A 72,089-nucleotide genomic window follows, 5' to 3' on the forward strand; every position below is an offset into this window, starting at 1 on the left:
GCAAGAGAGGGTCAGGTTTGGGTAAAGAAAGCAGTGGGGGCCTGGGAGCAATTAAGATGGACTATGAGCTTAGACTTTCAGCCATCACACCTGTGAGGAAATCGGTTTGGGTTGCTTACACCTGCCGTCTGTGGTAGTCTATTAAAGTAACCTGAACAGGCTTGTGATGCAGTTTTCAATCTCTCTTTTCTTTTTTTCTTTCTTTTTTTTTGTTCTTTTTTCCTCCATATTTTTATTGGCACATTATAATTATTCATAATAAAGAATAAAATGTCTTTGATAAACTTGTACATTTATTTTATTTTCTATTCTTTGCATTACTTATGTTTGATTCTTAGCAGAAAATAGAAACCGTCCTAGGAATGGCTAACAAATATAACAGAATTTGAAGGAAGAGGCAGGACAACCCTCCTTCTGTAACAGGGACATTGTTTTTCTTGCAGAGCCACACTGGTCACTTGTCACTCCTGCTTCCATTGAGCATTTGAGGGCTGGCCTCGGTGGACCTAGGGACAGAGTAGGAGGAGCTGGTGAGAGAACAGAAATGGAGAGAAGGGAGGGACCATGCCTTGCACTGTGGTTAGGCTGGGGCTCCCCTGAGGGCCTTGGAGCCCCTCGAAGCCACACACATTACTTCTGAGAGTTCAGAACAGGCTTGTGGTGCCCCCGGACTCCTTTCCCCTAATGCGTACCTGTTCTTGACTCTCTGCACAAAGTGTGTCCATGTGGAAAGCCTTGGGTGGATGGAAAGAGGAAATGAAAAGGGCAAAGCCTGAAGTCATGATCCAGTCTGGAAGAACCTGAAGAACTGGGTAAATCCCACAATGGTCCCATTTAACCATTGCCTGGGCACACGAATTATGCTGCTTATAAATTAATCTGAGGAATAAAGTGCCATTCATTCATTTGGCTAATGTTTATCAAACTCCTAATCTGTGAGACTTAGTATTTGATGACACAACGTATTTATAATTATATGATGATCATAAACTAGTATCTATTTCAGTTATTGTTGCGTTGGCAAAACTGCAAACTTGGAAAACCATATTCCAGTAGATGAGGTTGGTAAGTTCCAACAAAAGATAAACCATTCATTATGTCAATAATCAGGGTCTGAGGTGAATCCCTCAGGTGGAGCTCCTCCTGGAAGAGATCTGGGGAAGTGGGGCTTTCCTCAGGTTCTAGGAGGAGACCATTGGATGACTGATCTGAACTAAGATGGAACCCATCCCATGTGGACAGCCACTATGCATTTGTGCTGTAGGGTGAGAATAACATCAGGGTAGGTCATGAATCTTTCTTTGGGAAACTTACTTTTGTATACCACCTACATTTTTCTGAAAAACTGTTTCCCTTTTGCTTTCCTTTACCAATGCCCTTTTGAAAATGCCAACTTGTCTCCTTTGTGCTGAGACACCAGGGGAATGGAACTTCTGTGCATGCTCTGCCTAGACAGGCTCTGGGGCAATATAATTAGCAGAGGAATCAAAACCCTGGGAAGATGGTGAATTTCGTCTTGCTCACAGAATCAATCCTTCTTCCTTTTCTTTCTCTTCCTCTTCTTGCTCTCTCTTCTACTCTTTTGATCTCTCCTTCCTGCTCCCCCTTTCTAGCCCATAGCTCAGTGCCAAACTGAGAAGTGGCCAGATCTCCAGAGACTCCATCAGGAAACTATGCAGAACAGGAAGTTTGACCCTGACCCCAAGGCCTGCCACCAAAGGGAATCATCCTCTGATAGTGTGGAGGGGTTTTTACGATACCCCTTCTTGAATTTTTACACTTCAGTGGGAGAATAATATCGTACTTTGATTTAATTATAGTAGAGCTTTGTTCTTCCACTGAAAGAAATCCTTAGCGATAAGGCCCAGTGAGAAAATACAGAGACCGTCCTAAGCAGGTCCGATTACTGGAACCCTCAGTCATATTTGAAGGGCAGTGTCTCGTGTTTTTAATTAGTTTCAATATAGTTCCTGTATTATTGTATTTTCCATGTGTTTTTGTAAACGAATATTTCATGGATGATTGGGTCATTAGTGCTTCAACAGGAAATATTTGGGTCTTTGTTTGCATAGGATCCACATAGCACGCCTGCCCAAGCTTGGAGGAAATCAATGCAAAGATAAAACCGAATCCTGGCAAGCGGTTAATAAGGGCTGTGCTGACTGACGCGCAATGTGCATACTGCCAGTCAGGCCAGCTCTGAAGGTGAATGAAGAGAAGGGACAAATCAAACCATGGCTCCAAGATTTGTTGTCTGTGTTGGAAACAAATTGTTTGAATTCAGAAAAGATGCAATCATGGGCAAGGCACCCTATTATTTGTTTATTGACTTTTATTTTTAGACTTTAAAAATGTTAACCCCTCCAGGCACATTATAGTAGCAATAAAATCACACAATCAGCAAGCCGACCATAGCCAGCCAGTTCCTAAAATTGTTTAAACTAGTCCTGTCACTTTCCCTCAAATCCCATCCAAAGTCAATATCCATATTCTTTGCTCTCTGTCACAAGAGGTCAGAATACACATCAGATGTGGGAGGCCAATAGTACAAGTGCAGTTTGGAGCTGAAATTTGCCCTGTAGTATAGAAAAATGAGAGCAAAGTCCTCCTTAAAAGTTTGCTCATTGATTTTTGAGGGGGCATTTGGAATCCTCCTCTGAAGCACCCAACAGTAATACAATGGCATAAAGCAGGAACTCCGAGGGAAGGCTAGTAAGCCTGGAACTTACTAACTGTGCGTCTTTGAACAAGCTGGCCTTACCAAGTCCCCATCTGGCAGGGGAAGGGGAGTAGTTAATGCATATTTGAATGCTTACAGGATAGAGGGGTGATATCCTTTACCCAACAAATTTTGTAGGATCCCAGATGTATGTTAGCTGTTAGATGCTGTGCATAGCATCGTGAACAAAAGGGACATAAATCTTGCCATGATATTTAAGTTCATGTGGATGATGCTGAGAAATAAACAATAAGAACTGTAGCAGGAAGCAGGAAATCAAAATGCCACCACTCTCCACGCAGATTAGGGGTTGGGGGCAGCCTTCCAGGAGCAAGACTGAAGGCTAAGATTGTCCAGGGTGGCCAGGCATTGGCAGGGAAAGTGCTGAGCGACTGGCCAAGAGTGTGGCCAAGAGAGTTGTGGGGCCCAGGCCCCACCCCGCGGTCCCAGGAGGCATGGGTGGCCCCCAGCTCCTAAGGTCGGTGCAGCGAGGTGGACAAGGGGAGCGGCCGCAGGGCTTCGCCCGGCCGACAGGTGGCGCCCACACTCCGGGCGGCTGGTCCACAGGCGCCGTGTCAGGAAAGCGGGTTCCCAGGGCAGAAAGTGAGGGCGCCCAACAAAGGAGACCCTATGGGTTTGGTGTCTCTGTTGGTTGATTTGGGGGACCTGTTAAGTGAATTGGTTTCTGTTAGGTCCTGAAGATAGTTTTGGCCAATTTAGAGGGGCTTGTGTGATCTGGCAGACCCACTGTGCTCCCTGGGAAATCGCGTTGATGGCCCCGACCTTGGCTCCTAGGGTTCATGACCCCCACCCCACTGACTGGCTGAGACTCTGGCATGGCTCTCGGTGGATATTCCCAGCGCCCTTGCTCTCCTCCTCCTTTCTTTGAACTTAACCCAACCTTCGCCACCCAGGCTCTCCAAGGGTCCAGCATCCAAGCGGTGGAGTGGAGGAAAACAGCGCAGGGCTCCTGCAAAGCCCAGACTGGAACCTCCTGGTGGCCTGATGTTGTCCAGGGATCCTGCCTTCTGTCCCCTCGGTTCACTCCCATCTCATTTGCATGCTGTTTGGCAAACAGACCTCCCCCCAGACCCCCAGGACCTCTTCTGAGATTCCTATGGGCACAATGAGAAGTTTCGTAAGTGCCCTTCACATCCACCCACCTCTTCATAAGTCTGCCCCTTCCTCCGGGGAGCTGGAGCACATCCTATCGAAGGCCAACCCCCGAAGTCTACCGCAAACCCACGCTTCTCACTGCTCAAGGACATCAGGCCAAGAATTAGCCCTTTTCTCTCTTGCATTTCCAGCTTCTCTGTTTTTATTGGATTTATCTCCATCTGCGTACATTCTTGCCGTTAAAAAAAAAAAAATTAGAAAACCACATTTCTCTCCTAGCCTCTCTCTCAATTCTCCAGTTCCTCTCAAGACTTACCACAATATATCTCAAAAGAGTTTTCTCTCTCTAGAACCTGTCTCCAAATTCAATCTGTAATCAATTCCCATTGGTTTTTCCTGCAAAATATAACCTTTTATATGACATATCACTACCCACTACTTCTGCTCTGACAGCACCCAGTTCTGAGCCACCTCCACCCCTTGCCTGTATCATGGCAATAGCTCTCTGACTTGGTTTCCCTGCTTACACCCTTGCTCATTTTCAGCAGAAAGATTTACTCCTCTGCTCCAAGTCTTTCAACAGCTTCCCCTTTACATGCAAAGTAAAAGTCTCATGTAAGTAAAAGGCTCTACATAGACTCACACACCCCCCACCCACAACCTCCCTCCAGCACTTCAACTCTATCTCTGCACCTGTCACAGCCCCTTGACTGAGTCCCAGCCACGTGGTCTCTTTACTATGATGCTCTTTCTTCAAAGACCACATCTCACACCTTCACTTCTTTCTGGTCTCTACTCACATGTTGCTAAGGCACATAAGTGTTACTGGCCTATTTAAAATTGCTTCCACACATGCTTTTCCTAATCCTCTTCCCTGCATAATTTTTCTTCATTACCACTTATCACCATACGGTATTCTGTGCAGTTTCTTTTTACTATATCACCCTCCTACCCCTCTGGAGTACAAGTTCCACGAGACCAGGAATGTTTGTTTCTACACAACTCTGTTCCAGTAGGAGACTGTACGATTGTTCCACGAATGACAAATGCTCTTATTATTACTATTACATGTTCCCAGGAAGACAACTGGAAGAAGTAGCTTTAACTCTAATTAACCCACTTTACAACGTAAGTAAACACATGCTAACAGGCAGTAGCCAGGATATGGCAAGTAAGCTCCAGAGATGGAGCTCCAAAGAACTACAACTCCTGATATCCATACCTTTGTATGCTTTCATCCTTTGAATCTGGTTTGTCTGGTGACTTGCTTAGAACCACCAACAGAATGGGACCCAGATGGCACTGGGGGGCTTCCAAAGCTAGGTCAGAAGAAACCTGGCAATGTCTGCTGTGCTCTGTTGGCTAGTTCTCTCCTGGGGAAGCCATTGTCAGAAAGAAGGTCTTCTACCCCAAGATCCCTTCACTGTGAGGAGACTCAAACTAGCCGAACAGAAGAGAGAGGTGCCCAGCCAGGCCCAGCTGGGCAAGTCATGCCAGCCTAGGTACAAGATATGATTCTGGGACACCCAGCTCAGTCACAGCTTGTGGTGACTCCGGCTGTAGGCAGCATCTGATGGCAACTGCATTAGAGATCCCAAAGGAGAATCACATAGCTGAACCCAGCCACGCCACTGAACCTTGGAAAATAAAAAGTACGGCATTGATGAAGCCACTGAATTTTGGACTAGTTAGTTGTTAAACAGCAAGTAATAACAGGAACAAGGATACACTCAGGTGGCCATTGTGGAGTCCGATTTACCAACGCTGTCCAGCATGGACATACTCTGCTTAAAGAAACTCCAACATAAGAAATATAATTTTAAAGAAATAAATCAAGGCCTGTAAAAGCTGCACTTGGAGTGCAGCTTCCAAGGCTTTTGCAAGCATTCATTTAGAGCATACCTGTAATAACTACTTATCAGAAGCCTACCAGCAGAAAAACAGAGAAGTGGTGGAAATAACTACTGTTGAAAGATAATTAGGTGCCAAGATAAAGTATCCTGGACTTTATAGTGCAAGTAAATGAGAAAATTATCCAATGACCAAAATCAAATTCACACACAACCTTTCGGGAACAAACACAGATGTTAGATGTTGTTAATTATACTGCTACTTCACAAGTTAAATCTCAAAATAATCAAAGCCACTTCAGTTCCCGAAATGCCTTAGCTTCCACTAACTGGCCTAGAGTACAATTAAGGAGAAACAGAGTTGAGAACTGAATTTTTTTCCATGTTAGCAGTCTATATAGCCTCCTTTACAGACAGCTGCTAAACTTCCACTGTATCTAACATCTCTGAAAAGGAGTTGCTACTATTAATGCAAGGTTTATTAAGTAGTTCAATAAGAGAATCCATTAACCCATAGAACCACCAAAACGTGTCAGGAGTAGAATAAGGTTTTATGCTTTTTAGATATAATGGGAGGTTGCTGAAGATTTAAGAACTATTTATCCTTATTTATAAACAAAAGCATTTACTTGATTTTGGATTCTCTCAGTGGAGCATTAAAATACTATGAAAGAACTATAGAGAGTGAATTGTAGAAAAGCTAATAGCATCTGGTTCAGGGCTAGAAGAAGGACCCATTAGTTCCCAGGGAAGCCTTATTGGTGTGAGGGGCAGGACAAGGCTGAGAGAGTTTGATGAGCATGCTCGGCGAAGAAACCAGGTGTTGTTAGTATTCTGCAGAGAGTGGGCTGAAAGGTTGGTCTGTCTTGTGGTTGAGGAAGAATAAGATAAAGGATTCTTTGATGTTTTTATTTGAAGCTTTCCCTCAATAATTCAATAAGAAGATTCATTAACCCATGCAACCATCAAAACTTGTCTGGAATAGAATAAAGTTCCATGCTTTTTAACTACCATTGAAGATTAAGGAATGATTTATATTTTTTGTTAATTGATATTTTCCCATAATCAAAGAGGGTTTGAAAGCACCATCCTAACCCACAGGAAATGAATGAGAACTAAACAGCAATGGGTGAAACCCCAGAGAGAAGTGGGGTTTTCTGTCTCAGTAGATTATTGTTTACATTTTCTTTGAAAGAAACTGTTATCTCCTGGCAAATCTCTCTAGAAGGAAAAGAAAAAGCTATGTCTGAAAAGGAATTCTGCTTCAAAAGTGTTGGCCGTGCTTCGATTTTTGAGAACTGAAATATAAAATCATCCAGGTAAGCGGATTGGTCTTGCATAAAGAAAACTAATCAGGCATCAGGAACATCAGTTCCACCTTGAACTCCAAGCAATGCCTGCAGGAAAGATATTCCAGGCTCCCAAAGAAGGTGAGAAAAGAAGGGGAGGAGATGGAGGGTCCATTGGTTATGAAGGCTTTGGGGGATTTGAAGAAGTGTGAACATTTCAGTGACCATTTCAGAAGTAAGATAGATACAATAAAAGAACTGTAGAGGGACAAATGATAGAATTGAAGCCCCTGAAGAGATGGAGCAGAGGAGCCCATGGAGAAGAATTAGAAGGAATAATAGATCCAGAGAAAATGGGGGAGAGGGTGCAGTGGGAATATCTACGTTTTTAGCAGCTCTTCAGTTAGAAATGACTCCAATGTGATAAGAGAAAGGAAACAGAATCCACTGGAAATAAAAAATCAACTGATAAAGTCCAAAAGTAAGATATTTCATAGCAGATTGCAATTTTTTTGTTCCAGTTTTCTTTCTGATGACTATTTTTAGCACACAGATCGGAAGACTATCTTTATTTTTTGTGAATTTTTTTTTAGTTGTAATTGGACACAACATCTTTATTTTATTTTATTTATTTTTATATGGTGCTGAGGATCAAACCCAGCGCTTCACACATGCTGGGTGAGCGCTCTACCGATGAGCCACCACCCAGCCCCAAGAATATCTTTTTATTAATAAAATATTTCTGTTGGTTTCTCTCCCACCACTAATAATGAAAGGGAAGCCACTGCCAATGTCAGTAATTTCTTTGGAGGAATCCTGAAAGTTACACACTGTGGGCAGCTCCTGGCTCTTCAACACTGCAGGGGCTGGTGGTGCTGGTGTGTGCGATGGTATGTGTACATCGGTTGGTATTGTCGCCATATGCTGGCAAGTGACTTCCTGGGAGGGTGAGTCCCTCCTGCTTAGCCACGGCATACCCTGGGCATGCTCAAGGGAGTGATGGACATTGCCCTAAGTCCACAGGTGCAGGGATCTGATGAGGGGGATTCAAAGAAGAGGATCCCAGAGGAAACTCTCTATAAGAAAAGCAAGCTCTTAGAGAACGGAAAGCAGAAATTAAACAAATGAAAAGATTTAGAGGTTATGTGGCCCAAAGAGAAAACTTCAGAGAGCATGGATATTGGTAATTCACTTTAAATTGCGGAAAAGAGTGAATCGATAATAGGTGGATGCAGCTGTATATAGATGAATATTGGTAAAAACAAATACTAGTGAGAGGACCAGAGTGGTGGGTATCTGTGTGCGTTAACTATAGATTTCTTTCACCTTTTCTGTATGTTTGAAAATGTTTATAATAAAATGTTGGGGAGAGGGAGGGACCGGATTCAGTGAATGTGATCTGAATTGGAATCTGTAAGTCAGACTTAGCACTCGTCCCCTCCCATGGGGCTGTTTCAGTGATGGCTCTTTCTTTTCTTTCTTTGTGTACCCCTTCCACATCGACTCTTTTCCTTGGGGCGTATTCTTAAGATCCCTCCGAACACATTCAACCTGCCACTGAGAAGAAACCGTGGAATTAAACAGCATGGCATTCCACAGGAGAGACTTTCCAAGGAAAGCATCTTCTTTTTCTAGTTCTGGCTGGTAAACTTCCCCCCAGCAATGCCTCTCCTTTCTCTTAAAGTAGGTAATGTCATTTAGCTGGCTGCGTTGGGGTGCAGTGGGGGGCTCTCATACGTGGTGGGTGTTGGGAATTTTTGCTGAAGCGTTTGGCTCTGCATTCCCTAAGAGAGTCAGTCTCTGTCTAGGATGGATACTGAACCATCTCTCAGAAGGGCTCAGGCACTGAATCACTAGTTTTTTTCACTTTTGATATAAAAGTCCCCACGTGCAGAATGAGAAGATATTAGTTCCCAAAACTGACAATCAGGAAAGAAAGTTAGTATCAACTGAGATAAAACTCAGGATGTCACCCAGTGTAGTGTGGTGCATGCCTATGATCCCAGCTACTTGGGAGACTAAGGGAAGAAGATCACAAGTTCAAGGCCAGTCTGGGCAATTTAGTGAGACCCTGTCCCCAAATCAAAAATGTAAAAGGGCTGGGGATGTACTGTCGGCTGAGAATAGAGCCCCTGCTGCATTCAATTTCCTCAGTACTTCGAGGGGTCGGGGGATAAAAGCTTCAGGGTGTCAAGAATTCACAAGTACCTGTGGATTCTCTTGGATCATAGGAGTGGACCAAAGGAGGAACGCTAAATTAGACAGGATTCATTTTATGTTTCCTCCATTTGCCAGTTTTGTGACCCTGGGTAATTACTTTTTGACTATTAACTTCCTTCTCTGTGCTATAAAGAGGATAATGCCTCCCTTGCAAAGTTGGGACAAGGGTCAGATGAGATCATGAATGGAACAGAGCCCAAGCATTGTGTGTTTCCTGATGTTGCTTCCTGATGTCAACTGGTGTCAGTCACTGATCTACACTGACTCTGCCTTGTGGGGTAGAGATTTCAGGAAGCATCTGGGAGAGGCACATTCATAAGTCAGGGAAATTGAAAGATGGCTCAGAAAAAATGGGAAAGGAGTGCTTGTTTTAGCCCATTTTTCATTACTATAAGGAAATACAGGAGGCTTGATAATTTTATAAAGAAAAAATTATTTCATTCACGGTACTAGCGATTCATGAGCAGAGCACCAACATAGGCTCCACTCTTATAAAGACTCCACAGTGGACATGGTCAAAAAGATAGGAGCACCTGTGGGAAGAAGAAACCAGCTAGAGAGAGGTGCAGAGATCAGGCGGGCTCTTAAAACAATGTGTTCTCAGGAGAGCTCAGGGGTCTCACGAGAACTAACTATCGCTTCCAAGGTCAGTGCCTCTAATGACCTAAGGATCGCCAACTTAAACATTCCATACCACCTCTATACCACCAAACTGAGGACCACACCTCAGATGCATGAACCCTTGGGGGACAAGCTGCATTGAAACTATAATAGTTCCCATAGAGAATGATGATGATGGTAAGAGACTGAACAGGACATGGGAAAGGGTTTTCAGGACATTGGGTAAGAGTGACTGAAGGGAGATTTGCCTCTGAGGGTGACTCAGGAAACTCCTAGTGGACCAGCTCCGCCACAGACAACAGCTAAGAACTTTAGGGGCCAAAAAAAGTAAAGAACAAAACAAAGCAAACAAAAAGCTCAAAGACAGCGACCAAAAGAAGGCAGCTTCTGGGAGAAAGGAATGGAATTGGGTGAGTTTTATTCTCATGCTTCTATGGGGCAGCCTTCAGAGTGGCTAACACTCAAGCGTGAGCAACCAGCCCAGATTTCCAGGGATATATCCCATTTTCAGCACCAAAATCTCATGTTCCAGGAAATCCCTCAATTCTAGGCAAACCGGAATATTTGTTAGTCTAATAAATTCTAACAGAAAACTGCAGTTTTCCTAGCCTAAGGAGACAAGAGACTTTGGGACAATTGCAGCCACTGGGAAATTGGAAGTGAAGGTTAGAAAGGGGGGTGCCCGTGAGAGGGAGCACTATTTTTTTTTTTGGTGTATGACTGCCTAAATCTCTTACTGACTTCTGAACCACACAGGCTAGGAGCAGACTTAAAGCAGCCCAGCTTAAGAGTGAAAAAACAGAACTGAGAGTCCAGTTGCTCCTTCAGAGACAGAGTTTTCCGTCTGAATCCAAAAAAAAGTTAATTACTGCCTAACACAAGAGCAACAACAAAATCCACACTCTTCAGAGAGATGTTAACAGAACTCAGAAACTCTACGACACAATACGGTGTCCAAGAGACGATCTAATATCAACCTACCAAAATACCAAGCTCCACACACCAAAAATCATGAAAATTTGGTTGATTTTCAAAAGAAAAGGCTCACCTTGAAATAACCAAGATACTGAAATTAGTGAGGATTTTATAATAACTATGCTCACAGAGAATGTTTACAAAAAGAAGAGATGGTAAATCTCAGATGAGAACTAGATACTGTAAAAAGAAGCCGTATTAGCCAAGATTCTCCAGAGAAAACAACTGAAAAAATATGAGTAAGTGTGTGTGTGTGTGTGTGTGTGTGTGTGTGTGTGTGTGTAGAGAGAGAGAGAGAGAGGGGGGGGGGGTTCTTTTAGGAAATTGATTCATGTAGTAATTGTCAAGTCCAAAATCTGCAGGGTGGGCTAGCTGATCTACTAGGCTGAGGGATAGCTGGCATTATAGAGAAGTCCAAAGGCAGTCTGCCAAAGAACCAGAAAGACCCAAGTTCACAAATGAGGTCTAAAGGCGGTCAGCTGGAGGATTTCTTCTTGCTGGGGGATAAGGCCGGCCAACACTACAGAGGGAAATCAGCTCAGAATTCACTGAAAACTCTTATCCACAAATACCCTTGCTAAGACATCTGAAATAATGTTTGACCAAATATTTGGGCACTGTAGCCCAATCAAGTTGACACATAAAATTAATCGGCATAAATATCAAGCTGAAATTCTTTTGGAAAAAAAAAAGCCTAAACCAAAGAAAGAGAAAAAAAAGTAATACCCAAATAAATGCAGCCACCCTATGATCACAGGGCCCCCATGCAAAAAATATTACTGAAGCCTTCAATGCTGCAGCACTAGCCTCTTGTCTCGAAGTTTCTACAAAGGCTAACCTTCAGTCCCGTGGATTATTTTAAACTCTGCTACCATTTACATCTGCAAGGACAGCCAGGATAAGATTTCTCTTCCTGGTCTTTGTTTCTTTTCTTTTTCTTACCTTATTGCAAGTGCAAGACCTTGAATAGAAATGGAGGAACTGGATATCCTTACTTTGTTCCTAATCTTTGGGGGAAACTGTTCAATATTTCACCATTAAGTATTACATTAGCTTCAGATTTTTTGTAGACATCCTGGTCAGGTTGAAAGTTCTCTTCTAATTTGACTGATCATTTTGAGGCTTTGTTTTGCTTTTGCTTTTTGCCTTTGTTGTGTATTTTTAGATCACAAATGAGTTTTGACTTTTTTTCCAAATGCTTTTGCTTACCTATTGAAATAATCATGTGATTTTATTTTGCAAGTGTGACAGATTGTTGAATGTTAAATCAACTTTGTACTCCAGGGATAAAACCTACTTGGTCATGATATTTATTCACTTAAAAAGTTTTATTTGTGATATTTATTCTTTTTCTATACTGCTGGATTTGATTAGCTAGTGGTTTCTTGGAGTTTTGGGAATATAGATTCATGAGAGATATTGCTCTATAATTTTGTAATGTTTTGTCAAATTTGAGTATTAGAGCTCTGCTGGCCCCATATAATGAGTTGGAACTATTCTCTACTCTATTTTTTAGAAAGTTAACTTTAAAAAAAAAATTGATAGAAGCCAGCAGAGAAATAAAATGAGCATGGATTTTTTGTTGTGAGGTTTTTGTTTATAACTTTTTTTTGTTTATTTATTTACTTATTTTTATGTGTTGCTGAGGATTGAAACCAGTGCCTCACACATGCTAGGCAAGCTACCTCTGAGCCACAACCCCAGCCCCTCAACTTTCTTAATAAATAAAAAAACTATTCAGATTTCCTGTTTCACCTTGTACCAATTTTTCTAAGTTATTCAAGGAGTTTTTCCAGTTTCATCTAAATTGTTGGATTTGTTGGCACAAAGTTGTTCCCATTACTCCTCTACGGTGCTTTGATGTTTGTAGGATCTGTAGTAAAACCATCTTTCATTCCTGACATTTGTAATTTCTATTCATTCCTTCATTTTCAGTACTTTTTATCTTTTTATTGCTGAATACAGTTTCATTGTATGAATATACATTTTCTTTACCCATTTATGAATTGATGGGATATTTGAGTTGCTGGCATTTTTTGGCATTTATTAAGAATGATGGTATGAACATTCATGGACAGATTCTTAGGTTGACTCCTCCAACATTTAGACTGGCTTGCTGCTTTGATCCCAACAGCTCCCTCCCCATTAGCCACCCACTCTCAGGCCCTCAATGCTGTATATTAAAGTGAGTTTCTCTTGATTCCTGTCCCTGAAAAGTAAGTGGATTGTGTAACCTGATCTGAGCGTGGGGTGAAATCTTGAGTGGCTACAGACACCTGGACACTCAGGTGGCCTGGAGGTACTGAAAAAGTCACAGTGGGTACAGAATTTCACTAGAACCATTGCTTAAGAATTCTTGTGTGATAAGTGATTTGCCAACTCATGCAAATAAACCCACATATTGTTAAACAGTATAATTGGCCTTGTAGATTAGCTTTGTTCATATGCACATTCTCTTATCCCTAAAAATCTTCCAGAATAACTTGTTACATTCTGGAAAAGATTTCACCCCCTGGAATCCACAACCTCCTCTGTAATTTGCACGTAACTCCAAAGGACAAAAAGCCAATCATTTATTTTTTCTTCACGTTTTTATCATTTACCCATTTTATCACCTTACCCCGAACTATTTCCTCTGAAGTCTGTGCAGGAGTCTCATTCTAAATAAGAATCTGGCGAGTCCTTTATTTTCTGCTTTCCTCCTAAAGGGATTGTGGGTGAAATTACTGAAAGATCTTTCTATGGGATAATGGGCCAGGTCCCGAATTAACTTAATAAGTAAATAAGGAAGGAGCAGAAGGAGGTTAACTATGTGTGAATTTATAGATGTTTTGGTGTCTGGAGCTCATGTAAATAATATATTACCTCGCTGTAAATATTAACTCTGCTCAAGTTGAGGTCTTTAAACACAAATTAGCAGAGCTCCAGGGAGGGAAGAGATGCTTGGTGCTTAATGATCTTTTTAACACTAGCTCCAGGTACTCAGGACCCTACAGGGAATTCCTGGAATGGGTAGTCCTTACTGGTCTCCAGTGCTGGATAGTTTGTAAAGGGGGAAAAAAAGAATCTTCTCTCTATAAAATAAAAACAGAACCACTCAGGCAATTAATCCTTTCAGAACAATTAAGATAATTGGTATTGGCCTGGAGACTCGGGCTTTTAAACATTCAGTAGGTTCCTTTTTTTTTATTTATAGTAATAAAAGTAGAACCTTCCACCAAGCTCATTAGTAGAGGCAAGGGCTTGTATGGTGGTCGCAAGGCCCACCTGCCTTTCCTTTCTCTGCAAAATACCCGTGACACCCGCCGACCCCCACCCCACCCTTGCCCTCACCCCCACCCTTGCCCTCACCCCAAACCTCACGCTCACCCCCACCCTCACCCCACCCTCACCCTCATCCCCACCAAGTCTCTGCCTCCATCTTTTCTATTTGCTGCTCCCATTTCCACATCTGTGCGGTGAAGATGTTCTCCATGATTCCATTTTCTTCTCCCTCACCTTCTTTGAGCCCCAAAATGCGTGGCTCTGTGAGAATTGTCCACCTGCCTCTCTCCTTCCTCTCACCCACTCCCACCTTTGAAATCACTGCCTTTCCCCACCTCCTCTCTGCCACCTCTGGGACTTCTGCCAGCCGGGCCCACCCACCTCCACCCCATCTGCCCCAGTGGCTTCAGTCCTTCGGCCTCCCCTCGACTGCACCTTGCCCTGTGGGCTGGGACCTTGGGACCTTTGTGCCCACTTTTTATGGACTGTGAAGCTGAATACCCTCAGCAATTTGTTTAACTTGTCTGAGTCTCACTTTCTTGTTTATCTTTTTTTATAGATGAGAATATTTGAAGAATCAAATATTATAAAGTCATAAAGTATCCATATGTAATTGGCTTATAATTTATTTGCACTTGATAAGTGAGGTCTGCCTTTAAATGTGCCTGGTGCATAAAAGATGCTTCCCAGCCTCCTTCCCAACACGCCTCCCTTCATTTGGAGTTGAAGTTCCTCATTCCCGTCCCACCCACTCCCATCCAGGGTTTCACAGGTTTATTTCAGGGACTGAGGAACAGTCAGCCCTGAGTAAGCTGAGTTCAGCAGGTGGATTAGGGTGAGCAGCTTGGCTGGCTGTGTGAAGGCGCCCAGGCCAGTTACCTGATTGAAAAGTACTTTGGTATTTTTAAGTGCATTTTATCAGTTAAAAAAAAAAAAAAAAAAGGTTCTACTTTCTTTTTAAATAAGAAATGTATAGTGCTTAGCTTAGTATAGACTAGGGAAGAAATTGTCCAGGCATCTGGAGACTACCATGCTAAGTGAAATAGGCTAATCCCCCCAAACCAAAGCCTGAATGTTCTCTTTGATTCGCGGTTGCTGACACATAATACGGGAATGGGGAGGGAAGAATAGAAGTCCATTATAGTAGAGGAAGGGGAATGAAGGGAAGGGAGAGAGGATGGGTTAGGAAAGACAGTAGAATGAGTCAGACATAAACTTTCCTATCTTCAGACATGAATACACCACAGTGAAACTCCACATCATGAACAACCACAAGAATGGGATCCTAATTAGAATAAGTTATGTATAATATGTCAAAATACACTCTACTGTCATTATGTCTAAAAAGAACAAATTAAAATTTTTTAAATATATAGACTTGGGGAGAAAAATTAAAAAGAAGGAAGAAATTGTCGAGGCAGGTTGCCGCCTGGCTAACCAACCTGCTAGCCTTTACACACACATCCTCCTCTCCCCTCAACAACCTCCACTTCCTTTCTTCCTTCTTTTCTTGCTTGGAGACCTAACCACTATTAATAATATTATTTCTAGGGCCTAAGATGATTGCCAAATATGCGATGGGACTCCAGTTTTCCTTTGTCTCAGCAATGTTTCAGGGAAGAGGTATTAAGAGGAATTACTCAGTTTTCCAGACTCTGCCTACCTGCTAACACAGGAATGCTACCTCTCTGAAATTTCATCCAATAATGTCTGGACACGCTTAGGAAGCGTCTGCAGTGTCCAGCTATCTGCAGAACTTCCTACTGGGGTGCCACAGTGCCACCGGGAACCGTGCCTCTTCTTGTTTGCCCCCTGGATACAGTTGTTCCCCGTAAGTGCCATTCTGAGTTCTCATGGCCCCAGAGCACTGTTGCTTCTGGCCCAAGATTTTATCAAGAGTTTTAAAACAGAGGTTTTCAGCTTTTGCTGATGGCCTTCCCTCTTTTTTCCTAGGCAGGTGTGTCTGTGTGCCAGAGGACTGGGCCAGGCACAGACTGCCCCCTCTCCCCCTCATCGTAGTCAGAGACTCTTCATGCTCGGGGCCTTCTTCCCTATGGATGGGTCTAAGGAGACTGCCCCGTTCTGTCGATCAAACCGTCTCCAGTAGCTACTCAAGACAAGTTCCTCCCCGGGGAACGCCTCAGCCCCCAACAAACACCTGAGAGGCCTGTCCTGCTTGTCCACTGTGGACAACGGAAGATGAGTTCAAGGGGAAACTCCACCACATGCTCTCACAAATAAGCTATTTGTGAAGCTTATTGATAAGATTCTGTCTTTCAAACACTGGCAAGTGCCTGACCAACATTTCCTTGAGGTATGAATGTATGGTCATAAAGGATGATTTAAAGTAAGTCGGGTAATCTCTGAAAGATAACTGGTTGCAATCGCCCTGTATTCCACTGGAGTCTTTTGCAGATAATGCTCTGGTTCCATCCATATTTTTGATGAATCTAGGAAGGGGGAAAAATAGAATCAAGACCCATTTTTAGTGAAGAGGGAGCAACCGGACCGTGGTTTTGAAGACATGGTTCTCAATTACTCAGTACTGCCATCAACACGATAAGATGAAGGCTAAAGGGAAAGCTTGTAAGAGGGAGGACGCTGCTAATAATGGGTGTTCCACTTACCAAGGACAGCAGAGGAGTTGGCTTTTTGTTGGTAGCTTTTGAGATCTGAGAACTCATTGGGCCCATTTTGTCTTGTAGAGAAACCACTCTTGGCCTGTGTCATGAAAGACAAACAGGAAGCCATTTTGTTGCATCGAACTTCTTGGATCTTCCACTCTGTATTCTGCTTGTACTTTCAGAGGAGCATCAATACCCTGAGTGAATTTTAAAAGGATTCTGAACAGTACCAAAGGAAAACAGGTCCTGAGCACCTGATGCCACTCTCTACTCAGAGGCTAGGAAAATGCAAGTGTGGATTCTCAGGAGGCCAGGCATGTAATTCATTTGGTTCATCAGTCACTCAGTCACCAGCCACTATTAAACACCTCCATATACATGCTTGGCCCTTTGCCAAGCACTAAGAATTCAGCTAGGAGTAAACTCAGTTCCTGTATTTCACCCAGAGGTTAAGGAAAATTAGGACGGGGTAAACTATAAGTTATGCTATTTTGGTATGCCACATCCCGGGGGTTATTGGTGGCCATTTTTCTCATACTTTCTTCATTTGCTCCTTGACACAGTTTCTGGTCAGGGTGCCATGCTTCATTCTATTGGCATATGCAGACTCCAATAATTTGTGAAGCAACAGAAAACCTGTTCTCTCTCAGGGTGTCACCAACCATGTTGCTGCTTTTTGCTCTAAACTTCTGAGAAGGACTGCCATGATCCACACAGGTTCTAAGGACTGCCATGATCCACACAGGTTCTGGCAGCCTCTCCTTTTTATGTCTCCTGGGCCATCTCAGTGAGAGCTGCACCACTTTTGTAAGAAGGCGTGGCTAGGGGAGAAAGAACGACCCTCACCATCAATCTCGAGCCCCTACTCTGTGCCAAGACCCTGTACCAGATGCTTGATGCACATTATCCTTTATTCTCCCCCAACTCTTATGAGGTAGGCATTAATTCCTGTGTTAGTTAAATTTTTATTGCTGAGACCAAAATATCTGACAAAAACAACTTAGAGGAGGAAATGAGTTTCGGCTCAAGGTTTTAGAGGTTCAGTCCATGGTCAGCCAACTCCATTTCTCTGGGCCTGAGGTGAGCAGAACATCATGGTGGAAGAGTGTGATGGGGAAAAGCCACTCAACTCATGACAGCTAGGAAGCAGAGGCACAGAGACAGGAAGGGACCAGAAACAGATAGCATCCAAGGCCACGCGTGGTCCCCACTGACTTACTTCCTCTAGCCATGCCCACCTGCCTACACTTAGCAGCTAGCAGTCCATTCCGATTATTAATCCATCAAATGGATTAATCCACTTGAGGAGGTTACAGCCCTCCACCCAATCTTTTCACCTCTAAACATTGCCTAACACATAAGCTTTTTGGGGCCAGTCCAGATTTAAACCATAACAGTATCCTCATTTTATAAATGGGAAAACAGAGAATTTCAGAGTTCATAAACCTTTGGACCTCATAACTAATAAGTTGCTGAGACAAGACTCAAAACCAAGTCTACTTAATTCAAAGGAAATAATTAGAAAAGCCCAAGTGAAGAGCAGCCAGGTAGGAACGCGAGCTGAATTAAAGATGTGGCGCATTTGCCTCTTTCTGCAAATATATGTGCAATCCTCTTGGTTATTTCACACACACCTGCATGACACTCCCAGGAGGAGACCTAGAGGAGCCACTGATTTAAGGGGTCAGAGAAGAGGGCCAGTCCTCTGCGGTAGGCACCCTCATTCCACAGTGTCGTGACAAGCTCGCCTTGACATATCCTTCCCCAAGAAGGAGCCTGTTATACACGTTCGCATATTAATGTGCTTGGGGCATCACCCAGAAGATCAGTGTCGACTTTCACCGCTGTGTGGGCTGCCTTTGAAACTTCCCCCAAAGTGACCTCTAGCAAAGTCATTCAAATCAATGTGGAGATCCTGCCTTGGGTCCTTGTCACTCTGGTTCCAGGAAAAGAGGAACAAGCTGAAATTTACTGATCCAAATCCTGGTCACCTGGGAAGGAAGAAGAAAATACAGCTCGCTTTTGTTATTTAACACCCTTGGCTAATTAAAAAGGAATTGCCATTTGCACTTAAGGGGAAATACGTTGAAGGGGAGAAGATTATTTTTTAGGTAAACTTTACGCTTAAAATGCAATCCTCTGCTTCCTCGACATTTGCTTTGGAACAAATAAGATTTCACCTCGCCAGATTCTCTGAGAACAGTCAGTCACACCAGGTGAGTGGAAACCATTGGCACATGTTATTGTCTCCTGTACAGAAGAGGAAACATGAACGTGCTCTGCACGTCAGCAAATGAGTCTGTGGCACCTAGGTATTCAGCAGAAATGAAGCCTCGCCAGATAAACCTGTGACTGCTCATGAGGATCAGAGTTTATTTATTTTTTTTTTGTTTTAAAACTGGCAGTGGGTTTAATTCTTTATAAGCTTTAGTCTGGCCTTGGACTTTTTTTTTTTTTTTTTTCTCGGCCTTTGGTCATGATTCTGGGAAATAAAACTATCATGACTTCTCTATGGGCAAGGAGTCAGACCCTGATTCTGATTTACTAAGGCTGATGGAAGTCTGGATCCAGGCTGTCTGTCCCAGATCTTATCGTGCCTGCACTCAGCAAGACATTGCTCACATTTTTTAGGTGGAAATAGAGCTTCAAGGAGTGGGAGGCTGAGAAGCCTCACACCACACTGCCTCCAACCCTGCCCCAACCCCTCCACCAGCTCAAAGTAACTCCCAACTACCAGGGTCTACTACATGCATCTCGTGGCCTCCTAGCCTCTTTGGATGCTCCATTTTTTTGGCCTGGTCTGAGCTGGCCTGGTTTCTGTCTCCTACTTTGGCACATTTACCAAGTTTTCCATTCCCTAAAAGTACATCTGTGCTGCAGATAGCCCTGGCTGTCTGGCTAAACCCCAAGAAAGCCTCTCACCCACCCACACACTGCTTGGTGACCTGAATGCACCTGAGTTTCAGGTGCCAAAGATGGAAGAACACGCAATTAGCTGCAGGACTGTATTAATCAGTCTCTCCAAATGCAAGGAACAGAGGCAAAAAGCCAAGCATATTTAGCCTTTTTTTTTTTTTTTAGTTGTTTACATCTAAATTAAAGTAGTCACCCCTTTCATCAATAGCAATTAATATTTCCTGAATGCTTATCAGGAGCATGGCATTGTACAAAGCCCACCTAGGGCTTTTCACAATGTAGTGGGTGTGAAATTTCCAGTCTCAATGAGCATATAATACTAAGCAAGACATGGCAATTAATTAGCGAATATTTATGGAGTGCCTTGTTTAGCCTCAGCATCTGGCTAGAAGTATATATATCACAATTCAACAATTGTAGGAGGGACTCTGGAAGCTGTCTTCAAAGCCCTGAGCCCTACTTCACAGAGGAACTTGAACAGTTCCTTCCCCACTTCAGCCCCTAGGTACTTCTTCTTCTTCTTTTTTTTTTGGGGGGGGGGTACTGGGGATTGAACCCAGGGGCGTCCTAACCACTGAGCAACATCCCCAACCCTTTTGTATATTTTATCTAGAGACAGGGCCTCGCTAAGTCCCTGGCTTTGAACTCCTGATCCTCCTGCCTCAGCCTCCCAAGCTGCTGGGATTACAGCCTTAGCCAGGCACTCTTTTTTTTATTCTCTCAGCACTATCAGAGGTTTCCAACCAGGAGCAGCACCGTCCCTTCAGGGAGTGTTAGAAAAGGTACAGGAGCAATTGGCACCTGCATTGGGCTGTTGCAAACTTGCATTTACTGTGTAGAGTATGTGGATGCTGATGTCCCACGATGTGCCCGGCAGCCCTCCACAACCAAGAACCTTCCCACTCCATAGGCTAAGAGAGCTCCTGTTGAAACCTGATAGAACAAAAGCTCTGAAAACACCCAGTGGCTTGAGGAGCCCTCACTCCATCTTCCTCCTGGATTCTTTGGGAAACCCTTTTTGGAAGGGAGTGACATGTGGAGGGGGCAAGGATCAAGATAACCCAAATTCTCCAAATTCCCCAGGCATTTGAGATGAAGTCTCAGTGATCTGTTCTGCTAACAAGTCAAAAATAAATGAATAAATAAATAAACTTTGTTGTTAAGGTCTGTAAACAAGTCTGGATGGCACCTGGCATTTTGCCAGGGGGAGTGGTTTGTGAGGTGGAGCCAGCGAGCCATTAAGTGTGGAGATTTCTTATTGGTTGACTGCTGTATCTAGTTTATGCTAATTAAGATAAGCTGTGTGGAATGTATAAATACCTCTGTTGTCTTACAATAAAGGCTCCTACTGCTGCTGTATCAATGTACACAAGTTGTCACCCCCGGGCTGCGGCACTTTGTGATGTTAACTTTTTTGGGGAAGAAGTTAAGCAAGATTCTAAGTTTAGAATATTATTTGCAACTCAACAATCACATCACAGTTGTCCTTCAGGGCAATTTTTCTTCATAAAGGTGACTAATTATGAAGGAAAGTGAGGTTCGTGCGTTTAAAAAGGACGCAAGGGGTCTGCAGTAGGATGTTCATCAGAGCCCCCTGTGGCTGCCCCAGCCCTGGGCATCCCAAGATGGCCTGCATGATAGCCCAGCTGCTCAGAACTGCGCCAGCCAGAAGCCAGGGAGGGGCAGTCAAAACGCAGAAAGAAGTGGAAGCAGCTGCAACCAACCCAGGGTCATCAGCGGAAGGGGACAGTGGCACCCAGCAGATGACAGTGGACGAGTCAGCCTGAGTCTGCAAGACAGGGAAGAGTGTGTGGGGAGCCACAAGAAGGATCAAACTTATTTGGAGCCATGCTCTTCAGGACCTGAAGAGTGACCTTAGAGAGTGGCATCTGGCTGTGAGGTAGGTGAAGAACACTTCAGGGCAGGGAAGCCAAATCTTCATTCACTCACCAAGAGGATTATGGCACCGATTGAAAAAGAGTGAAAGTCAATGAAGAATGGATTGGGAACCTCCGCGTCGGCTTACAGGCAGAATGAAGCTACCAGCATGGCCTAGACCATTGCTGTGGTCTTCCGGGAAAAGATGAGGAGACTTAGAAAAGGCTCATGTGATCTTGGAATTGCCCAAGCCGACTGGTGATTTGGGCAGAAGGTGTTTAAGTCCAGGTTCTACTGCTTCCTAGGGTGTGACCCCAGACAAGTTATGCAACCTTTCTGAGCCTCATTTCTGAACTTCAGATATAGATAATACCTGCTCTCTGCTTATAAAGAGTAGAAACAATGGACTGAGAGCTCAATACTCAGACTTCTTAGATGGTCAACAGACAATACATAGTCTTACTTGATCTTTCTCTAACAGCACACCATAATAGCTTCTTACCACATAAACTAGTACTTAATTCCATACTGTTCTTTCAATATGTGTTTTTGACATAATTTTCCTAACTCTATGATTAGAGAATTATGATCAGAGACATTACTGCAGGATGCTTTGTCATAATGATGGTATCAGTTAAAGCTCATGGTTACAAGTGACAGAAAACCCCATTCAATGAAATTAGGGCATTTGCTGGTAAATGGATGGAGCTGGAGAATATCATGCTAAGCAAAGTAAGCCAATCCTCAAGAAAACCAAAGCCTGAATGTTTTCTCTTTTACATGGATGATAAGTACAATCAGAAGGACGGAGGCTAGGAAAGAAGAGAGTTACTTTGCATTTGGTAGAGGGGAATGAAGGGAGGGGAGCAGTATGGGGGTAGGAAGGATAGTAGAATGAATCTGACACGATTACCCTATGTGCATATATGACTAGTGTGATTCTACATCATGTATAGCCAGAAGAATGAGAAGTTATTACTCCATTTATGTATGATGTGTCAAAATGCATTTTACTATCATGTATAACTAATTAGAACAAAATTTAGAAAATTAAAAAAATAGTTACAAACCAAAAGAAGAATAACCAAGAGTAGATATTTAATTTACATTTAATATTAGACATTTCATGTGTTATGTTGTTACTGAATATCACAAAAATATATTCTCTAATAAATTGGACTGGATACTAAAGCATGTATCTAATATATCCCCCCACTAAAAAAAGGAAAGAAAGAAATGAAAGAAAAGACCCTATTCAAACTGGTTTGAGACAAAAAGTGGAAATTATTTCCCAATTTAAACTGAAAAATGAAGGAGTGGATTTGGCGGGCTTTAGGTATAACGCAGTCTGGTGCCCAAATAATATCACCAGGACCAGGAGGTGCTTTTTCTCTTCCACCCTTTGGCTTAGTCTTAAATAGAAAGTTCACTCGTGGTAGCAAATATGGCTCCACTGTCTCCAGACACTCAGATTCAAATCCCATATAAAACTCGGGACATAATCTGCTCAGATTCAATCGGGTCACACGTTCATCCCAAACAATCACTGTGGCCAAGGGGATCTGGTGCTCTGACTGGCAGGGGTCACCTCCCCACCCCCGGCCTGGATGATGAAAGCTACTTGAAGCATTTGCTCTGAGCAGAGGAAGGGGCCGCTCCACACGGAAGTGCAAGATGAATGGGAACTGGGCAGAAAAACAATAAAAACCCACTCCAAGTTCTTTACACACTGCAGGACCACCGCTAGGACCCTCAGGTGGTGAGAATACAGCACTAACCAGGCTGTGGCCAGCTGTTGACCAGTCAGGTGAGCCATGCAGCTTGGTTCAGAGTTTCTCAAATACAGTTATGACCCGCGACTGTCTGAATCTCCTGGGATGCTTGCTCAAAATTTAGGTTCTTGGGTCTTACTCCAGATCTACTTTATCAGAAACTCTGGAGCTGAACCCCAAGAATCAGGAGGCTTTCCGAAATTTCTAATGGACAGAAATGTTTGAGAATGACTAAAGCCTAAATCCTGGGCCCTGTCAGTCCATGTGACATTCAGGTATGTCTCTATGAGATGAGTGCTGTCATGGTGGTTTTGTGTTTCATCATTTTGATGAGCCATCCTTTGATTGAGGGGCCACACACAGCTGCTTTCTTTCCAGGAGGGAAATTGAGGCACAGGAAGCTGATAAAATAGTGGCAGAACTGACCCCCTGTGTCTGAGTTAATGTTGTAATTGCTCAGACTCCCATAACCTCACTATTTCAGCTTTGTTCTTCTTCATAAATAGTGTTGAAATAAACTGGCAGTCTAGTTAGGTGCAAGATAAACTAAACTTAAAAAGGGTATCCTCCATATTTAAGATTGAGTTAGTTAAGTTTCTTTTCTTGCTAAAAGCCTCTCTTTTGTTAACTGAAACCACACATTTTCCTGTAGCATCCCACCTGGGACACAAATCCTCCTTTTGTACGTTGTATCCACACTGTGTACACTATCCACCCATTAGTCACTTTGTAATTGTCAGTTATCAGATTGACTATCATGGTTTCTGTGTACTTGGGTCAAATAGGACCTTATATAATAGCATAACTCTCCATCACAATGTCTAGTCATTCACCTCCCTCCATCATGCAGGTAATGTATCATCTTGTCATTACAAGAAAGGTCGGTCTGGGGAGGTAGTTCAGTGGCAGAGACCTAGCCTAGCATGTGCAAGACCTAGGATTCAATTCCTGGTATTGTAAAAAAAGCACAATAAGTTGCAATTGTTCCATTTTATTATAGTTATTGTTGCCAATCTCATACTGCTTCTAGATATTGAAGCATATATCTAATATCAAAATGCTCTAAAAAATGAAGAGATATCTTTTTTGTACATCTGCATTTGTGTATAATAATATGTAAAATTTATATATTAAATTTTATCCTAAGTATGTATATATAGGAAACAGTATATACAGGAGGTGGTACCCTACAGTTTTAGTGTACATTGGAGTTCTTGGAACATATCCCCCTTGGATAAGAGGGGACTACCATAAATCAGAATAAACAACATGAAAACTAAGACCAGCTTTAGATCCATATCTAAAGAAATGTGAGCCCAGTTGGATTTGGCTTCTTTAAATAAAAATGTGATCTTATCAAGCCATTGAAACTCCTACCTAGTGGTGCCCAGGCAGAATTCCAGCTATTCTATTTTCAACATTCAGCACAGTTTTTACATCCTTTTTATAGCATTCCTTTTTGCAAGTCTGCAGTAGCATTCCATAATGAGAATTATTGCCAGACAAAGGCCTTAAGAAACAACTTTACTGCTGCTGCTATTTTCTAAGGGATCCTTTTATATATACAGCCCAAGATGGCATCAGTCTTGTTTCTTGGGCAGCAATACTATGGGCTCGTATCTACAGTCAGCAATCACTCACTATTATGCCCTGTTTTTTATTTTCCTGCAGGTCAGTTTCTAAATAGCCGTGTTCTCTCTTATATATTTGTGGGTTATTATTTCTTCCCAGGTGTACTACCTTATATTTAGCTACATTAAATATCATCTCATTTATTCCACTTCCTCACTGTTTGCCAGATCAAACTACAATTGAATCCATCTTTCCCTCTCTCCCTTTCTTTCTTCTTTCCTTCCTTCCTTCCTCACTCTCTTCTGTGGAGGTTAAAATAAGCTGCTCTGGCATTTTGACTATTTAAGCCAAAGACACTTGAAAAACAGCAGGTGCAAAAAGATCACTTTGACCTTTGTGCTTTTTTCTTGAGAGCAGAGTATGAAAATCCCACGCAAAAGACATACTTCCTACACCAGAAAGATGCACCATCCTCACGTTCAAGGACAAGAAGTTGAAGATGAAAGAATGGACTTTGTTTAAAAATTCTGATCTTTTAGGTCTCCCCACATCACTTAGTTACATCTTCATGACTAACTATTTTATATCCATCCAAGGTATAGGTCATGAGTTTGAGCCTTAATCCCCCCAAACATTACCAGGCCCTATAATCTCAAAGTTAAAATCCCAAAAGATCAAAATCCCCAGAGTCTAAAATTCTGAAAGGTCAAAATTCCAAAAATATGTTCTGGGAAAAAAAATGATGGAAAGATTCTTTAAAAGATGTTCCTTTCTATTTTTATTTTTTTCGTGGTGTTTGGGATTGAACTCAGGGCCTCATGCAGGTTAGGCAAGTGCTCTTCCAATGAGCTATATCTTTCCTACAATTTTAAAAGGAAATTTGAGAAGCATAAAAACAGGATAGAACACTTCATAGGCCACTTTACATAATAAAATAGGCAATAATCATAACATACATATTTTTGCAAGCTTAAACACTCAGGCATGTTAATGGCAGTCACAACAGCATAATAGTTATGAGCAGGTAAACTGTACTGATAAATAAATAGGTCAAAAAGTAAAATATAAACATACATCACTACGGTTGGTAATTGTGTACATCCAGCTTTATAAATGTAATTATCTGTAATACTATGATGGACAACTTAAGTTCTGATGAGATTGATGAAAAAATCATCATGAAGTCAGACACACTGGCACATGCCTGTAATTTCAGTGGCTCTGAAACCTGAAGCAGGAGAATCTCAAGTTCAAACCCAACCTCAGCAACTTAGTGGCACCCTAAACAACCTCAGCAACTTAGTAAGACCCTGTCTCAAAATTTTAAAAAATTAAAATTGAAAAGGGCTTGGGATGTGGCTCAGTGGTTAAGCGCCCTTGCTTTTAATACCTGGTATAAAACAAACAAAAAAACCACCATGAGTAACTACCATGTATGAGTCATCCAAAGAGTTGAGATCTTGAGAAATTTTCACAAATGCAGATGTACAAAAAAGGACATCTCTTCACTTTTTCGAGCATTTTGACATTTTTATGCACATGTATAATCTTATACACAAAATCAATGTTGTAATAATGCACTTTCTTGAAGTAAAACTTGCAAAAAAATGCATGCATTGAATTAGAATGCCTAAAATGAAATAGAATTCTCTAAGAGTCTTTCCACCTCCTGTGTAGTTTAAATTTAACAATTTATAACTCTGGTTCTTAAAATGATACAAAGATGGAAAATATAGGGTATCAAATTGCAAAAACTAAGGCTGACAACTTAAAATAGTAGGGAAGAAACTAAAATAAGAAAAAAAAATCTCCGCTTAAAAAGGAAAATTCAAAATATGGAAAATTGTATTACTTTTCTTATGCTACAGAAATTATACTCTCAAACTATACTCTCAAATGTTGAATCCTCCAAAATAAAAATCCCTGAAACTTAAGATTCCAAAAGGTCAAAATTTGGAAAACATAATAAAAAAGACAATTGTTTACAATCTGTTTTCTTTATTTTTGGTGCTGGTTTTTCCTCCCACATGCTAGTCGAGCACTCTACCAATGAGCTACATCTCTACCCTTTTTATTTTTTATTTTGAGATAGGGTCTTGCTAAATTGCTAAAGGCTTCTCTAAGTTGCAGGGACTGGCCTCAAACTTACAGTCCTCCTGCCTCAGCCTCCTGAGTTTCTGGGATCACAGGCTTGCACCAACACTCCTGGCTGATGTTGGTTTGAGTACAGAGAAATCTATTCAGCATATGCTCATACGTAGGCCTCAGATTTGGTAGAAGTAACACTGGTGATGGAATAGCAACACTGTTTGGTCTTTGTATCCTACAGGGCATATAATTATTTTCAAGTCAGTAACTTTTCTTGCTTTTAAAGGAAAATACAGATTTAACTCATTAAAAACTCCTGGAGTTTCATCAACTGGAAGGAATACCAATGCGGACAAATGACACATTTTTAAATTAAGTTTTCATCATTGCTGAATTGTATAGCCAATCTTGCCCCACAATTCAGCTCTCTGTCACTCATATATTCTTCATGAGAATTGTGGTGTTTGGAATTCCAGCTTTCAGGATTGTGATGTGAGGGATTTTAGATTTTAGAGGGTTTTGATCATTTAGGATTTCAACAGGTGAACTTATGGTGCTCTAGACTGTGTCTTTTGAGATTAGGATTAGCACCAATAAGTAACTGACTCTGATCATTTCTTTGAGTTGTCGTTTCTTTATGAGCGTTCCCAACCCACATAAACCTTGCGTTGTACTTTTCTCCTATTAATCTACATTATGTGTATTTAATTCTCAGAGGCAGCTGGGATCCTAAGACAATGGAGGTGGATCCCTTTCCCTTTTTTTCCTCCCTTCCTTCCCTCTCCTTCCTTCCTATTTTTTCTGTTGTTGTTATTGTTTAATTTTAGTGGCAACAGTTTCTTCTTCTCTTTAATCCATAAATTGCAGAGCAAAGGTCTTGACCAAAATAGATTCCCACAGTGTTAAGCTTTATGTCTCCCTCATCTGAGAGAGAACCAAAAATAAGGACCTGATTGTCAATAAACCATTTGCATTTGTCGTGAGGGACAGCAGTGATGCCTGTGGATTTGGCTTTATTAGGCTGGGATTAGTTTCCTATCTGGGACCTTCTCCCTTTCATATTGACTTGGGTTTTCCTTTTCATAATCATATATGTCAGCAACTTTGCGTTTCTTTTCTCTTTAACACAGGCATTGATGCTCACTGTCATAGGCACATTGGCATGTGGGGCTTTGTCACATCAGTACTTCTCCAGGCTCTACCAAGATGGCAGCTGTGAAGTGCAGCCGCCAGTGGTTGGCAGTTCCATTCTCAGTCAAGAACTTCCGGCATTCTAGTCCCACTTAGCCACAAAGGTGGCTGACCCAGGACACCCAGTCTCTCTGTATCCTGGTGTTGTCTGTAAAATGAAGGAAAAAAAACCAAAAAGCAAAAAACAAACTGACAAGGTGTGGGTCATGTGGGAATAAGCCGGTATCTGGGGATACATTTAGGAGACTGGATCTAAAATAGAAAGGAAAAGAAAAGAAAAGAAGGTAGGCAAGCAGGCTTTAAAAGTCAAATTCCTAAAAACAAGTCACATCGACAAGAGATCATACATAACTGGGACTGCAGGGTCTGAAGCAGAGAACACAGGAGTCAGCTACGTTGGCTTTCACTTTTAGTTGTCTTTGAGGTGAGGCAGAGTTCTCGTGTGAAATTCATGGCCTGGGTATGCGTACGTGTGTGGGTGCAGGGAACTCTGCTGCCAACACCATTTAGATGTGCCTCTTCCTGGATCGCCCAGGTGCATTCTGCTTTTGTAAACGTGCTGAGTTCTGGGGCTAATCCCAGAGTCAAGTAGGTTTGGGACACAATGAGCATTCATGTCAACTTTTGCTCATCCATTTCAGAGAAACTACTGAAACTGTCATTTTTCTTCTCCAGAATCACAGAGGCGTATCACTTCTAGGCCCAGACCATAATCCATGGTGCAATTCTGTGGGGTGGCTAAAAGCAGAAAAGTGGGGTCTGTCAGACCTAGGTTCTAGAACTACTAGAGAGAGAGCAACCTGTTTGTCCATATTTTCAGTCTATTGGGGAACCCCCACCCCCCAAAAAATAGTCATATATATATATAGGCATATGGAGTTTGATCACATCAATACTTCAAAAAGAGCTAGTTCTTACTAGTCATATTTCCAGGGGGGTATAATAAAATATCACTTCCTCCTAAATCAACATTTAGGTTGAATTCTACAGTTAGCACACATAATGAAAACCAATCAAATTTTGAAAATGAGGGAAGATATGTACTAGAAGAATCTAAATATATATTCTGTATGAAACACACACACCTGCCCACACACAGTAGCTTGAGGATGTGATATTTGCCCAGGAGTGGACAAACAACCAGCGGAAGGAAGGGTGGTTCTTGGTCCGTTTGTGCTACTCTCACAGAATACTAGGAGCTTATCTGGAGAGAGGAGTCTAAGACTGAGGGGCCACTTCTGGCTAGGGTTGTAACATAGCTAACTGCATCACAGGGTGAGGGCACAAGAGAGACAAATTCCCTTTCCTAATGAAGCCACTCTTGTGACAAGGACCTATTCCTGTGAGAATGACAGTATTCCATTCATAAAGGCAGAGAGCTTTTATGGCCCGATCACCTCTCAACACTTGTCCTGGGGACTCAGTTTGCAAAACACAATCTTAAGGGGACATTCATATGACAGCAGGTGAATTAATCATCAAAGAGTGCTGAAAAATATTGAAGATCCACTTGGAAAGGAATTAATTTTAGTTGTCACTTCCACCATAGAAGAAAACAACCTCCAGGTGAATTGAAGCAGTCTGTGTTAAAAAAAAAAAAAAAAAAAAAAGTCATATCCCAGAGGCTGGGGGAGGCTGAGACAGGAGGATTGAGAGTTCAAAGCCAGCCTCAGCAAAAAGTGAGGCACTACGTAACCAGTGAGACCCTGTCTCTAAATAAAATACAAAGTAGGGCTGGGGATGTGGCTCAGTGGCCAAGTGTCCCTGAGTTCAATACCCAGTACTGACCCCACCACAAAAAAGTCAAGGGGTGGAAAGCTAAATATTTTTATGATCTGTAGCTGGAAAGGATTTTTTAAAAATTAATGGAAAAAAAAACTATGAAAAAAGGGAACTTGGCCACATAAAAATGTAACATGAGGCACATAAAAGTTAACTTAAGGTACCATAACTAAGAAATGATGGACAAGATGTTAATGTTCCTTCCATTCTTCATTCCATGAGTATTGAGCACCTACAATGTGCTAGGTACTTTGCGCTAGGTGTGCACCAGTAGGCCATACACACAAAAATACTTGCCCTTGTTTTAGGGAATAGGCAATGAACAAATTTTTAAGACAGACAGTAGACCCTCAATAAAAAAATGGACAAAGTCACCTAGAGAAAAACTGAGCCCCTAAACAACTTAGGTTGGTGTTGTTCCTCCTCAAGTGTGGTTTAAATTTTGCAAGCAGGATCAGAACCAACCATCCTGCTCATCCACTTAGGCTCATTCCTAGGAGTGGCATCCAATAGCTAGCTCCTCTGTCCACAGCCCTTCCACCAAGCCTTCCTGCCACCTGTTTGGGATTTTAGGCCCTGCAGTCAGTGCCTGTTCTGGGATCCGGGCTCCTCCACTTGGGATCCATCAGCTTGGGCAGGGCTATTCTCTTCTTTGGGCCTGTTCCCCTCATCTGTAGACTGCAGATTAAAGCAGGCCGTATCTCATAGAATTGAAATGAGGATCAAACAAGCTAACACAGGTGAAGCACTCAGAACAGCACCCGAGGCAGAGTGAGCACTGGATTAATAATGATGATTGTAGAGCTCTTTGTACTCACCCATTGTGCTGGGCAGGAGGAAAACCTACTCCCTTTAGGCAGGCGGGAGCAGTGTTCCTATGGAGGACTGGTCCGGTCTACGTTTTACAGCAACTGCCCTCACCCCAACAGCATTGAATTTCTCCTTTAAGACAACTCTACATATATAACATTACCCTGGACCGTAACCCAGGACCAGGAGACTATTGGTTTTTTATCATTTCCACTGACACATTGAGTGTGCTTTTTTTTTTTTTTTTTTTTTTTTTTTTGGTAGAACCGGGATTGATAGTGAGACTCTGTCTCAAAATAAAAAATAAAAAACAGACTGGGGATGTGGCTCAGTAGTTAAGTGCAGCTGGGTTCAATCCCTGGTACAAAAAAAAAAAAAAACAGAACTGGAGATTAAACTGGGGTATTCTGCCTCTGAACTACATCTCTAGTCCTGTTTTTTTATTTATTTTATGTTGTGACTGGGTCTTACCAAGTGGCCTCAAACTTGCAATCCTCTTGTCTCAGCCTCCTAAATTGCTGGGATGACAGACGTGCACTCCACACTCAGCCAACACTTTGGGTCTTCATTTTTTAATGTTGATATGCATTGCTCTGCAGACCTTTCTACTGACTTCATGAATTAACTCTTGATGATTTACTAAGCTATGATAAACTCTGATCTTGCCTGTCTCTCCAGCCTATGAAAAGCAGTGGGAAAAAAATATTTGACAAAAGACCTTTTGGAACTTCCATAGAATGAATGAAAAAAAAAAAAAAAAGGAAGAAATTTTGTTAGCATTCCTCCCAGGATTTGCTGAAAACTACCCCTACCACATACACGTTTATTCTTCTGCCTTGGCCTCCTCAGGCACCCATCTTCCCCATCCCCCAGTAAATTCTACAATCCCGGGTAGTATTTCCACATTGCTCAGTCCTGTCTTGGAAGTGGCTCAAGATAGCAAAATGACTGTTCTCCAAGGTAAGAGGGAGATTTAGGGTTCATATTCCAAATGGCTGATGTGAAATTTCAGGGTCTCTTGGATCCTTGGCTCAGGAGCAAGGCATGAATAACAAAGACTTGAACCTTCTTTATTACACTGCTCTTTCACAAAGCACCTCAGGAAGGAGAAAGCATTACATGGAGAATTTTGACTCTAGTATAACTCTATTGCTATCCTGGTTCACAAAACCAAAATACATTTCAATATGACAGTAAAATCATAGCTCTTGGAGAATTTCTAATAAATACAGAATTTCTAAAAGCATTAACTATGTCCAAATTCTTGTTTTCAAATATGGAAATTCCTCCTCCTAACTCCAACTGTCCAGATTTGCAAGCAGGAATGTTATCATTCAACAAAAGTCCTTTTTAAAGAACATTAATACAGTTGCAAAACACAAAAAACGATAATATGGATAGAGAATGAGTATTTAAATTCATAGACATACAGATTTAAAAATGACTTTCTGCTCTAGATTTAATTTTGATTGTAGCAGAGCCGGGTTTCACCTTTCATTTTCACTAACCTATGTTCTCTTTTATGATCCATAATTGAAGGAGCATTTACAGAAGGACATTTTTGCCTAACAAAAAAAAAAAAAAAAAAAAACCAGCAAGAATTATGGCCTGAATAAAATCTCCCAGTGACAAATTACAGGCTAGTTGTGTAAATGAATTAACAGGCTGTCATAGACAATAGGACCAGGGAAGACTGTAAACTGGAGATAAGCTGCCCTATCTTAAAGGGTCAGCATGTCCTTAGCCAGTGCCCGCCAACTGTTGCTTTTCAGGCTGAGAAGTGCAGGGATGCAAGATTTTCCATTTTTCAAGACAAGGCAGAAATTCTGATTTTTTTTCCAAGAAGTCTCTAAATTTTTAAATTTTGAAAACTGCAAAAATCAAAACACTGTATAGGCAAACAAGCAAAACACATTTTCTATCTGGAAACATTTTGTGGGTTACCAGGTAGCAAGCCTTGCAGTTGTGTGATTTTCTGGTTTGGTTTTGGTTTTGGTTTTTAAAAATGCTATTTAAGTTTCATAGCAAACAGAGAATTCCCTCGAAGCATTGAATTTGAAGATAAAATGCATTCAGGGCAATAACATTGATAGCTAGAACTAGGGACTTTATCCAAATGAGACTTATCATGAAGAACAATAATAACATACAGAGGGAGTATGGAACATTCTGGCATTTTGTGAATCAGGCCAGCTGCGTGGGCAGGCTCTTGAATGAGGATTTTCCATAATGACATGTCACAAACCTATGAGAGGATGGGGTTTCCAAGGACAAGTCATAGGCAGCATGCAGACAAGTATTTAAGTACATTTGATCATCAAGAGTAACTTGAAGCACGGGGTAAATTTGTCCTGTACATTACTTCAGACTGAAGAGCTAGCCCTTCCTGTTTCTATGTCTACTTCCTATGTCCTGACTCTCTTCTTCCGGATCAGACAGTTCTTTCCTCCTCACCAATCAGTTCTGTCGTATCTATGATACAGGAAATCCTTCTTCCAGGGTACTAATTTAGATTTGATTCCTACATTAGCTCATTTTCCATTACTATAATGAAATAACTGAAGCAGGCCAGCTTGCTAAAAAGAAGGTCCAACTAGCCCATGGTTATAGAGGCTGAAAGTCCGCACAGGCGGCACCGGCTCTCTAGAGGTTTCCCCCTTGGCTGGGTCACCTCAGTGTGGACTGCAACACAAGAGTGTGCATATGAGGAAGCAGGAAGCCAGGGAGAGACTAGGTCCCACAATCTCTTCTAAGGGCAGGTCCCCATCTACCTAAGAACCCCCCACCAGGCTCCACCTCATAATGGTCCCATCAGCCCTCACATTGCCACGCTGGGGACCAAGTGCCCCAAACAACATGCAAACCATAGAAGTTCCGAATGCATTATGCCATTTTCTTATTTCATTTATTTACAATATTATTCTTAAGCTAATACTAAAACCAGTCTAAGAAAACTGTGCCAACCCATTCTCCCATCCAGCCAGGCCTTCCTTCAGTTACAGAAACTCCCCTAGTCCTGGTTTGACTGCACAGAGACAATGACAGCCATTGCCTGGAAGTGCCAGGAGCCACTTTGGGATCCACCACAGCAAAACCTGTTCTGGGGCTGACCGTGGAACAGGCCTCTGATCTTCTTCCTCTTCTATTCTTCCTTGATTGGTTCTTTTAGTCATGTTCAAGAGCTGGAAAAGATCCTTATTATCCCTATTATGAGGAGCTGTGTCCTTGAATTGACAAACAAAACTAGCTAGAGAATCCCTGTGGATTGTGGGAGAACTTAAGAAATCTTGTTTTCCCCATGAACAGTCATCCAGAGTGAGACATGTGACATAGGGTCAGCATTGGGCACCAGAAGTGATAAGAAGATTCTGAATGGGCTGGGGTTGTGGCTCAGCGGTAGAGCACTTGCCTAGCATGTGCGAGGCACTGGGTTCCATCCTCAGCACCACATAAAAATAAATATAATAAAGGCATGTGTCCAACAACAACTAAAAAAATAATAATAAAAAAGAAGATTCTGGAGGTAAAGATATAAGGGATCTCAAGATCGTGTTAATTGGTCCTAGAGATACAAAGATCAATAAGATAATCTTATTAAGATAATAGATAAGATGTGGAATCTTGGAGTCTAGAAACTGGAACAGACAAGTAACTCAGTAACTACCAACTTAATGTACTACAATAGTAACAGGAAGTACAGCCTTCAGAGGAAATGCAGAAAAACAGTATAGACAAACCATGTCTGAGGGCAGGAGGGCCAGGTTTTAAAGAAAGTTCGGCTACTGAAACAGCAGGGTCTTGTTTTGTTTGTGATACTGGTTACAGAACCTAGAGCATGGCACATGCAGGGCAAATGCTCTACCATGCTCTACCACTGAACTATAGCCCCAGCCCTTTTTATTTTATGTTGCAACAGGTCTCTCTAAGCCACTCAGGTGGCCTCAAACTTGCAATCCTCCTGACTCAACCTCCTCAATAGCTGCAATTACAGGTGTGCACCGCTGTACTCAGTCATGAATATACTCTTGAAAGACAATCTTTATGGATGATTCACTTTTGAGAGAGCGCACTGCTTGCAACAGGATTTTGAAAGAAAGTTGACCTAAAAAAAAAAAAAAATGGAGAAAAAATAAAAGAGTGGACCAAAACTTCTCTAAGATTAGGGAGAAAGACATATACAGCTTTATAAAGGAAATGCAAAGACCTACCCACTCACATCAGTGAAGACAGGTAGATTCTTTCCAGCCCTAACTTACAGGTATGTCTGCTGGGGGGACATGGATATGATGAGGCCGCTCAGAGATGAGCTCCTTAGATCTGGGTGTTTAGTGGTAGATGCTTGCAAATGGGGGAAGCTTGCAAACGCAGGTTGGTTAAAAAAGGAGAAAAGGGACCAGGTGGACAGATGCGGAGGCTCTGGAGGAGGCAGAGCCCTGGGTTTTTCTATGAGTCTTGGTAGAAGGACACAGGGGTCAGAGAGAGATAAGAAATGAGGGTAATTAGGGAAGAACCCCTGAGGTAGAGCCTTCAAGCTAGGCTGCCCCTGGAGTGGTGCACTGTACCATCCAACCCAGGGAGGGAAGAGGGAAGGAGGCAGCCAGGCAAGGCTGACCAAGACTGGCTGTGCCAAAGATGAGGTGCTGGTGTACCTGGACCAGGCAGATGCACAGCCGGAATCCCATGGCCACCCTGCTGGGGCTCCATCCAGACCCTCTCCCCCCTCCACCCTCTGGGAGGAGGACCTCTGGGGACACCAATGTATGCCTACTATCTTGAAGGTCCTGATGAGCTAGGCACATGGTGGGGAAGATAATATTTAGTATTTATTAGGTATATACTCTGGGCCAGGCATGTTCTAGCCGCTGGCCTGGATTATCTCCATTACTTCTTATCTCACACAATTGAGGTGGGCTCTACTGTCATCCCCACTTACAGGTGAAGAAATAAGCCACAGAGAATGGCAGGGAAACTAGGTCTGACTGCAGAACTGCCTCCTAATTGCCCAGTGCTGAAGGGGGGACACTGGCCCCAGCTCTGCCTAAGAAAACCAGGCATGCCTCCCACAGGAGCCCCGGAGGTGACCCACACTGCAAGCACACAGAGAATCAGAAACACGCAAGATATAAACACGGGTGCACTTTTAAATAGTAATTGAGAAAACTGCTTCTGAGCATGATCTAAAACCCCGAAAACATCAAAGAAAAACTTGACAGACTTAAACAAATAAAACATTTCAAAAATATGGCTGTAAGATAACATAGAACTGAAGAATGAGGCAAAGTCATGAACCTCACTAGGAATGAACAGCTAAGTTTACTCAAATTCCAGAAACTCTTGAAGTCAAAAGATATAAACAGGCATTTCTGAGAAGGGACTAGACATGAAGATAAGCAAATGACAGAATGCTCAGCCTCACTGATCTGATAAAAATGTAAATTAACAAAGGAAGGGCATTTTTAGCCTGCAGAGTTTGCAACCATGAATTCACCTCAATTCCAAGTTCAGGCTTTAATCCAGCGTTCTCCATTTCTATAGTTAAAACTGCTTTCTCCAACCTGGCTCCTATAATCCCTGATATGGTTACCAATACCTCTCTGTGTACCCAATCTCCCATTGCCCCTGCCCCCACCCCCTACAGCTTGGCCTCCACCACCCCCTGCGCAGATGCCTGGTCCCCCCATGCAGGTTCTAATACCCTACTCTATCCTCTGCTCCACCACGCCCGGCTGGCCTGTACTTCACATTCCCCTATGGCTCATCCCTGCCTTACAGAGCCTTCCTGTTGGCCCCAACTTCAATCCAAACAATGTTTAAAGATAAACTGACTCCTGCAAAATACCTGGCTCAGGCCACAGATCTTTTTTTTTTTTTCTTTTTTTTTTATTTCTTACATACATGACAATAGTGGAGTGCATAACATTCATAATTATCCACTCACAGCACAATTTTTTGTAACTCTGTATATAAAGTATGTTCACACCAAATTATGCCATTATACATGAGCTCTCTTATTTTTTTGCATATAATTCTTAATACACCTTTATACCACCATTTATCATATCTCTGATTGTATATAAGGTATATTGACACCAAATTCACATCTTCATACATGTATTTTGTATAATGATGACCATCTCCTTCCACCATCCATGCTATTCCCCTTCTCCCTCCCTTTTCACTCCCACCCCTATTCCCTAAATTTCCTCCCATGCTCTCCCTCCCTACCCCACTTTGAGTCACCCCCCTTATATCAGAGAAAACATTTGTTTTTGGGGGGGATTGGCTTAATCATTTAGCATAATCTGCTAGGCCACAGATCTTTGAATACAATTTACCAAGTTGCTTTCCTAAAGGATATTTTTTTTCCTGTTTATAAGGGCATAAGAAGCACATTCGAGTACCTTTAACCACCACCATTGCCGATGCAGGTATTATCCATCTTTTCCTTTTCTTTCTTTTGGTTCCTCCCATCAAGGGTGTGCTAAAGACAAAGAGACAGACTCTTCTAGAGCTCTATTTTGTAGTTCTTGCTATCTTCTCTAGCTGCCTAACCCCCCACCTCACACTCTTGCATCTTAGCCACCTCACCCAGGGGTATCCATCTGGTGAACTGGCACCCTGTGCAGCACGGTCAGGTCGTTCAGGTAACGACATGAGACTTCAAAGAGGGTCTTGCCAAAGGTCTTTAAAATGAGGGTAGAAAGCTGAACCCGGCAGGGTCAGACCCCAAAGTTCTGCCCCTGCCTTGCGGCAGGCAGACCCCCTCCCGTGCATTCTTGCTCATCCATCTCCCTCCTTCTGCCAGAACTCCCCTTGCCCTCCTCTTCGCTTATCTAAATCTGATCCATCCATCAAGTTCTGGTTGGAAATCCCACAAAATTTCCCAAATCCTCCCAGCTGAGATCTTTCTGAGGCAGCTGAATCACAGCCTTGACAGACTTTTCACAAGGTCAAGTGGAGAATTTTTAAAGGAGACAGAACCCCCTAAGGAATCATTTCGGAAACCCGAGCTGACATCTAGTGACATCTTAGACTCTCTTGTCCCTCGCGGTAGAAAGTCTTTTAAAATAAATGTTCGCCTTACTTGCTGTACTTTATAAATTCTCCCTGGGTGAAGGCCATGCTGAGCTCCTGTTCTGATGGGGGCAGAAGTGTGCGTGCGTGCGTGCGTGCGTGCGAGTAGAGGGAATTAATTGAACGTTTGCAGAAGATTCTATCAGGAAAAATGTACCTAATTGGTGTAAAAAGGGCCACTGTGGTTGTTGGCACTGAGCCACTCTCCTCCTGCAGGTCTTGGTCCTTGGTATATTTATGTCCTTTGTCACCTTCATAATTGGAAAGAGTCACTCCACTGACTCGCTGTCATTCTCCCCTTTATAGAATAGCTGTGGGAGGTACAGTGTCACTCAAGGTCATGGGCTCAAAATTGGTCTGAGTCTGGAAAGAGACAGAGCCATTACCCCCGATAGTTGCTTGGCAGTGTTTGGAAGGTAAATTAGTGGCTTCGACTGAAGACCTGCTGCACAGATGTCCACCTTAGTTGGCACCACGTCTCACTTCCTCGTCACCAACCTCAGAGGAAAATGCCTGGGCTGGCTGAGCCTCGTGACCGTGATTTTCTATTACTTTCTAGCTGAGAGAACCAGAAAAAAAGGAACTTAAAATCTTGCATGATCCACCTTTAAGAATAACAGAGGAGGGCAGGGGCTGTAGCCCAGTGGTAGAGCGCTTGCCTGGCATGTGTGAGGCACTGGATTAGATTCTCAGCACCACATATAAATAAATAAGTAAATAAAATAAAAGGTCTATCAACAACTAAAAAATATTTTAAAAAAAAGGGAGGCAGGAATCCTGTACAGGCTTGGGGCTCTTGGAAGCACTATTTCAGAGCTCCGGCATTCTGGGTGTCACCCTGCTGTACTCAGCTCATTCTCTTGTCCCCCAAAAGAAGTGTCAGACTGCCTGAACCTCCTTAAAACTTAGATATTTTGTCTTTCCATCCCTGTGGAAGGATCAATAAATCAAGTTACTGTTCTACCACTGGGCTACAGCCCCTGCCCTCCTCTATTATTCTTAAAGGTGGATCATGCAAGATTTTAAGTTCCTTTTTTTCTGGTTCTCTCTCTGCAAGCCTGACCGTGTCTAAATGGAACGAGTCCTAAGGTTGGGGAGGAGAAAGAAAGAGAGTATAAGACCACAGTCATAAACCTTCTGGACTTAACTCTTGTGACTATCCCCACCCAGTCCCAATCTGTAGAGGATGAAGACAAAACATAACCAGGAGGATGAGGAAGAGGAGGAAAGAATAAGAAGGTGTGGTGTTTTAAAATGTGGCCCCTAGCAAGAGGTGTTATCCCTTCCTCTTGAACTTGAACTCTGTTTAGCTAATAGAATATAGTGGATGCAACCCAGGCATGGAAAAACTGACAATTTCCACTGGGCACAGTGTTGCATACCCATAATCCCAGCAGCTCAGGATGCTGAAGCAGGAGGATCGTGAGTTCAAAGCCAGCCTCAGCAACTTAGTGAGGTACTAAGCAACTCAGTGAGACCCTGTCTCTAAAGATAATGCACAAAGGGGCTGGGGATGTGGTTCAGTGGTTGAATGTCCCTGAGTTCAATCCCCAGTACCCCTCGCCCCAAGAAAACAAACTGGCAATTTCTACTTCCTGTCTCTTAAGATTCAGCCTCTTAGCAACTCACCTACTGGACTATGAGAAAGCCCAAGCAGCTCACAGAGAAGCCCATGGGAACAGGAACCAAGGCTTCTGGCCCTTGACCCTAGCATAAACTCCCAGCCAAAAGCCAACTCTAATTTTGCAGTTATGTGAGTGATCCATCTTGGAAGTGGATTTTCTAAATCCCCAGTGGAGCTACTCCAGTTGGTGCCAAGTGGAGCAGAGATGAGCCTTCTCCCACCCCCTCATCCCCATTCAAATAGCAGATCTCATGACCTGCTACTTCAATTAAGCTTCAAAATAGTTTGTTATGCAGCAATAGATAACTGGGCACAGAGTGCCAACATGTCCTTCAGGAGCCCAGGGAGAGATGCTGACCACTCTCAACCCTCCTTGGGAAGTGGCCACTGGTCAGCCTGTCCCATTCATGTAGTGAGGTTCTGTGAGATTGGGGCTAAACTAGCCCAGCACTGAGCACCTTTCACACACTTTTCCCAACCTTGTCTCCTACTATCCCCCACCTGTATCTGTTGCCAAGGTTGCTCTAACTTAGTGAAAATAAAGGGATGAAGATCTCCAGTCACTCTGTCTCTCAGGCCCGGGTACTGCTGTGGAGGGACCTGCTGGGGCTCCTTTCCACACCCAGCACAGTGCTTTGTGGGAAATGGTTCCTGTGATGGGACCAAGGAGGAGATAGTGGCTGGGAGGAACAATCAAGGGATGTGAGTGTCACAGAAGCCAAGAATGGAAGGTCTTCAGGGAGATCCAGGATCCTTTTTTTTTTTTTTTTTTTAATTTTTATTGTTGGTTGTTCAAAGCATTACATAGTTCTTGATGTATCATATTTCACACTTTGATTCAAGTGGGTTATGAACTCCCATTTTTACCCCGTATACAGATTGCAGAATCGCATCGGTTACACATCCATTGATTTACCTATTGCCATACTAGTGTCTGTGGAGATCCAGGATCCTTAGTACCAGATGTAAGAGAAATGCCACACGAGAAGAGAAACAAAAGTATTTTCTGGATTTGGATAATAGGCAGTGAGTTTCAGGAGAGTGGGAGAGACAGAAAATAAATTGGGGCCAATTAGAGTAAGCTGGAGGAAGGGAGGAAGGAGAGGCCATGCTCACAGACAGGCCTATTCCCAAAGTTTTTTGAGAAGGGAAGGAAAATGACAGGTAATAGAGTAGCTGATGGTAGGTGGGTAGCCAGGTGAGGATTTCTTGTTTCTAGATTCATTTGGTTTCTACAATGGAGGTTGCTGAGTAAGTTTATTCAAGGGAGCAGCAGATGGGAGAGGATGACCACTAAGGCCTGGTCTCTGGGGAGGGAGACAGGGTGGAACTGGGCCTCAGAATCCAGGGGATGCCTGCAAGCAACTGCAGAGACACTGGGGGCGAAGGAAAGAAGGAAGTGCAAAATTACCCCATCAGTGCTTTCTACACAGGAGTCTGATGTGCAACCAGGTAACCTGCATGAAGCTGCACTGACCCACTCTTAACTTAGATGGTCTTTAACACCCTAATAAAAATAGCATTTTCCAAATAGAAACTTGCTTTTCTAAAGATGCTTTTTATTTCTTCTTTATATAAGAGAGAGAAACCATGGAATAACCACATTAAAGGTGATCTGGGTCATGGACCGGCCCTACCCTCCTTCCCTTCAGTCACCTCTTCACCTTACCGCTGCCAATGACTGACGTGCCTAAGTCTCGCTGGTGTTGGAAGCGGCGGTCTAATCGCGATCTCGGCTCCTTGGGCGCCACCCAGTGGCACCGTCGCGGAACAACACGCGAGCGCAGCCGGCTCAGGAGAGCGAGCCCAGGGGGCTGTGAAACCAGCCTTTGTCTTCAGAAGGCTCTTTCCTGCCAGCGGGAACCACCGTGTGTTACAATTACTGGAAGAGCAATCCCGAGAAACAAAGCCTTGATTTTTTTTTTTTTAAAAGCAATCGTGGAAACTAGACCCCACTTCCTTCCTCCAGGATGAGGGCTCAGCGAGCTGGTGGAGTAGGTCATCTTGTTTCAGTGCTGACCCTTTGCCATCCCTACTTGGAGGCTGCGAGAGGAGAAATATTTAAGCTCTCCCAGGGAGATTATCAAAGGTTTTTCTGTTCAGGTTACCAGACTGTTACAAAGAACTCTGTTATGGCTGTTTCTTTTTGTCCTGTCCTTTCTCCCCCCAGTCTTTAAGGTTGTTTTTTTTTTTTTTTTTTTTTTTTTTTAATTACACTGAACTAGAATTTCCCTTCCCCACATGGCTAAGAGCAAAGAGCAAAGAGGGCTTGGGGGCATGTGTCATGAATGACACCTTAAATGTCCTTTGAACATTCCTGCAGGGGAAACAGCTTCTCTGTGCTCTCTGAAGGGAGGTGCCAGGGCCAAAGGGGACCCAGGCCAGGAGGGTGTGTCAAGCAGGGGGGGGGGCGGCTACCATTCCTGTAATCTCCTCAAGACCCCTGCACCCAACTAGGGAACCATGCTGTCTCCCGCCCTGAGCAAATGCAGCTGTACACTGGGTATTATATGATGAATTCAATTTCTCATAAAGGAATTCAGGAGAAACTACTTCAAAATAAAGGTTTAGCCAAATTCAAGAATGAAAACTCCACAGTCAGTTAAGAAACAAACAAAGAATGTTGGGGGAAGGTGTCCCTCTGAGACAGAGTGAGTCCAAGGGGTAGCTGGTGGGGGACTGAGCTTAACGTTCTGCTTTGCTACTTAATAGCTCAGGATAATCAAGTTTCCTAACCAATAGGCTCAACATGCTCTGCAAAATGGAGTGGCCGTGATACCTGCTTTGTAGGATCATTGTAGGTTTTTAACAAGTAATATGTATTTGGTAGCAATGAATTTTACTCTGAGACATGGCATATATTTTTTAAAAGCCATATTCTGAACTTCTTTAAATCATATTAAATCAGCTTGCCTGTGTGTTGAGAAATTCAACCTCAATGGTTTTTGGGGTCTCCTCCCCATATGCCTCTATTCTGTTGCCAGCCTTGGGGGACCCTTCCAAGACTCTTGTCATTGATATCCACCTCTCCCCTGCCCCGAAGATTGTGTCCTGCACCCCTACAGAAAGCTCACCCACAATCTCCAACATGAGTTACAAGAGCCCAAAACACGGAGTGGCAAAGGTAGAAAACAATGGGAAGAATAACCATGGGAAAAACACCGAATACTATCTCAATAAATCCCCAGCATAACTAGCACAGGTGCAAGGGAACACTCAACAAATGGTAAACATTGCTGACCATGCCAGAGCTTGGATTGGAGGCACAGAAACTATGGTCAATAGTATCGTATTCATACTGTTGCTTGGGACCTGGCCCATTTGGACATTTCTTTTGTTGTATGCATCCACCAGCCCTGTTGCTGAGTGCAACTTTCTGCCCTTGAACTTGTATCCTTCTATGGTGCATGATCAGTTTATCGTTTCTGTCATCTAACCCTAACCTCCAGCCACTTTACTGGAACAGAGGCTATGGAATCATTCCTTTGTGCCTCTCAGCCTGTCCATGTATTTCCCCCCTCCTCCCCTGTCCCTCCTCTCCTCCCTCTCTTCAGCCCTATCCCCTTCTGCCTCTGTCCCCACCCCTTCACCTCTCCTCCCCTGCTCCCAGTGTCCCTACTCCTTCTCCCTCTACCATCCTCTCTCAGCTTCCTGTCCTACCTGGCAGCCAGGTCCCTCCTCATCATGGATCACCACCAGCAGGGGGCGTGGGGGGGGAAATGCAGCAAAGCAAAGAGGAAAGATAAGACACCTTGTGCATCTTATTTTATTAGTCCTTGCACAAGGCAGGCGTTTCCATTTTTACCATGAGAAAACAGGCTCAGTAACGTGTCCAGCTTTGTGTACAATTCACACAGCCAAGAAGGCACAGAACCAGACCCTGCTCCTGGGTCACAGGAGCCTCGTGTCTGAGATGCCAGAGTGACTTGGAAGCCCAGGCTGTTTCTACCCCCTCAGTTCCCTGCCTGCCCTGAAGGGACTGTGCCCCTCCTTAGCAGCAGAGGGTATGCGACATGGAACTGGCCCCTAGGATTGCCTTTGAAGAGCTTTCCCAGTCCAAGGAAGATGCCTGGCTGAGGAAACCAGCATCTACAAGGGCCTGGAACCCAGGCCCCAGGGGTGTGCTAAGTGGGTAAGGGTGGGTCTGCAGGCAGGCAGAAACCTCAAGACCAGGGGCTGCCCTGGAGCCAAAGTCAGTGAGCTTCCGGTGGTGGAAGCCCAGGACCACACTGAGGGCTTTCCTCAGCATTGCCAATTTTGTCTTTACAGTAAAAAAAAATGTAAGCAATGCTAAGTTTCTTCCCAGTTCTTTTTAAGGATTTTCCTGATTTCCATTTTTCAAGGGGAAATCCTTAGCGAGAATCATCATTTCCCTTGATTCCAGTTAAAATAAATAAATAAATAAGAGAAACTAAGTCTTTTTGATTACCCCTGAGAGATCAGTCAAGGACTGATGAGATGATGAGGGGAAAAATTCAGCATTGACAAGGCACATCTAGAAATTTCATCATGCTCCTCAGCCTCCATGACTCTTATAAATATTAATTTAACTTGCTGGGTAAATTGGTAATAAAATTCTCTTGTATTAAGGAAGTGGTAAAAGTTAATAGGCTGTAAGCCAGAATAATTGCTGGGTGGTTTTACTGCAGAGCAGGCCAGCTCCTCTAATTGTCCTGAGAGGGCTGAGTTACTACACCACACTTCCTGACTGGATTAGAATTATTATTGATTAATGTGGCATTCCCAGTATTAACAGGTACTCTGGCACAAAGTAGGAGTTCAATAAATATCATCATAAGAGGATTATGATTCAGTTTATATAGCACAAAATGAAAATCCAGAGGGTACAATCAATCTGGTAGAAATTAGCTAGACCCTAATATTAAAATAAAAATCTTAAAATAGGTCATTAATGTCAACAGTTCAGGGACAGGTCTAGAAACTTCTTCCGTGGTGCCCTAAAGCACAGATATCTTAGAAAGCCTTCCCAAGATGGTTGAATTTGGGAAATTTCCTGACCCCTTGGGTGATCCCACTGATAGTTGACCCCAGAGCTCAGAATCAGAACAAATTCTGAATTTTGGACATTCAGTATGAACTAACCAAACTTATCTATGACCTCAATAAAGAACAACAATGTCAGACAAAGATCTGGTGATGTCAGGGTATCCTCATCCAAAGCACACTACCTGGCCACCAAATCTCAGGGATCCAAGGGACCAGCAGTTCCCTCAGTGCTTGCAGTTTGAGGATGACAGCAACTTCAGTGTGTCTACCCCAGCCAACGTTGCTCAGTATGGCCACTATTAAAAAGCCAGCCTTCCTCCTGATCACTTCTTGGCATGATCAGCCAAGGCAAAAAAGGAAGGAGTCAATGAGAAACTGACCCATTTCCTATTAGACAACAGGAAAGACCTATGTTTTGTTATCTCCTTATGAATAAATCCTTTCATCTTCTCTACCACCCTAACTTTTCCTGTAACACTGGGGTTTATGTTCTTTGCTTTAATTTAAGACTCCCTGATGGCATCGTGTCCAGATCTTGCTCTGCATTAGCAAAACTGTGGCCTCTGTGGCTTGGGGCTTTTCTCATTGAACTCAAGTCTTCACTGCATCCAAGTTAGCTCAGGCAGCGGGGCCACCAAGAATCTTGAGGGTGGGGTCATCGGAAGGGCCTGGTTTCTGGAAATAGGGCAGTACTTTGTGGCTCGTGACTAGTGCCCCCCATCTTTGGCTTCTTCTTGTGGGGCTTCCTTTCTGCTAGCAGGCAGCCACCATGCTCTATGGTCTGCATGTCATTTTCTATGCCATAAATTCTGATCCAGACTCATGATTTCTGCCCACTTGAGACTGTAGCCCATTTATGCTTCATGGTGGCCTTCCTTGTGACATCTGCTCACGTAGTCCCCCAGCTTTGGAGGCTACTGATGTCAGCCTATCTCTGCGCATCTCAGAGAGGTTACCTTATAGTGCTGGCAGAGCTTTCTGTATCAGACCCTCTCCTGGGCCAAGGGCTCCCCATCACGTGGTACTGAGTAAGACGACCATGTGCAAGGAATAGCCTGGGTCTGCCAGGGAAAGCTGTGTTTCAGAAGAGGATAGTGGGTAGGAGAAATGCTGTGATGGACACATCCAGGGCGACAGCCTAGCATGTGGCCTGTGCCCTTGCTCTACATCTATGTATTTGGTTTTATCCATATGCTCATCTGGTCTGCTCAGGACCACAGAAAACCTCCATGATGTTATATCTCATGGTCCATTCTCAGCATTAGACTTCACCATCAGCACTAGACCTTGAAAGACGTGCTTCTCTTCGCCTCCAGGATACCACACTTGGCTGTTTTGATTCTAACCCTTCTGGCAGGTCTTTTTTTTTTTTTTTTTTTTTTTTTTTTTACCCCCCAGTCTCCTTTGCTATTCTGCTTTGGCCTTTATACATTCTCTAATAAAAGTATTTAAATATAGTTATTCCTCAGTGGTATCCCATCTAGTTGATTTAAATGTCATCTATATGCTGATGACTCCAAAATTTAGACCTCTAAATGAGAGGTCTCCCCAACTGGAGAACTAAATGGAGTCTCCCCAAACTCCAGAAGTAGGTGCCCAGCAGTGACTCTACTTGGTTGTCTAGTATTTAGTTGAAATTTAGAATACCCTGCTTTGGTTTGAGGGTAGCGTGTCCACAAAGGGTTCATGGGTTGGAAGGTTGGTCCCTGGTGTGGCAATGTTAAAAGGTGGTGGGATTTTAAAAGGAGGGACCTAATGGGAGGTCGTTAGACCACTGGGGGAATGCTCTTGTAAAAGGTTACGTAGTCCCCTGGGTCCCTAGTTAAATTCCCGTAAGGGTGAGTTGTGCTGGGCATGATGGCCCACATGTAAACCCAGTGACTCAGGAGGCTGAGGCAGGAGATGGCAAGTTCAAAGCCAGCCTCAGCAACTTGGTGAGGTCCTAAGAAACTCAGTGAGACCCTGTCTCTAAACAAAATATATAAAAGGATTGGGGATGTGGTTCAGTGGTTAAGCGCCCCTGGGTTCAATCCCCTGTAACCCCCCAAAATGTGAGTTGTTATAAAAGAGCACAACTGGTCCCTCCTCATTCTCTCTTGCCATGTGATCTCTTCCCCTCTCATGTGCTCCTGCCATCTGATATGAAGTCCTCACCAGAGACAAGCAGATGTCAGCACATGCTCTTTAACCTCCAGGACTGTGGGCTAAATAAACCTCTTTTCTCTCTAAGGTACTCAGCTTTAGGTATTTTGTTAGAATAATGGAAAACAGACTCTTACATGTTCTAAATTCCTGATATTCGTTTCTATCAACTTCCCCCACTCTCCCCAACCCAAAGCAAAAAAACAAAACAAACAGAAAAATAACAAAAACCCTACCTCCTGTTCTTCTGGCAGCCACCCCATCTCAGCAGATGATAACTTTATTTTTCAAGTAGCTGTGGCAAAAAATATACTTCGTGTGTATATACATATATTATGTATTGTATATACATATATAAAATACATTGAGATACATTTTATATAGTTATCTTCAACTTCTCTTCTTCTCTCACACCCACATCAAGTGGTCAGCAAATGCTATCAGTTTAACCTTAAAAATATGTTCCAAATTCAAGCTGAGCATGGTGGTGCATGCCTGCAATCCCAGAAGCTCGGGAGACTAAGGCAGGAGGATCATGAGTTCAAAACCAGCCTAGGACTGGGAATGTGGCTTAGTGATTGACTGCCCCTGAGTTCAATGCCTGGTACCAAAATATGTGTGTGTGTGTGTGTGTGTGTGTGTGTGTGTATTCCGAATCCAGCCACCACGCCCTCCTCTGATCTTTCTGCTCCAGGCACCTTCATCTTTCCTCCCTAGATTTTTTCATCAGTCTTCTAACTGGTCTTCCACTTTTGCTTGCTTCAGTGTATTCTCTACCCCACAGTCCAAGTGACTCTGTTCAAATGTAATTAGATCATGCTATTCATTTGCTCCAAATCCTCCAAAAGAATTTTCTCTCTCGCTGAAGTTAGATCTCCAAATCCATACAAAACTCACCAGAACCTGAGTTACATCTCTGACCCCCTTTCCTCCTCCTCCTCCTCCTGGTTCCCTTTCTGTGCATCTTTTAACATACCAGACAAACTCTGACCTTGGTGGTCTTCATCCCTGAGAGATAGCCACCTGACTTCCTCCAGGTCTTTCTTCAATTTTCACTGTCTCTTGAGGCCTTTCCTGAGCATCCTATCTAAAATGATCACACTCTCCCAGAGTCCCCTCTCCCTTCCTTCTCTTACTTCCTTCTTTAGCACAAACCACTATCTACACTCTAGATGTTAGTTGTCTTAGCATCTGTGTCTTTTTTTTTTTTTTTTTTTTTTGTCTCTTTTGTCTTCTGCTATAGCCATAGCACTCAGAGCAGGACTTGCAACACAGGAGTTTTCAATTAATATTTCTTGAATCAACCAATCTATGTAAATCTTCATTGCCTCCAAATATAGTGTATTCGTATGATATTCATATGAACCAGTCTTTGTGGGCCAGTTGCTGTCTGTGTGTACACGGTATTTCATAGATATTTGTGAGAGATCCTTTAAGCAGAATACAACCCTGTTCGCCTAGAGAACGCTTTGCTCATTTGCATGTTGCAGATCTACTGAGAGAGGGCTTTTTCTTTATAATTTCTAAGACATTGTTGCCTTGTTTCTTTGTTCAATATGAAACAATTAAGCACATTCGCTTCACTCTGTGGTCCCACGTACGTGCAAAGTGGATGTTATAGCATTGGAAAGAAAGTGGAAGGAACTTCCAGAAACCCTCCTTACTCCCTGTTAGATAGACTCTGAGCTTTGAGAAGGTAGAATCTCCGAGAAGCAGTTCATTCCTCACTGAGATCCAGGGAGGGCTCTATGGACGGCTTGCTGACATTGAATTTGTAGGTCTAATCACAAAACTATAGGACCACCTGTCGAAAAGCAATTATTTCTATGTCAGTATTATTCCAGCCACATTACATTCTGATTATAAATCTTTATCTGGTCATTTAAAACTATGCCAGAATGGCATTTCCTTCATAACCCCAAGGTGAAATTTAGAAGGAAAAAAAACTTTATATAATTTAGTGAAAATGTCCATATATTGAAATGAACAGTTTATTAAATGAAATGACACTTCCTTTCTTTTCTTATAGACATTTTTCATATTAGATATTATCCTATGAATATATATAATTGTCAGGCTGTAGGTGAAAAGAGTGGCTAAAACGAGTCATTTGGGGTTCTTATTCTTTTCTCCATTTACTCCTATCACCCCCACAGCTCAGGACATCTAGCTGATCCAGTGGGCACAGGTGGAACTATAAAATAAGAAGAGATTTTTATTACTTTCCAGTCCCCTTCTAAATGAAGCTAGTGACTGCAGTAGCCTGTCAACCGGCTAGTGATAAAAGCTTTCAAATGAAACCTCCTCTTCCGCAAAGATAAAGAAAGATAAAGACTCAGAGCCTAATCTTCTTGCCTGTGTTGTTTTTTTTTTTTTTTTTTTTTGTTGTTGTTGTTGTTGTTGTTGTTGTGTGTTTTTTTTGTTCTTGGTTTTTTTTTTTTTTGAGGACCAGCTGAGAACATTATTTTGAAAGACAACAATGAAACTCTGCATTTCCATGGTGCAGCCTGGTGCCCTTTGTACATGCACGTGCTGCCACCTGTGAATCAAAGTCTCACCTGCACTCCTCTGTCTTAGCTAATGAAGCAACTCAGAGGCATGTGAGACCTGGTTCCCAATTGCTCCTGCCCCATCCTCTACTTTCCCTGGTGTATGGCTAAAATCAACAGCTCAGGGGCAATGGCCTGGATATATATTGGAAGATTCTGCAAAAATCTGACAAGCAAGCTCTGAGGTCAGTGGATTTTACCCTGTAAGCCAGACAGGAAGGTAGAGACACAATCTGTTTCAAACAGCAAACATCTGGAGACAGATAGGCCGTGCCAATCCCCAACACCTCCCCAACCAGAATCTCTCGTTCCTGCTCATATGGGCTGCTTTTTGCACATTCTCACCGAGGCCAGCTCAAGTGGGTGTCACTAATGGTCCCTGCTTTATGATTGCTCCAGAGCACAGAAAAAGGAGGGCTTTCCAGTTCATTTCTCCAAGTCAATACAACCCCGGCCCCAACGTTTGACAGATGTCTTGCTGCATGCACACCCACACAAAACCAACATCATTTACAATAGTGGAACAAATTTTAAATAAAATACTAGCAAAAGTCTGTTACACAAGGGTGAAAAATGGTGCGAATGGGTTCTGTCTTCGTCCATTCCTGCTGGCATAACAAAATACCTTACGCTGGGCAATTTATAAACAGGAGAAATGCATTTCTCACAGTTCTGGCAGCTGGCAAGGCCAAGCTGCTGGCAGATTCAGTGTCTGAAAATGTGCCATTTCTAATAGCACCTTTGCATGGCATCCTTACATGGAGGAAGGGATAAAAGAGACAGGAGGGACAAACCCACCCCCTCCAGCCCTCTTGTTAGGTCTTAATGCAACCCATGAGGGCGGGACATAGGCGGCTCTCTGCATTTCTTTCACCCATAGCCTAACACCACATCTCATCATATAGTTGTACTGGGAATACCTCTTAGAAGTCATTGCATTGATGGCTGGGCTCAGTGGCGCACGCCTGTAATCCCAGCGGCTCGGGAGCTGAGACAGGAGAATTGTGAGTTCAAAACCAGCCTTAGCAACTTAGCAAGGCCCTAAGCAAGTCAGTGAGACCCTGTCTCTAAATAAAATACAAAATAGGAGCTGGGGCTGGGGCTCAGGGGTAGAGCACTCACCGGGCATGGATGAGGCTCTGGGTTCGATTCTCAGCACCACATTAAAAAAATAAATAAATAAAGGTATTGTGTCCACCTACAACTAAAAAAAAAAAAAATACATATAAAAAAAATACAAAATAGAGCTGGGGATGTGGCCGAGTACCCCTGAGTTCATTCCCCTTTGCAGTGCACCCCTCGTGGCACCTTTGACTCAAGTCCTTGGATGGGAAGGAGTAAGAAAATCTTTCCATCATCCACTTCACAAGGGAACAGGTCTGGAGTGCATTAGGGAGAAGAATGGAGCTTAGAGAGATTCCTGAGCATCAGGGAAGGCTCCCAGAGAGCCGGCCTTATCCACAATGAAAGGAGGGGCAGCACCGCGCCCACTCAGGGCAAGCCTGTGCCTACAGGCTTCTTGGTGGCCTCCCTACACTCATCCAAGAATGACACAGGGCAGAGAAGGATGAACTGGAAATGAAGATCTCACCTAAACCAAACACGCACCATTTTCTGAATGAGAAGATAAGACTCAATCTTGTGACATGTCACTCCTTCCCAAACTCATCCCTATGTAGAGGGAACTTTGCTCAACATTTCCAAAGAGAAGGGGCAGGGGGAGATGTTTGGGGTCTTAGCAGACATTGACAACAATGAGGCTCAAGTAAAGTGTTCTGCAATTGACTTGAAAGATGATTTTGAAAAATTAGAGTGCTGAGGAGAGACTTATGCTGTCACAATACTATGCTGGTCAGCTTTGCGCCACTATATGAAGATCAATGAAAAAAACTTATTCACTCATTAAACAAAAATTGAGTACCTAGTATGTTCCAGGCACTGAGCATTACAGAAACTGTATCCAAGGTCCCTTCCTTTACATCTTACTATTGTGGAGTAAACTGACCTTAACTCATGCCACAAACAGCTAATGATCATAGTGACAGGTGATAGGAAGATGTAATGGCTTGAATAGTGACCTCCTGCCCAGAGAGATATGTCACCTGAAGCCTATGAAGGTGGACTTACTTGAAAACAGGCTCTTTGCTGATGTAATTAAGGATCTGGAGATAAGATCTTCCTGAGTTATTGTGGAGGGCCCTGAATCCAATGACAAATGTTCTTAGAAAGTCAGAGAGAGATTCGAGATACAGAGAGGAGAAGCCACACAAAGATGGAGGCAGAGATTAGAAGGATTTAGCCACAAGCCAAGAAACCCCTGGAACCGCTAGAAGGTGGAAGTACAGCCTCTGTGCCTGTCAACATGATCTGGGTTCAGGGATGCCTGGAAACGGGGGCTGCAGATGGTTTCTTGTATACCTGCAGAACCAATCTCACCCTGAGAAGTCAAATTTGCCTTATTGGTAAAAAGAGTTTGCTAAAAACTTGGAGTTTGCATTCTGCCATGCCTTTCTCCCTAGAAGATAAAATTTTGAGTTGTGAATTTTATAGATTTTTGTCCTTGGTTTAAACCCCTAGAAGTAGTCCTCTTGGCCTCTCAGGGGCCTCACGCCAAATAGAAGGCACATCTTTTGACTCCACTAGACCAGTAATTGTCAAAGTGTGATAAACATACCACCTGAGAGCCAAGGTTAAAACTTGGAATTCAGGGCCCACACCCAGATTTCTGAATCAGATTGTCTTGTGGTGGGACCCAGGAATTTGGAATTTGAGAGGCTTTCTCATGTGAATTTTGAGCACTCACATTTGAAAACCACTGCGTAGGCGCATCTGCGACATTCCTTCTTGTCTCTAAGGCACTTGACCTAGATTGTGTTCTTGGATCTGTTACAGCCTGTCGACTGAGCCTCTGACTATCCATCCAGGAAATAGAGAAAAATCTTATCTGCTGCTAGGTGTTTGCCTAACATACTTCGAAATCCTGAGATCCAAGGATCCAGATAAACCCAACAATATTGTTTATCAACTCTTGAGTTGCAAAATCTGCCCTCGGCCTTTTCCTTCAGCACCAGCTAGAATGTGCCAAAATAGGAAGGGCCTGGGAGACAGAGGAATTAGTTTCCCTCTTGCTCCACATATATGGGCAGGTTCAATTGCTAAGTTTCAATGGCTTCAGATGCTCCCCCGTCACACACACACTTTGCAATATTCTAAATCAAATCTGCAGTTTGCCTTCAGGCACAATTGAGCCCAGTACAGTCTGAGCTGTTCAAATGTCCAAAGGTCTCATAGCCAATCTCTGAAGTCAGTTACACACTCAACAGGAAAGACAAACCACTCCTCTAGAAAGTCAGGGGCCTGCAGCGTAAGCAGTGAGCTCTCTGGGACATGATTGAGTGCTTACTCAGTATACAGGGTTGTATTTCATCTAAGACGGCAACCACCCTGGGAGCTAGGCTCTAATATTTTATTTAAATCTTTTTTCCCATTTTTGTTGGTGCATTATAATCGTACATATTGGTGGGCTTCATTGTTACATATTTGCAAGTGCACCCAATGTTAACAATATAATTTAGTCGATATCATTCCCTTATATTTCCCCTTTCTCTCCTCTCCTCCCTTCCCCTGGCCCTTTCCACTACTCTGTTGATCTCCCTTTGATTTTCATGAGATTCCCTTCTAACTTTTTCTTTTTCCTCTCTAGCTTCCACACATGAGAGAAAACGTACGGCCCTTGACTTTCTGAGTTTGGCTCACTTTGCTTGACATAACATTCTCGAACTCCATCCACTTTCCTACAAATGACATGATGGCATTCTTCTTTATGACTAAATAAAATTCCATTGTGTATATGTGCCTCATTTCCATCTGTTGGCGGACATCTAGGCTGGTTCCATAGTTTGGCCATTGTGAATTGTGCTGCTACTCACATGGGTATGCATGTATTGCTATAGTATGCCAAAATATTTTATTTTTAAAACAAGAATGATGAGACTCAGAAGTTAAGCAACCAGCCAAAGGTCACATGACTGGCAAGTGATATCTCCTCCGGCAGCTGGATGATAGACTCCTGTCTGTCTATCTGCATTGAGTAGCTATGGATTCTCATCTTCATCCAGACCATCACTTGCCTGCTAGGCCTAGAGAAGGAGCTCCACAAACATTGGATAAATAAATGGTGCACCTCACATTGGTTGCCTGCCCCAGAACTTGGGCAGACCTCTCATACAGGCTGCCTGAACCCAGACAATGCTTCTGGAAACCATCTTCCCTACAGGACTGCTGTTCTGCACATGACAGGATGAGACACTGTTGTAGGGACAGACCGAAGACAGCAGGAAACAGTTTTATTTGGCTGCAGCCAGGTTCAGAGGGTACAGCCTTTGCTGTAATCAATCAATCCCCTGAACCCTGAGTTCAGGGAGTTTCAGAACTTTATACCCAGCATGTAAGGGGAGGGGCTCAGAAGTTCACAGTCTGCAGAAGTTCACATAAAAGCAGCTTTTTCTTTCACTGTTTTGGGCAAGTGAACCCTTCAAGGACAACCCCTGAGAAGCGGGGAGCTTCTTCTCCCCTTTCTATCTACCCACCCCCGCCAGCTGTTACCATGGAGCCCAGTTGGTAACTTCTCTTAAAAATGTAGACATATCTGGAAAGCCCAGCTCAAGGCCAGAGGCCTTGTTTGCACATTTCTACAAACTAATATACTGGATACATGTTTGTGAAAAACTGGTAAGGGGGTGTCCAGCACCTGGAGTGATGATATCTTCCTGGCCAGTGACCAAGTAAAACAGGGTGACATGAAAATAGGAAGTTTATCTACATTGAACTCTTTTGCAGAGACTCTTTTGTTGACAGTCCTAAAAACAGCCATGGTGAAGATTTCTGGAGAAGCCCAGTTAAGACTTTTCTGAGGAGAAAGGGGGTGCCACTTCAACACTGTTTGTGCTCGAAACCCCCTCCCTTTCCCCACCAACTCCTTGCCTACTATGCCACCTGTTTTTCCAAGCAGGTTGGTTCCAAGTAGTCAGTTTTTCAATTGAATTTCTAGTGGCCCCTATAAATGAAGATTCATTGTTTTTCAAGGCCAGGCCCATCTCGGTGTGAGGGTCTTTGTCAAAGGCTAGACCTGCTTGTGGCTAATTATTATAGTTTGGATCTGAAATATTTCTCAAGGGCACGTGTATTCAAGGGTTGGTCCTCAGCCTGTGACACTATGAGAAGTGGTGAAACCTTTCTCCAACTTGGAGGTGGGGCCTAGTTGGAGAAAGTTAGGTCACTGCTCTTGAAGGGGATATTGAGACCCAGCCCCTTCCTATCTCTCTTTTTCTTCCCAGCTGCCCCGAAGCAAGTAGGATTTCTCTATTTGTGCTACCCACCATGAGGTACTGTGCTGCCTCAGGTAACAGGCAACAGAGTCAAATTATCATAAACTGAAACCTCTGAAACTGTGAATCAAAAAATCAAAATAGGCCTTTTTTTTTTTTTTTTTTTACTAAGTTGATTATGTCAGGTACTTTGTCATAGTGACAAAAGGTGATTAACACACCACACTTCTATACCCAGTCACATTCACTGATGTGTCAAGATACTGGATTCTCACACTTATTCAGCAACTTCCTGTCTGAAGAGATCTCCAAGCTTCCATGATTCCCTATTTCTTGACTCCTGGTGATCCCATTAAAATTGTTGTAAGTAATAAAAAGGTGCAAATCCCACCATGTCAGTGACAGAGGCAGAAGCACCCAGCAGACTAGAAATTTCAACAAATTGAAGAAGGTGCAATATGAAGCAAGGTGGAGAAGCTGATGTCCAGAGGAGGCAGGGCCTGTCTCCAAGCAGACAGCTGAGCAGCCTGGCAGAGCTCCAAGAAGCTTCAGGTGCATGCAGCTGAGGTGTGACAGGGAAGGAGGTGTGCAGAGAGCGGAAGAATGAAATGAAATGCAAAACATATATGTTTGTCTGTCTTATTTTCTTACAAAAGTAAGGCATGCTCCTTATAGAGATCCAATTAACATGGAAATGCTCAAAGTTCAATGAATAGTCTTTGCTTCTCTTCCTCCAAGCATGGAATACACTCCTCAATATAATTACTGTTATATTTTGGTCTCTCTTTCCATGAATTTTCATTAATTTTTTGAAACTCGTACAACAATCACACATGCACTTAAATATTTTTTTCAAAAAATAAAATGGGATCAGATTCTTCATGTTTTAAAATGTAGGTCTTATTATTATTCCAGTGTGGTACCGCCCGCAGACTAGGAGATAACTGCCATTGAAACTATAGTGTGTCACTGACAGTTCCCAAAAAGAGGGGGCAGTATGTGTGGGTTCCAGGGTTTGTCAGGAGGCAGAAGAAGCTACGGGAAACCTTGGGCTTTTGTTGTAGTTTTCCAGGGAAGGAATGGTGTAGGCAGGAGAAGCAAGCTCAATGGCTCAGGATTGGCTAGTTTGAATAAAGAGATGTAGGGAGTGTCCCTGATTGGCTGGTACTGGACCTGGGGTGATTGGGGTCAAAGGAGAGAGTGGCTTCTCCAGTGAGAGTAGGTGGTGGGTCTGAGCTGGGATTAGTTCATTTGCATATGAAAGGGAAACTCCCAGGAAACTAATTTGCTAATCTAGGGATTAACTAACCCTGGGAGAGGCAGTATCTCCAAACCCAGCAAGGCCCCAGATTGAGAGCATCAACAATACTAGTAATACACAATAGCTTTTACTTTTTCATATCTTCATAGTTATCCCATCATTTGGGTGTTCTGGGCTCAAACATTAATTCCAGTTTTGTCTCTTTGGATCTAGAAGAGTACCAGACACGAAATAGATGCTCAAAAATGTTTGTTGACTGATTTAAACAAATGGGCCCTGATGTACTCAACCATTGCTTTACCAACAAATATGCAGATTGACATTTATTGATATTTCAAACAATGCTTCCACAAACATCCTTGTACATAAATCTTTAGGCATCCGAATTGGTTTAAGATTGAGTTTGGCAGCCTGGAGATACAGCTCAGTTAGTAGAGAGCTTGCCTCACATGCACAAACAAACAAACAAAAAAAAAGATTGAGTTTGGTGAGTAAAAGAAAGACTCAGATAATTATGGTTTAACCAAGACAGATATTTACCTACCTTAAATTCAGCAAGTCTGAAGCTGGTCAGGTCAACGCTGCTCTCCCTTGTCTGGAGGTGGGGGACTCACCGTCTTTTGCTTTACTGGCTCTGACATTCAAGGCTGCCATTCCAAGGACACCTTCTAGCCCAGGGTTTTTGCCAGCATATCAGCCAATGATCTGCATTCCAGAGGAAAGAAAGGAGCTGGGCTGGAGTCTAACGCCTTCCCTTGAGGACGCTTCCTAGAAGCTGCTACTTCTGCCCACAGTGTTTATTTGCTGAGAGCCATAGCCAAGTAGGAATGACGCATGGCAATTTCCTTGTCAGCCTACCCAATGTTGCTTAGAGGGAGGACTCTCCATTGTGGAAATGGGCTTGCCTTGGACCCAGGTCATTTGCAGTGACATTGCATGAATGTTTGAGAAAGGTGACCCTGCTCAAGGACCAGGGTGGATCCGGGTTTAGGGTGGATCCTGCTGGGAATAGGGCTTATCCTGCTGCCTCAGGCGCCCGCTCCTTGAGTTCCTGTTGAGTTCTCACGGGATTCAGAGAGTATTTGGTATGCAGAGCCCGGTGGAGTGTGTGGATTTTCCCAGAACGTGCGTGTAGAGTGCTGGTGACAGTTCCAGAATAAAGAGTTGCTGTTTGAATCTACAAGGTATGTGGTGGCTCGGTTATTTATTTATTTATTTTTTTATGAAACTTTTATTCATATAGATAATGCATGTAGGTACAGGGTTATGGTATAACGTGAATTTCTTTTTTTTTTCTTTTTTTTTTTTTTTTATTGGTCGTTCAAAACATTACAAAGCTCATGACATATCATCTTTCATACATTTGATTCAAGTGAGTTATGAACTCCCATTTTTACCCCAAATACAAATTGCAGAATCACATCAGTTACACATTCACATTTTTACATAATGGCATATTAGTGACTGCTGTATTCTGCTACCTTTCCTATCCCCTACTATACCCCCTCCCCTCCCCTCCCATCTTCCCTCTCTACCTCATCTGCTGATGTTCAGTTCTCTCCCTTGTCTTTTTCCCCCTCTTTCCCCTCACAACCTCTTATACGTGATTTTGTATAACATTGAGGGTTTCTTTCCGTTTCCATGCAATTTCCCTTCTCTCTCCCTTTCCCTCCCACCATTCGTCTCTGTTTAATGTTAATCTTTTCCTCATGCTCTTCCTCCCTGCTCAGTTCTTAGTTGCTCTCCTTATATCAAAGAAGACATTTGGCATTTGTTTTTTAAGGATTGGCTAGCTTCACTTAGCATAATCTGCTCTAATGCCATCCATTTCCCTGCAAATTCCATGATTTTGTCATTTTTTTAGTGATGCATAATACTCCATTGTGTATAAATGCCACATTTTTTTTATCCATTCATCTATTGAAGGGCATCTAGGTTGGTTCCACAGTCTAGCTATTGTGAATTGTGCTGCTATGATCATTGATGTGACAGTATCCCTATAGTACGCTCTTTTAAGGTCCTCAGGGAATAGTCCGAGAAGGGCGATAGCTGGGTCAAATGGTGGTTCCATTCCCAGCTTTCCCAGGAATCTCCATACTGCTTTCCAAATTGGCCGCACCAATTTGGAGTCCCACCAGCAATGTACAAGTGTACCCTTTTCCCCACATCCTCGCCAGCACTTATTGTTGTTTGACTTCATAATGGCTGCCAATCTTACTGGAGTGAGATGGTATCTTAGGGTGGTTTTGATTTGCATTTCTCTGACTGCTAGAGATGGTGAGCATTTTTTCATGTACTTATTGATTGATTGTATGTCCTCCTCTGAGAAGTTTCTGTTCGGGTTCTAGGCCCATTTGTTGATTGGGTTATTTGTTATCTTATTGTTTAATTTTTTGAGTTCTTTGTATATTCTGCAAATTAGGGCTCTGTCTGAAGTGTGAGGGGTAAAAATTTGTTCCCAGGATGTAGGCTCCCTATTTACTTCTCTTATTGTTTCTCTTGCTGAGAAAAAACTTTTTAGTTAGTAAGTCCCATTTGTTTATTCTTGTTATTAACTCTTGGGCTATGGGCGTCCTATTGAGAAATTTGGAGCCGACCCCACAACATGTAGATCGGAGCCAACTTTTTCTTCTATCAGACACAGAGTCTCTGATTTGATATCGAGCTCTTTGATCCATTTTCAGTTAACTTTTGGGCGTGGCGAGAGAAAGGGGTTCAGCTTTTTTGTTGCATATGGATTTCCAGTTTTCCCAGCACCATTTGTTGAAGATGCTATCCTTCCTCCATTGCATGCTTTTAGCCCCTTTATCAAATATAAGAAAGTTGTAATTTTGTGGATTTGTCTCTGTGTCCAATATTCTGTACCATTGGTCCACCTGCCTGTTTTGGTACCAGTACCATGCTGTTTTTGTTACTATTGCTCTGTAGTACAGTTTGAAATCTGGTATCGCTATACCGCCTGATTCACACTTCCTGCTTAGAATTGCTTTTGCTATTCTGGGTCTTTTTTTCTCCATATGAATTTCATGATTGCTTTATCTATTTCTACAAGAAATGTCGTTGGGATTTTGATTGGCATTGCATTGAACCTGTAGAGAACTTTGGGTAATATCGCCATTTTGATGATGTTAGTTCTGCCTATCCATGAACAGGGAATATTTTTTCATCTTCTAAGGTCTTCTTCTATTTCTCTCTTTAGGGTTCTGTAGTTTTCATTGTATAAATCTTTCACCTCTGTTGTTAGGTTGATTCCCAAGTATTTTATTTTTTTTTTAGGATACTGTGAATGGGGTGGTTTTCCTCATTTCCATTTCAGATGTTTTGTTGCTGATATACAGGAATGCCTTTGATTTATGCGGGTTGATTTTATATCCTGCCACTTTGCTGAATTCATTTATTAGTTCTAGTAGTTTCTTTGTAGACCCTTTAGGATCTTCTAGGTATAGAATCATGTTGTCAGCAAATAGTGATAATTTAAGTTCTTCTTTTCCTATTTTTATGCCTTTAATTTCTTTCATCTGTCTAATTGCTCTGGCCAGTGTTTCAAGAACTATATTGAAAAGAAGTGGTGAGAGAGGGCATCCCTGTCTTGTTCCAGATTTTAGAGGGAATGCCTTCAATTTTTTCTCCGTTCAGAATGATGCTAGCCTGAGGCTTAGCATAGATAGCTTTTACAATATTGAGGTATTTTCCTGTTATCCCTAGTTTTTCTAGAGTTTTGAACATAAAGGGATGCTGTACTTTGTTGAATGCTTTTTCTGCATCTATCGAGGTGATCATATGGTTCTTATCTTTAAGTCTATTGATGTGGTGAATAACATTTATTGATTTCCATATATTGAACCAGCTTTGCATCCCAGGGATGAATCCTACCTGATCATGGTGCACAATTTTTTTGATATGTTTTTGTATCCGATTCGCCAGAATTTTATTGAGGATTTTTGTATCTAGATTCATTAGAGATATTGGTCTGTAGTTTTCTTTCTTTGAAGTGTCTTTGTCTGGTTTTGGGATCAGGGTGATGTTGGCCTCATAGAATGAATTTGGAAGAGATTGCTCGTGAGATTTAAGCATCCTTTCTGTGTTGACTATATTCTTTTCAAGTTGATAAACTTTGTCTTCATTATCTGATGTTCTGACTTCTACTTGATCTAGTCTATTTTTAATATTCTTGTTTGAGTTTTTAATTTGGTTTATGGTTTCCTGCATTTCTAGAATTACTGTTTGATTTTTTTAAAAATCTCTATCTCCTGGTAAAGCTCATTCTTTGCCAACTGAATTTGTTTGTTTAATTCGTTTTCAAAATATACTTTCATTGCTTGGACTTGCTGTCTCATGTCTTCTCTCATATTCCGTTCAATCTTAGTTAAGTATGCCTTGAGTTCTTTCCCTGTCCTTGTTTCTGATGCTTCTAGGTCCTCCTGTAGATTTAAGTTGTCCTGCATTGTTTGTACTCCTTTTTTCCCTTGTTTTTTCATGTTGTTCATGTTACTTTCCAGCTCTGTTTGACTGCTGTGTTTCTGCTTTCTCCTATAAGTTTGTTTTGGTTTTGTATATCTCTGATGTCTCTCCTTTGTGGTGGGAGACTATGCCTAGAAATGTTGGGCTTTATTGTACTTTAAAGCTGATTCATTCAATTCATAAAAGGCTTCTGGATTCTGTATGCATATAGTGATTTGTTGTTTGTTCTTAGGACTTTATGTTTAGGTTAGGTGCTATGATGGTATGAGGGTTAGTATGTCTTGGCTACTTTAGAAGATTGCTCTACTGAAGGGGGATACTAACAGGCGATTGGATCAGGGTGTTGGTAGTAGCTAGGTATTTAGGAGCCCTATAGACAGCCTCGAAACATTCACCTAAACATTCACATTTGCATTTAGATTATTACACGTAATGGAAGACGTAATGCTTGGGATGAAATTTGGGGGGTACGGGAAGGAAGGTGCTCTTAAAAAGAAAGAAGGAGAGATAGATAGATTAGAGGAGAATGAAAAGAACAATTAAACTTGAAACGGGAAAGAAAGAAAGAAGGAAAAGGGGAGAAAAGAACAGAGAGAGAAGAAAAAAAAATCAAGTCTTAAGAGATCCATTTTCTTCTCTTCCAGTAGGCGGAGCTGTGCCCTCCGAGCCGAGCTTCTGCCCTCTATGTGCCGATAGCAATCCCTGTAAGGCGGCTCCTGGGAGTCTCTCAATCCTGTTAGTCCAGAGCCGTTTCACTTCTCCGGCCCCTCCCCACCTTCCTCCTGCCAGCCAGCCAGCCAGGTCCTGTTCACCAGCAGCGGTTCTCCAAAGATCTACTTACACTTGCAGCCCCACTGCCCATCCCATTTAAGCCCCAGTGCTATGGTAAACTGGCGGCTAAGACCTTGGGAGTCACCGCTGGTGATATGGGGGGGGTGGGGATCGGGAATCCCCTCTGCTTCCCTACAGACACGCCCCTGGAGAGATCCCTGAGGTTTCCTGGCTGCTTGTATCTGGATGGGGTGGGAGTCACGCACCTGCTAAAGTGGATTCCACTGGGAAGGAATTCCGTCGGCCGAACTCTGGTGACGTCACCTCTCTGCTATGGCGGGCCCCAGGCTCCTTGCCGGAGTGTCGGAAGGGAGGGGTGGGACTGGTCCGTCCCCGGTTGGCCCCACTCCTGGCTCGATATTTCATGAAGGCTTGGCTAGAGACCTCTTCCTGCCTAGCTGCATCTCAGAGACTAGCCGCCCAGTCACAGTAGCTGTGGACGGGCGGCCGCGCCGTGCAGACAGCGACTGGAGGGTCTGAACCTCTGCGTCTCATGGCGGGGATTCACTCGTCTGGGGCAAACTGTCACTTCCAAAAATCCTAGTAACTCCCAGCAGGTGTCTCTTCAGTGGATTTTGCTAGGAGATTCTCAGCAGGTAGAATCTAAGCGTATCTATGCGTCTCTCTGACCCCATCACTGAGGGGGTACTGAAAGCGCTGCCTCTCCGCCGGCCGCCATGTTCCGTTCTCCGTGGCTCGGTTATTTTGTGCCCAGCCAGACTGCGGCATTTGGCGGCCCGTGGGGGAATGTCTGAAGCTTAGAGGTAAGTGAAATTGCTCGCCCCTGAGGGAAGGCGAGAGAATGGGTGACCATTTCAAAAAACAATGTGTTCTTGTTTTGATTTATTTTGTTTTTATTTCAAGTTGCCTGTCCCTAGAACTTTCTCAGGCAAACTGGGGAAAATGGTTGACTCCAGGTTTGAAGTTGTTCACCCCCGAGGAAGAGAAATTGTTAGAGAAAGGAGGCACCCCAGTAAGACCAAGAACAGTTAGGACATATGTTGATACAATACAAAAATGTAGCCCATGGCTTTTTATAGATGAATTATTAAGTATATCAATGGGGCCATCATAGTATCCTGTAGAAGGATTTTTCTTCAATAAGAAAGAGATGGCTAGTTCTGTTTACTACACTTGTCTAAGATCTTGGTTTTTACAGACATCTGATTAATTTACAAAGCTAAAGTGTTAAAATATCAACCACTAAATATAAAATCAGGTACTCTTTACTTATTAAGTTACATAAGGTAATATATTTAAACATTATGTGTGTTTTCATATATTGGTGAATGGAAAAATGTTTAATATTGCTTTGTGTCTGTGACTTTGCTGAAACAAGGTTACTAAGAGTTAAGATTCTATCAGGTGTAATTTATATACAAAGAGTAGAAAAAGTTTCAGTTGGGTTTCAATTATAGTATTATAATACCATAAAAAACATGAAAGTATTTCATCTTATTAAAGTGGAGTAATTTATCTAAATCAGAAATTTTATAAGGGTTGTTTCAGAATGTGAATTTATAAAAAGGGTTAACGGCTAAAAAAGAGATATAAAAAGATTCAAGATGTGGAAATATATTTTAATATAAAGGTTAAAAAAATGTTTCTAGATGAGATAATCTCTGTGTGGTAAAGTAAAAAGTTGTAAAATGCCATTTTAAAAGATTTTGAGGAAACTAGACTTACTTTAAAAGCTTGAGAAAGGAAGAAAAAAGAAAAAAGTATTTGTACATGGCATATTGAGACAAAGCTTCTTAATGGAGTAAAAAAAAAAAGCCTTTAGTTGAAGGGCAGCCATGTAAACTAACATTAAGTGATTTAAACAGAATCTAAGCCTCGTTTAAAAGAGTGAAGCTGTAGGTGGTAAAAAAGTACATTTAAAAGTACAGTATAGATGATAATTGGAATGCTTTAAAAGGTTAAATTGAAGGTGGTCGAGATACCTTCATGGCAGAAAGAATATTAGAAATTTGAAGTGAAAACCTTTGAAGACAGAAGTACAGGAAGGTAAAAAAAAAAGATAGAAAAGATGTAGGAAGATAGAGAAGATGTAGGAAGACAAGAATTTTAAACCCACAAAATAGGAAACACAAGAAAACTAGGAGAAAAAAAACAACTAAGGGTGAATGTACAAACCTTGGGGGGGGGGAACTAGAAGATAGAAATAAGATAGAAAATGGTTGAAAATGTCAAGTAAAGGTATTTCAGATAGAAAATGCAAAAAGCTAAGACAACTATTAGATATAGACATTCAAGATAGAAAAAGGTAGAAGAGAGAAGTTTACAGTCAAATATTGAATAAAATAGAAGAACAAGGAGATTATTAGTAATTTTTTTCAAAAATCCCATCAACTTTAATTTCTGGTGGTGCAGAAATTAGAAGTCTCAAATGAGGGTGTTAAAATTTATAGACAAGAGCCAATTTAGAAAACATTAAACTAGAAGGAAATTCGTTTAAAACCACATCTAAAAATTAAAAGGACTAAAGTAATTCTAAAAACTAAGGCAAAATGCTTTTGGAAGACTTAAATTTAAAAGGATCTTTAAATTTCCAAAGGATGCATATAGGATATTTTGGAACATCATCTCTAAAGAAAAATCAGTTAATGTTTTACTTAACAGGAATCCCATACAATCCACAGGGACAAAGCATAGTTGAAAGAGCTCATTAATCTATTAAAATGTAACTTATTAAAGCAAAAAGAGGGAATTGGAAAGGGGTATATATCCCCCAAAGATAAACTTAAAATAACGCTTTTTACTCTAAACTTTTAAAATTTGGATTCATCAGGTCTTAGTGCTGCGGAAAGGCATATGTATCCAAAAAATGTACATAAGCCTAAGGTACTTTGGAAAGATATTCTAACGGGACAATGGAAAGGTCCTGACCCAGTGATTATCTGGAGTCGGGGTTCTGTTTGTGTGTTTCCACAGGGAGAACAGCAGCCGATTTGGATTCCAGAGAGACTAACCAAAGCAATTTCTACAGACCAAAAAGAAGATGATTTGACTCAAATCCATAACAGCTGATATCCAGAGCTCCAGCTTGGCTATTCTTACATCTGCAACAGTGATTAACCAGGATGCTTTTTTCAATATCTATTTTATTATTGCCTTTTCCCACATCATAAAGTTTTATTTTATTTTTTGAGCTCATACAGACCTAGGTTAATGTTTTTCTGATCAGTTTTATTTTTTGACTGTGGAGTTTTTAAACATTGCTATGGAGATTTCACCTGTGTATAGCTACAAGGCCTTTACTATTGTCTTATGTGTTGTACGTTTGTGTGCACACTTGTGTTTTGTGTTGTATGTCTGTGTGTGCGTATGTCCATATATCATATATGAGGGTTGCTCATGAAAAAATGGATCCGAATTATTTTTTTTATTCACTTGATTTAAATGGTTTAATTTAAATTAGGTAAACAGCTGTTAAGGATTATTTTTAAAGGTGGTTAACAGATCTGTTTGTTTACTTTCACCTTTCCTTTTCATTATATTTAATAATTCTGTTCAGGATAATGTAAATTGTTCAGAAAATTGTTTTCTTAGTACCTGTTGGAATGTTACATAATTTCTTTTTAGCATCATTGCCAGAATTTCTATCTTCATCCCAGTAAGACAAAGATAAAACCAAACTACAGCTTCTTTGATAGCTATCACAGCAAACTGTATAAACTGATGCATCAATGAATAATAACTCAACAAGTAATGCTCAATTAAGGAGTTGATTTACTTTGGGAGGAAATGGACATATTGATAGATTCCTCCACTTTGAACTGCTTGCAGAACTTGCCTGGACTATGTATCACTTTTATGCATTGTAAACTATCTGTTGGTGCAGCGAATTGTGGTAGTGCTGGCATATCTTTGCTGATGGTGTCACCGGTGATACAATTTTTCCAAAAGAGCCATCAATTGGCTTGGTGTCGTGGCATTTCTGTATCCTCCTCCCTTCTGCTAGTGATGGTCTAAAATTTGGGGGCCAACAGAGGTGAGGCAAAGAACCTCACCCCTCCACTGGTACATAGGCCTATCCACAAGTATGGCTGTATGCTGCACCGGTAGTCAGTGACAGGTATGATCCAATTGCAGTGGTACCAACCTAAGACAGGAGGCTGACGCCTAGAGGTCAGATCATCCGATGACGGGTAAGGACCATATGTTGAATTGGACAACCTACCAGGCACGGTCCTTAAGCCACATTGCTTGTTGTTTAATTAATCAGAAGGGGGGAGATGCTGAGAGCCATAGCCAAGTAGGAATGACGCATGGCAATTTCCTTGTCAGCCTACCCAATGTTGCTTAGAGGGAGGACTCTCCATTGTGGAAATGGGCTTGCCTTGAACCCAGGTCATTTGCAATGACATTGCATGAATGTTTGAGAAAGGTGATCCTCAAGGACCAGGGTGGATCCAGGTTTAGAGTGGATCCGGGTTTAGGGTGGATCCTGCTGGGAATAAGGAGGTTCCAGGTTTAGGGTGGATCCTGCTGGGAATAGGGCGTACACTGCTGCCTCAGGCGCCCGCTCCTTGAGTTCCCGTTGAGTTCTCGCGGGATTCAGAGAGTATTTGGTATGCAGAGCCTGGTGGAGTGTGTGGATTTTCCCAGAACGTGCGTGTAGAGTGCCGGTGACAGTTCAAGAATAAAGAGTTGCTGTTTGAATCTACAAGGTGTGTGGTGGCTCGGTTATTTTGTGCCCAGCCAGACTGCAGCATTTATTATTGCCTGGAATAAAGTGCAAGGTCACACAACCACACAAGGCCACACACTGCATCCATGATTCTTCCCTTGCAAATGTTCTGTGTGTTTATTTTCATTTTCACTGCTAACTCCTAATTCAAGCTTTCATCAACATATTATTTAATCTAATAAACGGCTTATAATTAATAGTAGTACTCTCTATTGAACCCTCACAAATGGCTAGACACTATGCTAAGAAATTTGTGTGATATTTTCATTGTATCTTCACAATGACCCCCATTAGGCAGTCACAACTGTGATAAATGAGGAAGGCTCAGAGAGTGTAAGTTGTTGAGAGCCAAAGCCGAGTAGGGATGGCACCTAGCATTTTGCCAGAAGGAGTGGTTGAGAGGTGATGCCAGTGAGCCATTAAGATGATGATAATTAAGTTAAGCTGTGTATAATTGCTGTGACTGGATGATGCTGGATGAAACAGGCTGTGTATTCAATTGTATATAGACCCCTGCTGTCCAGAAATAGGGAGGCTCCTGCTGCCTCGGGGGTACCCGCTACTTTGGAATTCTCCCCGAGTTCCTGTTGAGCTCTTGCGGAGCCCGGTGGAGGGTGAGAGAGTTCCTGGGGGAGTGCGCGTGGAGGGCCGGTGCAGTTTGGGCAATAAAGGAGTTCCTGTTTGAACCTACAAGTGCCTCATGGCCGCTCGGTTATTTGTGCCCAGCTACACTGAAGCAGTAAGTCACTAGCTTGAGGTCAAACAGCTCCAGTCTGCAGCAGATCACCTCATTGAGCCCCTCCTGTCTCCAATGCCTGCCTCTCTCAGAGCCTCTGCTCTCTGTATATCCCTTGCTATGATCCAACACTAAGCTTTCCTTCAAAATCCAGACCATAACCCTTTCTCCAAGATAGCACAGTAGTCTCTCTCATCTCTAAACACTTAAAACCAGAGTAACCATTTGATATTTATGAGTATTTTGTATCTATTTCAAAAACCCATGTCCTTGTTCCTAAGCTGTGCAGTAAGGCAGGGCAGCAGCAGTGTCTCATCCATCCTGGTGGCTCCACACTAAGCATAAGGTCTTGCCCATCGCAGACAGTGGGTGGCGCCCACCCCAGGGGAGCTCACCAGCATGGTCCCCTCCCATACCAGTGAACAATGATTAACAGTATTCATGATGGTGACTGAGAGTCTTCAGGAAAGTGGTGAACTGTGTTAGAGACATCTGGGGGAGGTTTTTAATTGACATTACTGAAATAAGATTGAGGAGGCTTGAAGGAATTCATTTCAGGATTTTTATATATTTTTACCACTTTATATATTTTTACTCACTTTTGTCACATACATAAGCCCAGTTGCTCTCTGATATTTATCTAAATTCTTTCAGACTAAGAGGATGGATGAACTAAATGACCACTAAAATCCAATCCCTTTAATTTCTTCCCACCCCAAACAGACCCTACCCTCCATCTAGCCAGACCTAGAATCCAAAAATAGCAGAAGGAGGGACCTCAGGGATTGTCTAGCCCAATGTCTCCAAATTACAGATGAAGAAAGAGATTTTGGGGCTTTAAAAATTATTATTACCCCTTGTCATCAGACATAACAAATTAGTCCCTCTCCATCAAGGTCCTTGGTGGTGTTCCCTGTCATGGTAGTCCCAAGATGCTGGCTTCCAGGACATCTAAAAGATATCAGTGATCTATTTCCTATAGAATACGCCTAGGAGTTGATTTTGCCTGACTTTCTCAGCTGCCAGGAGCAGGCAGGAACTAGAACCATTACTGACCCCTCAGAGTGGCTAGAACCCTGGCCCAGAGACTTGAGTTCAATCCCCTGGGAATGCACAGCTCTCCCCTAGTGTGTCTCTCTTCCATCCAAATCCATAATTGTGAGAGACCAGGAGAGATGGGTTAAGTATCAAACCTGGCTTGGGAAGAGCCTTCAAGGACGTCCATCTCCTTCCCCCTGCTTCCAAGCAGAATGTAGGGGTTGGGGCCCTGGCAGGGTTTCTTGACTTCAAAGAAGTGTTAAGCAGATTGACTCAGAGCTAATAAAGAACTGAAGCCTACAGCAATCAGAAACTTCCCTCTGATTCCCTAGAGCTGGGAAACCACAAAGAAGGAATGAAAGTCTCTCACTACCCCTGAGGAAAACTAAAGCATCCAAGAGCAGATTCTGTAGACAGTAATGTGACAGAGTTCATAGAAAAATTATATTAACATTTGAAGTTATTGAAGCTCATCCTTAGCTGTTTGGGGAGAGATAGTGCTATACCCAGAGAAAAAAATGGCCTAATATTGTAAAAGCTAATGTAATATCTATACTATTCTGGAACAAAATAAAATAATATACTTTATATTTCTAGAGAGCTGTTATTTTTTAAGGATTTCACTATCAGAGCACTTGGCCAGCGTCACCTTATTGCTTTATCATGTTTCCTTTATAAAAATTTCCCTTAATGTATTCAAAACCCACTTTTCACTTATAGAAAGTCTTAAGACTACTTGGGTAAGAATGAAGTTGAATCTCTGAATATAAAAACCTCAAAGGAAAAAGACTACAATACAGTTCCCGGGCTACCCTCAGCTCTCCCCAGGGCTCATGTGGCTGAATCTCAGGACTGAGCTGTTCTTTGTGACAGACTGCTCAGGGGAGGGAGTTACACATCCATCGGGTGGCCACTCTCACTCCTAAGGGATGTGCTGCTGTGGGGTTGTCAAGTCCCTTTACATGGTGGTATACACAGGTGTGTATTCTCTTACCTCCTTGCCTTCTCAGAAATTGTAAATTTCCAAAATGAGTTTAACTATAAATCAGTTTGTACTGTGGACACTATAGTTTGGATCTCAAATGTTCCCCCAAGGACCCATAAATTGAAAGCTGGGTCCCCAAGGAGGTATTGCCAGGAAGTGGTGAAAACTTCTTCATAAGTCATTTGGAGGGTAGGCCCCTGAGGTGGATTATGGGACCCTGTTTCTTCCTCTCTTTCCCTTTTGTTTCCTGACTATGAGGTGAGTGTGTTTGCTCCTGCCACACACTCCTACCATGCTGTGCTACCTCATCATGGGCCCAAAGCAATGAGACCAACCAATTTTGGACCTAAACCTCCAAAACAGTGAATCAAAACAATTCTTTCCTTTGAATAAGTGGATTATCTCAAGTATTTTTTTTATAGCAAAGGGAAACCAAGTCATCTGCTTCAAGTGATAGTTTTGTTAATAGTTTTTTATGAATATACTAGATACTTTCTCTCTGAACCAATAATGCATTTATGATCTCTGTCTTTCAAGACAACCAAAAATAATATTAGGTCCAGAATCCTGTGATCCAGAGCCCCTGAGGCCAGGGTGGTGCCCACCTGTAGCAGCGGGACCATCCAAACACAGCAAGCTTCACTCTTGATTCCAAGCTGAAGTCTTCAAATAAACATCTGATTCCTTTTGCTTGCTGAAAAGTGCCATCAGATTGCCCCTGCCCCATAATGGACAAATTCATGACCACAGAGAAAATATAACTATTCTTTCCTTATTTACCAATTCTTGCTTTAGAAGGCAGCGATAAAAGAACATTCTCATCCTGTAATGTTCTAGCTTGCAAAAAATAAATACATGTGAATAGAAACACAACCCCCCACCCCCCCACCCCAGCATTCTGTCAAAGCCCTGCGGAATCAATTTCACCACTGAAATCAATGGAGTAAGCTCCTGCATTCATTTCCATGGGACTTGGCATTGTAAAAATAATTGGATTGCACTGCACTCTTAACACTCTATCCAGGAAACAGAGAAAATGTGCCCTTGCTAGTAGGTGGGGGTGACAACACGTCCAAGTGCTGGTGGGTTTCACCCTGTGTTTTCAGTATTGTCTTGTCAAGAGGAGGTATTATCAAGTCCCAGATGAGGTGCAGTACTAACCTCAATGAGGTGTTTAAAACTGCCTTCCCTGGTGAGAATGAAAACACTTCTTTTGTCCCATCTTTAAAATTAACTGCATAGTATTACCACTATCAATGAGGTGTTTAACATCAAAATTGCCTTCCCTGGTGAGAAGAAAAACACTCACTTTGTTTCCTTCTTTAAAATTAATTGAGGTTTTAAAAAACTCATCCCTATTCAACCACAGATGCATAGAAGGCGAAGAGATGAGATTTTTTTAAAATGCTGTCTTTGGTAGCCCATCCATGGATTTCAGTGCAGTTCTTCCTGTTTAGACTACTTCTGACACTTTTCTCCCCCACCCTCATTACACTTCTTAACATTGGCCTCATCCGCGTGGCCCTTGGCGGGGAGTTCACAGATACCTGCCAGAATGAAGGAATGACTCCTCTGACCCAGATATGCTTTAATAACTTGCACATTTTCTACAAGCCTACTCTACTTATTCTATGAAGTTAAAGAAATTGCTTATTAAAAATTAAAATTAGTCTCCAGTATTAACATCTGAGGGGGCTTTGATAGACATAGCTGGAGATAGATAGATGATCCTTTCCTCCATTTTCTTCAAGCAATTCCGGAAGCAGCTCTATTCTTTATAACTTCTGACTAGTGTTTAAGATGTGGGATGTTCTGTGGGCACTGCTTCTTGCAAGATTCAGCAGATTGCAAAAGACCAAAGAGACAAAGATTTGACTTCTACAGGTCGAGGTACAGACAGGGCAAATTAACAATAGATTTGGAAGAATAAAGAAGCAGGTGAGCCAGGGGTGGTGGTTCATGCCTGTAATCCCAGCAACTCAGGAACCTGAGGCAGGAAGATGGCAAGTTCAAGGCCAGCTCAGCAATTTACCAAAGCCCTGAGCAACTTAGCAAGGCCCTGTCTCAAAAACAAAACAAACAAACAAACAAACAAACAAAAAACATAAAAAGGGCTGGGTATGGAGCTCAGTGGTTAAGCAGCCCTGGGTTCAATCCCTGGTACCTCAAAAAAAAAAAAAAAAAAGAATCCAAAGGGGTTGCAACCACATTCAGAGCATCTCTCTCCCCTAGCATGGAGCAATACTAGAAACAATTGCATGGCCTGTCTAAGCTATTGGACCTGAGATAGTCCCACAGAGCACCTGACATACCAGCATGATGCAGGGAGCAATGGGATGCTTCCCTGGGCCTGGGAGAGGCATGAGATCAGCCAGGAGAGGTCCTTGACCTGCTGAGGCTCCTCTATAGAGATGAGGAGGATGCAGCAAGAGCTAAAACATGATGGGAAAGATGGATATCTCAGGGGATGCCTCATCTTGACCCTCGCCCCTAGCCCTATGCCTCAACACTATGTAAGCTCCCTGCAGTGGACACTCAAGTTCATAGAGTAGAGAGCAAAACCCTGAGCTGAGTGAAATTGTTGCCATCATTTGGTAGGATGGGACATTAAAGTAAAATAGAAAGTCAATTATAGAAAAATAGTAACATTATTACAACTGCACCAATGTTGCCAATTAAAACCTAAAACACGATTCTAAAGTTCTTTATTGAATATAAGATCTGTACTTTTGTAGACATGATGTTTACTTTTTATAATTCATAGGTACCCATATCACCATTTTACTCCCAAGAAAATGAAGACTTCAGAGATGGTAGATAATTTGCCTCAGGTCACAGTGGGGGCAAATAGTAGAGCTAGAATTCAAACCCAGGAATGTCTGACTGCTAAAATGATGTTCATAACCACTAGGTTAAGTGACACACAGTCCTTCCATTTGGCTCCCTAGAAGTCTCCAGAACATTCCTGTCTAACATGCCGCTCACATTTTCAAGGCAATCACAGGTATTGGAGCCCTAGGTACAAAGAAGCACACCTTTCTTATTCTTCCTGCTCCAAATCTCTAAGTGTCCCAATGCGTAAGTGGATTATTGCTGTTGTAATATTTTGTGTTTGTGCTGCTGGGGATACAACTGAGGACCTTGAACATTCTAGGTAAGCACTCTACACTGAGCTGCACCCAACCCTGTTATTATAACCCAAAGTACCTGGACTTCAGTATTACATTAGTTCTTATTTCTTTTTCTTTTTTTCCATTCTAGGGATTGAGCCCAGGGGTGCTTAGCCACTGAGCCACATCCACAGCCATTTTTATGTTTTATTTTGAGACAGGGTCTTGCTAAATTGCTTAGAGCCTTGTTAAATTGCTAAAGCTGAATTTGAACTTGCAAGCCTCCTGCCTCAGACTTCTGAGCAGAGCCACTGGGATTACAGGTGTGTGCTCCCTCACCCAGTTCGGTTCCTATTTATTTTGCTGTCACCAAGCCTTATGAGTTCATCAAAACTAACCACTAACTAAATTTCACCAAAGAGCAATATGTGAAAGGAGACAGAGTCCTAGATCAGAAGTTAGTAAACCTATGTTCTTTGGTTTCTCATTCTTGCTCTGGTCATTAGCCAATTATTTGATCTTAGCAATTACTTAATCACATTAAGTCTTGGTCTCCTCATCTAA

General features: G+C 42.5%; 1 long non-coding RNA gene across 1 annotated transcript; it reads right to left on the reverse strand.

Annotated features, from left to right (window-relative positions):
* Nucleotides 1–364: 364 nt before the first annotated feature.
* On the reverse strand, nt 365–56,347 carry LOC143396497 (uncharacterized). The gene is made up of 3 exons (XR_013091107.1): nt 56,216–56,347; nt 16,682–16,775; nt 365–506 (listed from the first exon to the last, which is right to left on the reverse strand). It is a non-coding gene; the product is annotated as an uncharacterized LOC143396497 (long non-coding RNA).
* Nucleotides 56,348–72,089: the final 15,742 nt, after the last annotated feature.

The sequence above is a fragment of the Callospermophilus lateralis genome, chromosome 4, assembly GCF_048772815.1.
Source record: "Callospermophilus lateralis isolate mCalLat2 chromosome 4, mCalLat2.hap1, whole genome shotgun sequence".
Taxonomy (NCBI): Eukaryota; Metazoa; Chordata; class Mammalia; order Rodentia; family Sciuridae; genus Callospermophilus; species Callospermophilus lateralis.